Source organism: Apium graveolens, chromosome 10 (genome assembly GCF_009905375.1).
Source record: "Apium graveolens cultivar Ventura chromosome 10, ASM990537v1, whole genome shotgun sequence".
Lineage (NCBI taxonomy): Eukaryota > Viridiplantae > Streptophyta > Magnoliopsida > Apiales > Apiaceae > Apium > Apium graveolens.
The window spans coordinates 17,098,953-17,171,041 of NC_133656.1; the positions used below are offsets into that span (position 1 = coordinate 17,098,953).

General features: G+C 34.9%; 1 protein-coding gene and 2 long non-coding RNA genes across 7 annotated transcripts; 1 reads left to right on the forward strand and 2 right to left on the reverse strand.

The window, feature by feature from the left end:
- Nucleotides 1-11,055: 11,055 nt before the first annotated feature.
- On the reverse strand, nucleotides 11,056-15,495 carry LOC141689360 (uncharacterized). Of its 4 annotated transcripts, XR_012562354.1 has the most exons (5): nucleotides 14,951-15,495; nucleotides 13,173-13,196; nucleotides 12,603-12,644; nucleotides 11,796-12,463; nucleotides 11,056-11,323 (listed from the first exon to the last, which is right to left on the reverse strand). It is a non-coding gene; the product is annotated as an uncharacterized LOC141689360 (long non-coding RNA). The 4 variants fall into 4 exon arrangements; XR_012562353.1 differs by lacking the exon at nucleotides 13,173-13,196 and having other exon boundaries at nucleotides 14,951-15,494; XR_012562352.1 differs by lacking the exons at nucleotides 12,603-12,644; nucleotides 13,173-13,196 and having other exon boundaries at nucleotides 11,796-11,986; nucleotides 12,121-12,463; nucleotides 14,951-15,490.
- Nucleotides 15,496-33,122: 17,627 nt separating this feature from the next.
- On the forward strand, nucleotides 33,123-35,012 carry LOC141689011 (uncharacterized). Its single transcript, XR_012562228.1, has 3 exons — nucleotides 33,123-33,305; nucleotides 33,461-33,481; nucleotides 34,485-35,012. It is a non-coding gene; the product is annotated as an uncharacterized LOC141689011 (long non-coding RNA).
- A 7,290-nt stretch (nucleotides 35,013-42,302) lies between these two features.
- On the reverse strand, nucleotides 42,303-55,887 carry LOC141689891 (transmembrane and coiled-coil domain-containing protein STS1-like). 2 transcript variants are annotated; one of them, XM_074494397.1, is made up of 16 exons: nucleotides 55,617-55,887; nucleotides 55,286-55,367; nucleotides 54,636-54,876; nucleotides 54,385-54,497; nucleotides 53,296-53,464; nucleotides 53,034-53,186; nucleotides 52,516-52,613; nucleotides 52,158-52,249; nucleotides 50,049-50,119; nucleotides 49,841-49,976; nucleotides 49,316-49,378; nucleotides 44,300-44,382; nucleotides 44,145-44,221; nucleotides 43,954-44,024; nucleotides 43,007-43,064; nucleotides 42,303-42,934 (listed from the first exon to the last, which is right to left on the reverse strand). In XM_074494397.1, the coding sequence occupies exons 1-16, from the start codon at nucleotides 55,814-55,816 to the stop codon at nucleotides 42,791-42,793; spliced, it is 1,851 nt and encodes a 616-aa protein (XP_074350498.1). In that variant the 5' UTR covers nucleotides 55,817-55,887; the 3' UTR covers nucleotides 42,303-42,790. The 2 variants fall into 2 exon arrangements, with proteins under 2 accessions (XP_074350498.1, XP_074350497.1); XM_074494396.1 differs by having other exon boundaries at nucleotides 54,385-54,876.
- Nucleotides 55,888-72,089: the final 16,202 nt, after the last annotated feature.

Here is a 72,089-nt window from a genome sequence, read left to right on the forward strand (position 1 = left end):
TTCTTTCAATGAAAGTCTTGAATATACTTCTCAAGCCTTGACAAAATCAAGTGACATAGTTTAAGAAATTATTATCACCACTCAGACACAACATTTAGATGGTGAGAGACTACATGTTGAGGTAGACCTTGATGACACCATCACAAACACAGGAGTTTTATCAGTTTTTACTGAAGACCATGTGCATGTTACTCTAACACCTTCATGTGCACCACAGTCTTCACTGACTGCTAGGTTTGACGGTATTCCACTTGAGGGCGAACTACTCAAATCCTCTCTAATTCAATTGGAGGTTTATTAAGTATGAACAACTCCCCTCACAACCCTGGATGACATTGCTTTGTCAATTGAAGCTAGGAGTCCAATTGCCAATGATCCACTCATTGAGGAGGAAAGCATAACACTTTCAAGTGCCAGTTCTTTGCAAGAAAAATGAGGGTTTGAGTCCATGGTACATGATAGTAACCTGGTCAAATCCCCCCTCCCAAATTCAAATGAAGGTTCCGAATAGTGGTGAACAACACACTATCAAAACCACAGCTACTGATGTGAGTCCAACTGTGACCTCTGCCACAGGTACTGTTACCACCTCCATCTTAAATACTACAACAGACCAACCCTCAACCTCAAACACTACACCTCAACCCTCTCATCTCATATCCCAATGGTTGCGATGCTCAAACTCAATCAAACACAATGAATGACCTTCTTGTAGACCAACTAAATGGCCTTGCAAACATTGCCCAATAGTTACTCACAAATGACATTTCCAATCAGGATTATCAAGCAATCTTGTTGTAATATAAAGAAGATATAGAAGAACAGCAAAACAAGATTGTTGATGAAGTTGAGCGGGATGGGAACGTAGATGCTCGGTTATCTAAAGATTTCAGTTTGGATATGGATGAGGCCTTGGCTAAATTCAGAGAAGAGTATGTCACCATCCTAGGCCTTGGCCACAGGAGGTATATGATGATAGCACAGAGGTCTATAAAGCACAATTAAAAGCTTTCCACTTCATTGGAAAAGCCTTAAAAAAGACACTGGATAGCCATCAAGACAAGGTCAAGAAATTTGTGACAGATAGGATTGATCAACTGGTGCCATCTCAAATTGAGATCAAGAACAAATATAATAAATTTGCTGAGAAGATGGCCAACTTTAGTTTGATTGGTGTGGAGACCAGCATCATAAATTTAAAGTAATCATTTTTAGCTCTGCATGAAGTTGTTCAACAGAAAATCTCAAGCAACAATGACACAAAGGTCAAGTTGGAGCAACCTCACAAAACCATATATGAACCTTCAGCTTTATTGATGGAAGGAATCAAAGAATCAGTTTAAGCTACATTTGGTGTTTCTCTCTCTACTAGTTCTCAACCTATACCCCCTATATCCACCTCAAAAAATCTACAGATATAGAATCTTCAAGCTCAGGTCACAGAACTTCAAACATCCAATGTCTCTCTATCAGCTCAAGTGTCTCAATTGACCTTATTGGTTCAAAGTTAACAACAAGACATAAAGTCCCTAGTAGACTCCCACCAATATCTCCAAATGCAAAATTCTGTATCCTTGAGAGCTATTATGGGAGCTTTAAAAATACCTCTTCCAGACTTACCAAAAAATAGTAAGTACCCAAATCTTTTTACCCACAATCATTATGCACATTACCAAGACAAAGGGGGAGATGGATTCTAAGCTAAAATCATCCAGCCAAGCTACACCTCAAAAGAAAGATGATGTTGGGATGGAAATGTTGGGTTCCGAGGCATAAAACGCAGCGGATAAACGTAAATAAAACAAAAAAAAATTCGAAACCCAAAACAGGATCCATGTATAATTGTGGGAAGATTATGGAGATAACGAATCATACCTTTCAAGAGCTTAACTTTCACGAACTCAACGGAGATCCTAGCTATCACGCTTTGTGTCTACCTCTCGGAGAAACACCTCTATGGTATCCACACGAGCATCTCCAAGAACGTCTCACGAACTTGGCTACGGAATGGATGTACTAGCCTCCTTCTTGACGATCCGAATTGCCTCTGCCTCTCTTTGCTGCTAGGGTTTTCTCCAAAACGTACAAGCCTCTTTAACCTATCATTATCTATTTATAATGGCTGATTAAAAAGGCCCATAATAGCAAAGCCCAACCCTGGTAGGTATTGGATTAAATAATAAAAACGAATTTTTATTATTTAATTAATAACTAAGTCATACTTAATTATTATGGGCAAAAACATTCCTTTTAATTCGAATTTATATTATCTCAATTAAGTCTTACTTAATTATAATAAAATTCGAATAATCATCAATTAATTTAAATCCATAATTTAAATTAACTATTCCATTAAGTGCTCTATTTGTGCGACCCTATAGGCTATTATTTAAATGGAAATAATTTTATTCTCTAATAAAATTATAAATAATGAGAGGTATCTAATAATACATCATTGTTACCCAATTAAACAATAATTAAATCGTGATTTGATAAAACCTTTCATGATTAATGTTTTTCGTGTAATATAATCCCTTTAACCATACATATTATAGATTAAACTCGAGGCATGTATTTAGTCATTATCTTCAACATTTAATCTGGGTTTACTTGATCCATGAGTAGACTATCAAAACAAATCATTATTTGAGCATGGCCATGCTTTTATAATCTCACTCAATCAAGAGGCCAATAATATCTCTCCGAATTATAGGAGGGTTAAATCCTTTATCTATCATTCATATTTCTCATACGACTCATAATATACCCGATGTCCACTTTTATCATCACCCGATCAAAAGTAACTTTTAATGTAGTCAAAGTATATTAATCCTCGTATAGAAATATAATGATTTCAAGTCAAAGGATCGTTACACCATTATCACTATGAGTCTTTCTTATGACTTTATTAAACATGAAGAATCTCACTGTGGGTCTGTCCAGTACCATGTACTCTCACATGTACCTATGTATTGACTTTAGTATCCCCATACTTATAACCAATGAGATGTGGTTATCTTGTCAAACAACATACTAGTCTATTTATGTATTATTATTGTCCTATATAATAATACTCGACTAGGGACCTTTAAGAATATGATATATTATATAATCTCAAGTTCAAGTCATGTACTTAAACTATACAATGTGTATCATGATTCTAAGGACATTTATTATGCTAACAAAATATCGCAGTAATTAAGGTCATAATAAATACATTTATTGAATGATCAACTGACATAAAGATTTAAAAGAATAATGTATTGCCTCTAGGGCACCTACACTAACAGGAAAGAATGTTGAAAACAACTGAGGGACCTTGCCTGGACAAAGAATTTGATAAATGCCTCAAGGCTCTCATAATCGCTCTAACCAACAACTTCTTTAATTATAAAAAAAAATTGGACAGAAATATCAATTGTTAAAGGTAATAATGGTGATAAATGGAAATTATGAAGAGAAGAGGATTGTTGCTAATATCAATGAATCGGTTGTGGACAGGTGTATGCAGGTTTCTCTCTCTTATCTCCAATCAAAAAGAGCGTCTGAGATGGACATTTTAATCAACAAAGTCAACAGGGTGATTCCAGAAGACACTCTCTTGCTAAATGAAATCAAAAAGGCTCAACCAAATAAGGGAGTGGCATACATCTGTTCAACAACCAAAAGGTGCAAACACTTCATGATTCCAAAGCACTGTGTCATGGGGAACCTGAGACTGATCATGACTTTAAAGACTGGCTTGAAAAGCAAGAAGATTAAGACTATTTAAGATGAAGAGATAATTAAGATTTTAAGTAGATATCTGAGAAATGTTGATGTTATGTTACCAAGAGGACAAATGAATACAAAGGATGACTTGGATGATGATGAGCAGAAGAAAGATGAGCAAAAATCTTCTAGCTCAAATCCAAGTTAGTCTAGCAAAGCAACTGGTAGCAAGGGTGCTGATAAGAAAAGGGAGAAACAAGAAAAGAAAAGTGAGGATGATGGGAAGAAGAGGAAAAGAGATGAAGAAGGGGTAACAAAACATCAAGATGTCCAAGGAATCCGAAAATCAGAAACTCATCAAACTCAAACTCCTAAACCTAGCCAAACAAACACTCAATCAATCCAACCTCAAAAACCCAAGTACCTATATAAGCCAACTACAAATTCTCTACTCAAAATACCAATCAAAGCTAGTCAAACCTCACTCAAGAAATAATCAAGACCACCTTCATTCAAGCCTCCATCTAAAACTCACTTCAAAACTACAAGAAGAAAACCAAAGAAAATTCAAGAAAATACTGGTGTCATCTGGAACTGTTTCAATGAGGATGACTTTCTACCAGTTTCAAGGAGCACAACAGATGATGATTATCACCTACAACAAGCTGAGGAGATAGCCAAATTTTGGGTTATCACTCTAGGAGAAGTCAGGATCTACTATCAGGATGATTCCTTCATTTTGTTGAATAGAGAAGTAATAGAGACATTTTCAACTGTGGAATTGAAGAGGATGATTAGCTTGATGAATGCTAAATATTCAAGTACAAGAATGAGGAAGGTTGTGCTAGCTGAAAGGTTGAGAGAAAGAAACATCAGGCATGCTAGGAAAAAGCCTGAGAGGGAAGAAAGGGAAAGAAAATATGCAAGGGAAATTGAGATGTTTGAACAGAGACCTAATGAATTAAAGGAAAGGGGTTTGAGCAGAGTTTTTAAGGATGGACATTTTCTAAACGTTAAAGCTGGCAGATTCTCAAAGTATAGAATTCATCTTCTCAACAATTACTCATTGGAGGATTGGCTCAAGCTAGTGGAAGCTCTAAGTGGGGCAAAAATTATTGAAGAACTTGAAGTGCTAGTAAAGATCAAGGACTCCATTAGAAAAGAGCCTGGCTATGAGAATTTCACCTAATGTCTGTAATTTGTAAACTGATGAAAATTCTCAATGTATAAAAAATGTATTTGTCAATCTGTCAATTTTAATGTCTTGTTATCAGGCATGAATTTATGATGAAAAATCTTCTCACAAATTGGGGGAGATTATTGTGCAAGACATGCCTGCATTATAACAAGACTAAGTCAAACTGACAGCCATAAGATTAAGTTGTTTCATAATCAATATTTGTATTCTGTAATTGTATTCCTTGAGTTTGTAAAAATGTTTAGTAGATTATACTAGGGGATTTTTATGTGAAAAGTTTCAAGCTAAGCAATACACTCTGGAATAAGATCAATTCATGATCATTCCTTAGAGAAAAGATGTAGAACCTTGGAGTTGAATAATGTTGTTCTACAAAAAATGTTCTAAGTCAAGATATCGATAAGTCACAAATCAAGGTATATCGAGAAGTCAATCGAGAAGTCCAAAATGACTTGTAGAGAAGACCAAAATGACTTATAGAGAAGTCGCAGAGATATCGACAAGTCAAATGAAGATGTAGAGAACTGGAGATTTTAACAAGTCATTTCTGCATGTAGAGATCTTAGAGATATCGACAAATCAAATGAAGATGTAGAGAACTGGAGATATCGACAAGTCAATTTCTCATATAGAGATCTCAGAGATATCAATAAGTCAAATTGCGTATACAAGGATCTCATATATATCGACAAGCCATTTCTACATGTAGAGATCTCACAGATATCGACAAGTTATTTCATATATAGAAAAATGGAGACCTCGACAAGTCAAATATACCTATAGAGAACTCAAGATAAAGATAAGCCATTATACTTATCGATATGTCACTTCTCTATAGAACAAAAGGAAATATCGACATACTATCTCAAATTCAGAATACAGTGAAATTCATGATTCAAGATTATCAGTCAATAAACAATTCATTCACTAAATTAGAAAGTCTACAAAATCAGTCTGAAAAATACAAGATCAATGGTCAAGATTCACTGGACAATAGATGGTCACAGACCTGTAAGATTCTGCACAGATTTGCTAATACCAGAAAAGGAAATAGACAAGGTTGCTTTAGAAATTGGTTTACTACATTATAGTGCAAATTTTGTAAACCCGTGTTGCTAGTCTATAAAGCATGCACGGGTCCTTAGTTTAGTAGTAACAAACATATCTAGAATTACTTTAATTCTTCCAAATAAAAGTTGGGTTCTTATTATTCAAGAACAGAGATTTGTGGAAATACAAACTTAATTAATACAATTAAGTGAGTTTTTGATATTGTGTGTTTTATGTGATTCTATGAAACATAATATCTTTACATATATTATCTGTTTTGTTCAACCATAATGGAAATAGCTTAAAAACAAAGAAAAATCCAAGAAACACATTCTCCCCCCTTGTGTTACATTTTATTGAATTCAATATCTAATAGTCATTTTACTTATTAATGTGTGACCTCTACACAAAAAAAGAGATCTCGTCAAACAACCCCAGAATTCAGTATGCAGACAACTTGAAGATCCAATATTATCAGTCAACAAAATTTTTTATCATTGAACTGCAAAGCCTACAAATGCAGCTTGAAGAATGCAAGATCAAGGGCCAAGATGAACTAGATAAAGGGGCTTCACAAACCTATTAGATTATGCACATATATGTTGCACTAGAAATAGAACATACAAAGGAGCTTTAAAAAATGTGTTAGTCTATTTTAGTGAAAGTTCTGTAAACCGTGCATGATATATGAAACATGTTATGGGTCATTTTTTTAGATGTAATAAATAGATCTAGAAAATCTTGTAATTATCTAAAGAGAATAAGCTGAAATATTATTTTCAAGAACACAGATTTGTAGCAAGACAAATTTGATTTAATACAAATCAAGTGAGTTTTTGATAAATTACTTGTGTGTTTATATTTAGTCTTTTATCACAACATATTAATTTAGTTGTTTGGTTCCATAAGCCACAAACACTCACAGTTCATCAAGAAAACACATTCACCCCATCTGTTGCACTTCATACCTAACAAGTGGTATCAGATCAATATTTGAAATTTAACAAATTAGATCATGGAAGTATGAGTGACCAGAAACTTAGCAGTATCAAGATCCTTGTCTTTGACCATAAATATTTCACTCATATTGACTCCAATTTACATGATTGAAGAATATATTTTATGTACTTTTTCATAAAGATTTCCAATTCATAATTTATTTTCCAAACTGAAATTAATTCTATTATATTTTACTTAACATGGAGTATCCAAAGTGAAAAACCAAATATATAGGGTTACCACGGGTAGAAGCCAATAAATTGATTGTATCAACAGGAAAAGACAATTTTACGATGGTACCATGAAAGATATCCCATTTCCTGATAGTGGTGTTGGTGACAAGACACTACTTCAAAGAGAAGATAGTTATCGTGAATGTAAATGACTCTGGTGTTAATAGGTGCATGCAGGTCTCTCTCATTTCTCAAATCAAGAAGGGCCTCAAAACTGGACATTTTCATCAAAAAAGTAAAGGTGATTAGTCCAGAGGACACTCTTTTGCTTCATGAACTAAAAAATGGTCAAATATGAGCTTTCCCTAAAGGCTACCTACAACCAAGCAAATAAGTGGCCTACATTTGCCCCAATACCAGAAGATGGAATCACTTCCAACTACCAAAGCACTGTATCATGGGCAATAAGAAATTGATGATGACCATAGAGACTAAGTTGAAGACTAAAAATAACAAAACTTGTGAAGATGTGGAGATGATTAATAATTTTGGCGAATATTTAAAGAATACAGACACCAAGCTACTAAGAACTCAAATCAATGAAAGAGATGATGATTAGCAAAAGAAAGATGAGCACAAATCTTTTGGATCAAATCCAAGTCAGTCAAGAAAAGGTAGTGGGAGTCATAAGGATGATAAAGATGGCAATAATGATCAGAAGAAGGGAAAAGATGAAAGTAAGAAGAAGAGGAAGGGTGGAAAAGACTTCAAGAAAATACCAGTAACACAAATATACAAAACTTTGCAAACCTCAACCCAAACACCTAGCCAAACACAAACTCATAACATCCAAACCTCAAAGCCTAAGTACCTATACAAACCTACAACCAACTCTCTACTCAAAATTCTTATCTCAGCATACCAAACCTCCTTAAAAAAACTCTTCAAACCTCCTTCATTCAAACCTCCAACTAAAACTCATTTCAAGTCTACTGGGAGAAAACCAAAGAAAATTAAAGTTGAGGCTGGTGCACATTGGAACTGTTTTAATCAGAGTGATTTTCTATCTATCTTAAAAAATATAACAGATGATGACTATCACAAATAGCTAGCTGAAAAAATAATCATAGTCCGTGTTAAATCTTTGGGAGAAGTGAGAATTTAATTTAAGGATGGCACTTTCAACTTGCTAAATAAAGAAGTTATTGAGGCATATTCCACTGTAGATCTTGAAATGGTAATCAATTTGATGAATGCAAGGGATTTCTTTATCAGGATGAAGAAGGTTGAGTTAGTTGAAAGCTTGAGAGAGAGGAATGAAAGGCATGTTAGAGAAATAGATGAGAGGGAAGCAAATGAAATGAAATATGCCAAGGAAATTGAGAAGTTTGAGCTAAGGTCTGATGAGGTAAAGGCTAAGGGTTATGCAAAGTTTCTCCAAATGGTGTGTTTCTGTATATCAAGACTCATAAATTATCAAGGTACATAATAACAGCATCTTAATAGTTACTCTCTAAGTGAATGGCTCAAGCTGGTAGAAGCTCTAAGAGAAACTAAAATTATTGAAGAACTTGAGTGTCTTGTCAAACTCAAAGATTTGATTAGAGAACAACCAGGGTATGAGAAATTCAGATGATCATGTAAACTCAACTCTGTGTGTAACTGCAGAAATATATAAAATTTGTATTTTGCAAATCTCTTAGTCTTATAATTAATTTTAATTTAAGTTAGTCTTGTTATCAGGCGTGACTTTATGACAAGTAATCTTTTCACAAATTGGGGGAGATTGTTGTGCAAGACATATTTATAACAAGACTAAGTCATCATGACAAGCCTAAGGATAAGTTGTATGATAATCTTACTGTTTTTTGTAACTGTATTTCTTAAGTCTGTAAAACTATTAAATAGATTAAACTGGAAGATTTTTCTATAAAGAACCATCAATCTAAGGAATAAACTCTGAAAGAAGATCAATCATGATCATGCCTCAAAGAGAAGTGTAGAAGTTTGGAGTTGAATAATATTATTTTAGGAAAAATGCTCTAAGTCAGATATCGATAAATCACAAATAAAGGAATATAGAAAATTATGTCGAGAAGTCTAAAATGGTCGGTAGAGAAGTCCCAAGAGATATCGACAAGTCAATCTACATGTAGAGAACTGGAGATATCGACAAGTCAAAAAGTCCATGTAGAGAACTGGAGATATCGACAAGTCAAAATCATATGTAGAGAACTGGAGATATCGACAAGTCAAAAGAGATTCACAATTTAGTATGCTTTCAGGAATCATTCGAATAAGAGATTCACAATTTAGGTCATATTATAACTTCGGAATATCGTCTAGAAATGCCTCCACATTAAATGCTTTAATGATTTGATCATAATCGCGTCCTTATGAAATTTATAATCACTGCTTCCGATTTCATCTATGCCGCGTAGAATAACCATCGATCACGCAACGCCTCAACTTCGTCGATAGAAATACGATTTTTCTCCAATCATCTGGAAGAGTCTTCCATTTCCTTCAATCATCCTCTGTCCGATCGAATCACGAATCTCGTTAAATTTTAATAATTTCATGAATTGGGTAAATAATATTTTAACATGTTGATTCAATCATTAATATTATTAAACAAAGTTTACATTCATCTTTCACGGAAAAACTTTAAACTTTCTTCCTGCTAGTGGGTCTACTTGGTCCTCCGAACTAACAACACTGAGTCTAGATCCATTACCCTTTTAGGTCATTTTCTGTTTATAATAACAAGAACTTAAGTAGTAATTCGACAACCAAAATTTGAAACTCATTTTATGCAAAGATCTTTTGAAAGTTTATTAACAAAATCTTTTTTGAAAACTCATTTAAAATATTGAAAATCAAATATTTGGTCGTCATTACTATATAAGTTACTTGTTATTCTTATAACCCACTAATGAGATATCTAATTAAAAGAATGCTCATATAAGGGTTTCTCCACTCTGGTATGTCTTCTATTTCTCCTTGGATTCTATTCACATTTATTAGTCGACGGAATTTCCTCTACTGTTGTATACCATTTCATTCGTAACTCTAACCCGATGCTGACGCTTACCCCTATCTTTGATATTCTCCTCGTCGTCTTTGATGTTATACTTACGATCACTAATGCAATTCGATGTTTTGTCTGCAGATAGGGTCGCACCTTCGTGCTAGTCATCCCCATACCTGATAAAGTAGATATCATTCCTTGCGCAGCGCCCACTAAGAGATAAAACCTTCTCGCAACGGTGGTGCCTTTGAAACTTGCAACTCCAGCACTTCGTCAGCTTCAATCAACTTGTTGCCTTCAGCGTGGAGCTTGTCCTATTACCTAATTCTAAGTTAAATCATACTAATACTCACCTAGCTTCCTTTACACAAAGTTTTCACAAGAATCAATCGCATTCCACTACACCATAAAATACCTATTGTAACATTAAAAAAACGTTGCAGTAGGGGGTAAATATGTCGCTCTTGCCCCATTTATAAGCTAAGGTAACATCTTATTAAAGATAGGTTTTTCAATGTTGCCTTAGGGGTCTAAGGTAACATTTCTAGTACCTAAGGCAACATCACATTTTATGTTACTATAGCTTGCTAATGCAACTAAAGGAGAGATCAGTGGTAACTTAATTTTTATATTACCTTAGAGTTTTAAAATGTTTTTAAAAAGTGGGTCCCACGGTGGGACCCACTAACTAACGTGGCAAGTGTGGGGCACACAGTGCTGAGTTGTCTTGATGACGTGGCAAGTGGGCCCAGAGAACCTAATGTAACACTTTGAAAAGTTGTTGTAACATTATAACTAGCCTAGTGAAACGTTTTAAACATACTATGGTAACAATTTAGGAGGCTATTATAACACTTTAACACAAAAAAATTGAAATACTTATTTTGTAAACTGAAGAATCCCAATTATACAATTTCATAACTGAAAAATAATGCATCCAGCCCAAATATTAAACATCCAAATATACAACCAAATTAAACGTCCAAACTAACTATAAACTAGTTCACATTCTTTACTTAACAACAGCCAAAGATTATAAATTTTAAAAAGTACTACTAGAAGCTAATGCTTGAATTTGCTTCACTTTCTCCTCGACTCCACCATCTGGGCTTTTCCCTTTTTATACACGTGAAACTTTCTCTTGTAAGTCTTCTTTATTCCCTGAAATATTAACTATGTGAGTTAAAAAATTGTTTATATGGTCATTAAGAAAAAAGGGATAGAATCATTTTTAAAATTATCTTTTCATAAAGACATTTAATAACTAACAATAATTAAGAAAGAGCATCATTTATCAAACAACAAAAAAGAACATAACAAACATTTAGGTAACGTGGCTTATTTATTTCGCAGACAGCTTAACACAGAACAAGTGGATATAAAATAATTATAACATTAATGTTTTAGCCTCTTTTACCACTGTAAACAGTTGAATCAAACATATTGTGTATATATATCCAAATTCGATACCTATGACAATTTTGCACATATTAATTTCATAAAAAAACATATGTATTAGCATAAAATGTATGCATGTGTTATTATAAGCTGAAACGGTTTGAAGCATAATCAGAATGTAGAAACAAAGAAAGCAGGTGTTAATAGGGTGATTTACCGACGCTGAAAAACTTACCAGTCACACTCCATTGCATATCATCTCCTTAATACTACTTCAGGGGCAATGTAATCTGGTGTTCCTTAAGAGAGGATCATTGTACCTTTCCAATGGCAGCAGCGGTGTTGCCAGCAGCGTCAAGGGCATCAGTCCTTTCACGAATCCTGTGACTCATGCCTTCCATCTCAGTTATGCCTCCGGCATTGTTACTGATAGGACCATATGCATCAATAGCCAGTCCAGTGGAAATTGTACTCAGCATACTAAGTGTAGCTACGGCAATACCATACATGGCAGCAAAGCTAAAACTAATAAAAATACTTAACAGAAACTAAAACCATACCGACAATTTGTCTAAACTTCTCTTAGGAAACCCAGAACACAAATTACAATGGACCAAGCCTTGCCCATGTTGGAATGAACCCCTTACATAGTGCTTTAAATCCTTCAATTTTCACCGTCTTCACAAGACAATCATAAGAATTTCTATACTTAATATTTCCTTCTTCACCTGCAGCCTGATTCATCATTCTTATCTTCACAACATGTGAAACCTTTTTGAGTTTACGTTTGTGAGTCCACAACCATCATTAAACACAACACGTTCTGAGTCCACAACCTTTCTGAAACCTTTTTTCATTTTCTTCTCAAGTTTACGTCTGTGATATGCATCAAGGTCATAATATCTGGAGACAACCAAAACCAAATGATAAGACCCTTATGTGACCCGCATATTGTTATCGTGCCAAATTCTTTAGAGGATAAGGAGATCAAGTGTTACAAAATTGAAGAAAAAAGAACAAACAGAAATCATAACTAGCTTACCTTTTAGAAGTAAAAGTTGATGTATTATGGTCCTCCATGAATCTAAAATATATTAAGTCAGGATATTTTAAGACCAAAGTGCGGAAATAGATTATGAAAAGATGAAATTCTTAAAAACTTAGTTTCGTTCATATAATGTGTATCAAATAAGACCTGAAGCCATGGCACAGTAATTTAAAAAAGAGACCAGTTTATACACATATTGTTTGAATATTTGCTTCACTTCCCAGTTGGGCAGGCTTTCCTAGTTCAGCTATTAGTTAAAAACCGCAAAGAACTTTCTTGCCATAAAATAGTGCAATAGTATAAACTGATACTGAAAAATTATTCACTAATATACATACAGATAACTGAAATAATAAGATTAAATATTAAGAGATGAGTCATGAGAGTAGAGAAACTTAAAATGCACCAACTTGATGCTTATGTTGAGAGAATCATGTTCAACTAAGTCTATATCCACTAGGAAAAAGTTACATTTATAAAATTAAGAACACTTGATGTAAAAAATTTATATCCTCACAACACTTTACTAGAATAAAGCACCAAAGAAAACAGTCGTTACCGTACTTTGTAATTGTAAGATTCATGCAGCTGTAAAAATAAAAATAAAATGGTCGTCATGAGAATATTTCCAGTCAAGTGTATGCATTATATAATCTATGAAGTTGCCTTCTTAATTAATTTTTAGTAGATTATTGCCCAGTAGTAGCAAGCTGTATTAGATTGAGTACTTCTTTTGCTAATATCTTAGCGGGTTCAAGTGGTGTAGTTCCAACCGAAGCCTGTCAACCATTTTGATTTAGAACATGGACTGATTCCTAATAAGGGGAAATGGCATATTAAAGCTTCATAATATTAATGAGAGAAATCAACTGATTTGTTTAATGAGAAATGATTTGTCTTTCATGGGTTGACAAGCAAATACGGGATTTGGTTGTTACAGAACTGCAAGTCAATTTCTTTTAAACAAAGGTTCCTATAACATAGAGTATCTATTTCATCTATGACATCACACATTTAGAATGTTAATGTACCATAATGACAAGCCATATTAATATTTGGAAACTTGTGTTCTGATTGGAAGAGTTTAAAGGAAAAATAGGTACTCTTGCACTTTGGTATCTCATAAGTCTGGAAAAGCAAAATGATAGAATTTTTGAGATAGATTTTATCTGTTGCTTTATTTCTTTGCTCCTAGTATGTCTGTTTCTAGCCTTTATTTACATATTGATGATATATTCTCTATTTTACTATGCATGTTATTCTTTATCTGCTTCTTCTAGAGTATATGGACTACTCTATACATGATCTTCTTCGCCTCATCTAAAGTTCCATCTCCATCAAACAGGAAGAACTAGGAATTCAAAATGATCTTTCACTAATTTAGTAATTGACAGTTTGACACAACTGTTATAAGTAATAAATATACATCACATAACAGATCCTATAAAAAGAGAGTGACTGTTGATCTAATATTTGGCAATATATAATTTGTAGCCTGTAGGAGTGTTAAATTTTAATTATATAAAATTATTGAAGTTATATTTTACAATTAGAATTTTAAGGCTGCAGTCGCAATATATATGTGATCCTTAATATGAGCATACTGTAATCACAATATACAAAGATTAATATCAAAAATTGAATTATTCTAACCACTAACTTATGCCTAGTTTAAGGAGCTTAGCAGGCAGAATTAGTTTAAAATCAATTTTTTTATCTAAGTAGTACTCTCAACCAAACAACTTTGTATTAAATATTTTTATACAAAATTACAGTTTCTTCTTCACAATTATTACATCGGAATTAGTCTGAATAAACTCTAAACTTTTGCGGGTAACTTAATTAACATGTTTAGCTTTATAACAGTAAAGAAAAAGTTTGCTCCTTTGTAAAATGCAAAAACAACTAGGAAACACTTCCCAAGCTAGATTTTAACTGATAATTCAACTTGTTTATCTGGAACCCATGCATATACAGTGCAGAAATAATACCAAATCTACCGAGGTTCCCTTCCAGTCCAACCACTAGAATCAATCGCCCTATTTAGTTAAATTAATAAATCAAACAAGATTTCTTCACAAAATACATTACAATTTTTAAATGATGCTGGCAAGGTGAATATTGTTGTAAAAAATGACACATTCAAGCCACGCCGAAGCCCATTGCAGTAACATAAATTCATAGCACTAGAACTATTACAATGACTTTTATACAAGAAAAACTTTCAAAAAGAAACAAGGAGACACGGTATATATAATATGGATAACAACCTAAAGATATATTTAATTCAAAATCTGAGGGTAGGCAAGCTTAAAATTGTTAAAGAGGATGCAATTACATACCACTGGGTGCTGGCTAGGGACACGAGTCATCAAAAAGAACTTTATAGAATCGCATTCTTTCTTCTGGGTCCAAAATGACACATAAATCACCTCCCTGATCATTTTGTTCAGTCAAGTAAATCTTCATGGAGAGAGGGAGAGAGAGATGGAGTAGCTGCACGTAGCTTTACTTGACACCGATGGGGCTAATTTATCTATACCAAGTACTCAACCGATCTAAAAGAAGAGCACCTGAAATCAGAGAGAGGGGGGTTAAGGGAATATAGGTAAGTAATTGAACCCTAATTGAATTTTAATAAAAAATCAAATTCCTAATTGAAAGAACCCAAGCCTCGACCACAATTCAAATGAGCCTTAATTAGAAATAAAAACCCCAAATTAAGTGCCATAGATAGCCAGTGGTGCCAGAGATAGCGAAAGTGGTGGTTAGAGAGATTAGCCAGAGAGAAAGTGAGTGAGTGAAGATGGTACTAAGAGAGAGACATGTGAGTCTATCTTAAAATTTCAAACTAATTTGAAAATTTGAGCGGCTGTTTACCCGAAAATTTACCCGCTTAGCCCAAACATTGCCCCTATTTGATTAGTCAAATACTCCAATTATATATATATATATATATATATATATATTATTATTTTAATAATAAAATTGAAATAACTATTTAACAAAAAAAATAATTGTTTATATGTTTGTATCACTTTTATAATTCGTATAATTAATTTTTTTTTATATTTATTTGAAATTTATATAATACTGCTCATATCAGAATAAGGGAAATTTATACTATTTGTATATTTTATTACTTTTAAAATTTTAACATTAAAATTTTAAATTTATTAGTTTAAAATTTACTCTTTTAATTTTTTAAACTTTATTATGTATAAAATTCGTATATTATCATGCATCTCATTTATTAATTTTTTATTATATATATCACATTTAATTCTTGCAAAATAAATTTATATTAATATTCAATTTTAACAATTATGATATTTATATTTTAATACTCTAATGTAACACTTTGACATGTATGTTGCAACCTGCAACACTTTTTACCTAATGCAACACCACATTTTTGCCTAAGGTAACATAAGAAACATGATGTTAAATTAGCTCATAAGTACCATATCTAAGATAACATATTAGGTAACATTCTTTAGTAGAGGGGTTGCGATAGGCTATATATGGTGTAGTGTTCTCTTTAAAACTACATGAAAAGACCAATCATATAAAGTCAGTTTGGTCATAACAATCTTTCTCAAGAACCGAGATCGCAATCATTTGGAGTACAACTGGGAATGAAAATATACTTCTTTATTCTTAAAAGTAGGGTAATTTTTAAAAATTTGGGCAGCACTTCATCTATAACATCGACTACCAGTCGGACTCAAGCCGACACCATCAATCAACCAAATCATCCACAATCATATCCATCCACTTCCATCAACCCAAATTCATCAATTTAACCTAATTTAGAATACATCATGCAGATAATCATATGTACTACTGACATAATATAAATCTTTTAATTAAACTAAAGTCATAAACAATAATTATTAATATAACCATTCTTTTCTCATTTCTTTCAGAATATTACAAAATGTTACTAATGAGCTTAAAATTATCTTGTTGTTTCTCAAAAATTTTATTTTCGCGATTCTTTTAACTTATTTCTGGCCATTACTAATTGTGTATAGTTACTTTTTAGAGTTATGTCGCATCCTTCAGATAATTACACCAATCCTCTATCTCTGACGATACACACTCAATTCCATTAACTAATCTGTTTATCTATTAATAACCATGCATGGTTTCCAATATTATCATCACAATCTGGTGGAAACTCAATTGCCAGATCATTATTTCTTAAAAGGTTTCACAGTCGAGTCACCATTGCTTCATCTCCACTTATGTACCTGTATCGAACTTTCGTCACTGATCCGGTTATGGGTATTAGATTCACCATAACTTATTTACTCAAGTTAGAGAACCTCACAATTTCTTGAAAAATACGTTCGAAATTTGGTTGCAAGTAAGATTTCTTTTATCTTGAATCTTCACGACAAATATCTTCCTGCGACGAAGGGATGCTTCACGTATTAAGCCTGTCTGAGTCATTGTTCAGAATTCCCTTGATCTTCGATTGTCGTCCCGACACTCGTTTGCTTTGTCTGATGCACACAGCTTTACTTCCTTATTTTATAACTAATTTCTTTATTACAGTTCACTAATTATTTATTTCACGTCGAAATCATCTAATTTGAAGCGCATCGCGCTAACGCAATCTATCATACTGATGAGATCATCGTAACACGAACAACTGTCTGATTTGATATCTTTGCCATGACTGCGTTGTCGGTGTATCCATTCTTCCTTGCTCGCAGATGTCCACCATTTATTGGCTTACAATCATATCTATATTCGACATGTAATTCTACCTGTTACACGGGACTATTTCATTTCTTTTAAAATCGTTAAAGAATAGACTCTACGCAAGAGGAGAGTTTGTGTATATGATTTTGATTGAAAAACTGGGTAAAGAACAATCTTACACCGAGCAGTAAAAAAATCATATATACATATAGTTGTAGTGTTGTAGAAATAAATTAAGACATGGAAATCCCTTGCTAAACTTGAACGATGGCTAGTGCTAAGTAACGAAGTGTCTAAGATCTATTCTCTTACTCAACTTGGGGCTATTAAGTCGCATGACTTGTCATATTGAAACTTGTGCGTCTTTATTTTTGGTTCAATAGAGAGCATTTTGTTAAGCTGAGCACACACGCATACTCTATACTTGTGTCAACTATATGGTGATATTGTGTGTGAGCTTGATATGTCTAAAGATCAAAGGTCAAGATAAACTAGATAAAGGAGGGTCACAGACCTCATAGATTCTGCACAGATATGCTGCACTAAAAAATTAAAAAAAAAAGACAAAGGAGCTTTAAAAAATGTGTTAATCTATTTTAGTGTAAGTTCCTGTAAACCGTGCATGTTGATGTATAAAATATGTCACGGGTTCTTCATTTAGATGTAATAAATAGATCTATAAAATCTTGTAATTCTCTCAAGAGAAGAAGCTGAGTTCTTATTTTCAAGAACACGGATTTGTAGCAAGACAAATTTGATTTAATACTAAATCAAGTAAGTTTTTGATAAATTGCTTGTGTTTACATTTATTTTTTTATCACGACATATTCATTTAGTTGTTTGGTTCCACAAGCCACAAACATTCACAGTTCATCAAGAAAACAATAAAACACATTCACCCCCGGTGTGTTGCACTTCATACCTAACAAAGTTATTCTGTAGTAGAATCGCAGTAAAATCACACTTATCAAAAATTATTTTAAAATAAAATAAAATTAAAAAAATCAAATTTTAATTTTTAAACATTTTATTATATTAAAATTTAATTATTATTCTACATTAGCAACGAATTTGATGTTATATAATAGAATCAAGGGTTCTCGATTAGTTCTCTATCTATCTCTCTCTCTCTCGCGCTCTCTCTCTCTCTCTCTCTCTCTCTCTCTCTCTCTATATATATATATATATATATATATACGTGTGTGTGGTTTTTTTAGTGTGTGCCCTTAAGGACATGCTAAGCACTAAAAACTATAAATTGACTCATTTTGATTTGTGGAGATTTTATGTATACAGGAGGTCCACCATTATTAAAGAGGAGGAGTTAATAATATTGTGTTAAACTTAAAAATTTAGTGTTTAGTGTGAGCCGATGGGCACACCACAGAAAAACCGATATATATATATATATATATATGGCCCTGATCAAATAAAAACAAGATTAAAATAAAAACTAGAAATTCAGACCCATTTTACTAAAATTTGACCCAGTAAGTTGCACGTTCCCCTTTGCTCCCTGACGTGCTCCTTTTTAATAAAGGATATATACATAATACATACATATATAAAAAAAACCACCACAACTTCATTTGTTAATTACTGATACGTAATACTATACCTAAAATAACTAATATAAGACCATACATCGACGATTTACACATAAAGTTTATCAACACTTCTAAGATTTAACTGAACTTGTTATTTCATGTATCACAAATTACTAAAATTTCATATTGATGTTGAAATCAATAAATTGTCTTAAACAAATCGCTAATATATGCGATAAAAGTTACCCATTTATATCATAAAAATCACTAAAAATTGATACTGAGTTATTATATATAAAATACACGGTCATTATACCACCACCACCTATCTCACCATCACCATCATCAGTTCACCACCGTGACTGTGCGATGCCAATATAATTATTAATATAATAATTACTATGTGTAAACATATGTGGGAAAGAGAGAGAGGTCAAAAAAAGTTCAAAGAGGATGAACAGAGAAAATTGGGAAAATAGAGGGGAACTTATGGGGCGGTGGTGGCAAAAGGAGGTGATTGGGGTGGTAAGGGATGGTGGCAGTAGTAAAAGGTGGATAGGTTCAAGGGTTCACCTATATCACCATCATCATCACTACCAATCAGTTCACCACCGTCACCGTGCGACACTGATAATCTTAAACATAAATAACTAAATATAATTATTAATATAATAATTACTATGTATAAACATATGTGGGGAAGAGAGAGAGGTCGTAAAAAAAAGTTCAAAGAAGATGAAGGGAGGAAAATTGGAAAATGGAGGGGAACTGATGGGGGTGGTGGTGGCAAAAGGAGGTGATTGCGGTGGTAAGGGATGATAGTGGTAATGGGGGCGATGGCGGTAGTAAAAGGTGAATAGGTTTAAGGGTTGTTTTTAGGATTTAGGAGAAGAGTCGGGGACTTTGGGTACAGAGGTGGGAGGATAGTACTAAATAGGGAGTTTTTTTTAGTTTTTAATGTAAGGGGTATTTCTCTTTAACCAAAAACTTATATATATATATATATGATAGGGATAAATAAATCCTGATTGTATAATTAAATATTGCATTAATTGTACAAGGTATGGGCTGTTAGGCACAATAAGAAGATGTATGACATTCAGACAAGAAAGGTTAACATGTCGATCAGGCCTGATGGACCAGATCAGGCCTGATGGACCAGATCAGGCCTGATGGAACAAAGAAGGCCCAAAAACCCAGATTATTTATTAATTTCATAATTAATAAATAAGGGAAAAAATAGCTATTAAGATAAGTCCTAGTGAGGATATAAATCCTTGTAGATTGGCCTCCAAGGAACCTCATGGGATAAGGAATCAGCTTCCTACTCCCTAGGACTCCTAAGTCTATCCTAATTCAGAGACTTGACCACCAAGTCTCCTATACCAAGTCCAATTTAAGGACTCCCACATCTATATAAGAGGCCTCACCCCATAAATCAGAACTACGTTTTTTGACTTGATTCTTGGCAATCAGCAAGGTACGTAGGCATCTTGTTAAGGCAGATTGAGTCATGAAACACAAGAGCAGTCAAAATCGAGCCTTGAAGCTCACGTTCCTAAGTATTAAATACAGCAATTATATATATTAGTTTTAATCCATAACATTTGGCGCCGTCTGTGGGAAAGCACAACAACAACCATGGCGAGAACACGGAGAACAACTAGAGCTCTGGAGGAAGGAACACCATCGGGAAGAACCCAGATGATTTCGTCCACCGTGGAGATACCTCCCCACTCAACTTATGCATCTACTCAAGCTGAAACCCAGATAGGGGCAACTCAACCTCAGCCACAAGGGACGACTCCCCCGACTATTCAAGGTACGAATCCTCAAGTTCAACAAGTACATATACCTGTGAATTCTCGACCCGTCGGGTATGAATATTCAACTGTTGTTACTACTAAACCCCCTTATGGGATGCCCCTTCACCCCGAGGTTGGAGGAAGTGGATTTGCTGGGCGAAGTGAAGCACGAGGGCAATCGCCCCCCTATATACGAGGTTTGGCTCCTATCCCCGAGGATCGGGAATTTTCTGGTCCTTACACTGAGAGAGACTCTGAATCTTCGGATGATGAAGTGGCCCTAAGAAGGAGGCGTCCTGGCAAAGAGCCAATGGCCGATGGAAGGCAACGCTCTCAAAGCACCCAAGGGGCGAATCCCCAAGAAGTGCAGGAAAGGATTAGGGCTCATGAGGCTGAGATCCAAAGGCTGAGGCGTGACTTGGAGGCTCACCAGGCCCCAGATACCTCCTAGGGGGAGAAATCCTCCTCCTGTCATAGACCTGGATGGTCCGGTACGAAGAAGGGCTGTCATCCCAAGAACTGATCCAAGCAATCTCCTTCCCCTTGGAGATCCTTATGATCCAACTCTACCTTTCACAGAAGAGATAATGAATGCCCATATCTCAAGGAAATTCAAGATGCCCACAATCAAAGCCTGTGATGGCACGGGAGACCCCGCTAATCATGTTAGGACATTCTCTAATGCACTGCTGCTGCAACCCGTGAATGATGCTATAAAGTGTCGTGCCTTCCCTCAAACCCTGTCGGGTATGGCTCAAAGATGGTACAGTCGCTTGCCCCCAAACTCTATTGGATCGTTCACAGAGTTATGTCAGGCTTTTATTAAGCAGTTCATCAGTGGGAGAGTCCATGAGAAAAGTTCAGCATCTCTTATGAGTATTGTGCAGGGAGCTAAGGAATCTTTGAGAGACTACCTGAATCGTTTTACAAAGGAGGCTTTAAAAGTCCCAGACCTTGATGATAAGGTAGCCATGATCGCACTGCAACAAGGAACTAGGGATGAGTTTTTCAAGATGTCCTTGGCCAAACGTCCCCCTGAAAGCATGTTGCAGCTCCAAGAGAGGGCAGGGAAGTATATCAAGGTTGAAGAAAGCATGAGGAAGACCGTAGTAAGTAATGAGCCCACTGGAGGCAAGAAGGGAAAAACTGATTTGGAGTATATCGCTAAGGACAAGTATCCTAGAACCGAACAAAACCCTGATTCAACCCCCAAGAAGGGAGGACCTGGGCAAAAGTTCACCAAATACGCTAAGCTGAATGCTCCTAGAAGCCAGATCTTGATGGAAATCGAGAAAGATCGAGATATTCGTTGGCCTAAGCCCTTGAAGGCTGATCCTGCCAAGCTAGATAAGAGCAAGTATTGCAGATTCCACAAAGATGTTGGCCATGACACCGATGAATGTAGGCAATTGAAAGACGAAATTGAGTTTTTGATTCGAAAAGGAAGATTGAACAAGTATACTGGAGAATGAGGGGCCAGGAATAATAATGGAAGGAAGAACTTTGAAGATCGTAGGAGGGACCAAGATGATCAGGGGCGGAATCCCCAACCTAGAGGGCCGGTTATAAATGCAATTTTTGGAGGGCCGCGACCTCGAGGGCCTGTGATAAACACGATCTTTGGAGGTCCAACTGCTGCTGAATTGTCCAAAAATTCCAGAAAGGCATATACTAGAGAGGTTATGCATATTGTTGGAGAAGCCCCGAAGAGGGCCAGGACAGAAGTAATATTGGCTTTTGATGATTCTGACCTAGAGGGTATAAAGTTTCCTCATGACGACCCGCTGGTCATAACACCAATAATAGGAAATAGCCCGGTTAAGAGGGTCATTGTTGATAATGGTGCTTCTGTGGATATATTGATCTACGACGCCTTTCTAAGGATGGGGTATAACGACTCCCAGTTGACACCAACCGACATGCCGATATATGGATTTGCCGGAGTAGAATGTCCAATGGAAAGGATAATCAAATTGCCAACCACCATAGGTACGGAACCAAGGCAAGCAACGCAGATGTTGGATTTCGTGGTGGTAAAGGCTAGTTCAACTTATAATGCTATCATGGGGAGAACAGGGATACATGCCTTTAAGGCAGTCCCCTCTTCCTACCATTCAGTTATGAAGTTTCCCACCCGAAACGGGATTGGAGAAGAGAGAGGAGATCAAAAAATGGCTAGAAGCTGTTATTGGCCTCTTTGAGGGCAGATGGAGTCGGGGGGCAGGTTCTTCCTATTGAGGATATGGATGTCCGAGAAAATGACGAGAAGAGAGGAAATCCAGCAGAAGACTTGGTTTCGGTTCCTTTAGACCCCGAGAATCCTGAGAGGATGAATTTCATTGGAGCCCCTTAGAGGGAAGTTGGTGAAATTTTTGCAAGAAAATAGTGATGTATTTGCATGGTCAGCAACTGATATGCCAGGCATAGACCCGGAGCTGATTACTCACAAGCTAAACGTGGATCCAAGCCGGAAGACAATGAAACAAAAGAAAAGAAATTTTGCCCCGGAAAGACAAGAGGCTATAAAATAGGAAGTAGAAAAGCTCTTAGAGGCTGGTTTCATTGAGGAGATTCAATTTCCGGAGTGGTTAGCAAACCCTGTAATGGTGAAAAAGTCTAATGGAAAGTGGAGGATGTGTATAGACTTCACTGATCTGAATGATGCATGCCCTAAAGACTGTTTTCCATTGCCAAGGATTGATACTTTGATTGATGCCACTGCTGGGCATGAGATGCTGAGTTTCATGGATGGATTTAGCGGATATAATCAGATTAAGATGCACAAGGATGACATTCCAAAGGTATCATTTATCACTGACTTTGGTGTTTATTGTTATCTTGTTATGGCATTTGGTCTTAAGAATGCAGGAGCCACCTATCAAAGGTTGGTAAATAAAATTTTTAAGGACCTTATTGGAAAGACTATGGAAGTCTATGTTGATGACATGTTAGTCAAGAGTCTAGTAAAGACTGATCATATAACCCATTTGAGGGAAGTTTTTGAGGTCCTGAGGTACCACAAGATGATGTTGAATCCTACGAAGTGTGCTTTCGGAGTAGGATCTGGAAAATTCTTGGGATTGATGGTCTCAAAGAGAGGAATTGAGGTTAACCCCGATAAAATAAAGGCAATCCTGGACATGGAACCACCAAAAACTGTCAAGGATGTTCAGAACCTCACAGGAAGGGTCGCTGCACTAGGACGATTCATCTCTAAGTCAGGAGACAAGTGCTTGTCATTCTTTAAGTCACTAAAGAACATCAAAGACTTTGTATGGAATGAGGAAAACCAGAAGGCATTCGAAGAGTCAAAGAAGTATATGGCTCAGGCCCCGTTGTTGGCCAAACCATCTTTGAATGAAGTTTTATTCTTGTACTTGGCTGTTTCAGAGAGCGCCTTGAGCGCGGTGTTGGTTAAGGAGGAGCTAAAAGTCCAGAAACCCGTATATTATGTCAGTAAAATTCTGCATGGTACTGAAGTGAATTATTCAACTATTGAGAAATTTGCTCTAGCCTTGGTAATGGCTTCGAGAAAACTGCGTCCTTACTTTCAGGCTCATCAGATTGAGGTGCTAACGAATCAGCCACTGAGAAATATCATTCACAGTCCCAAAGCAAGTGGGAGATTGATTAAATGGGCAATAGAGTTGGGAGAGTTCGATCTCAAGTATAAGCCACGTACGGCCATAAAAGCCCAGGCACTAGCTGACTTCGTGGTGGAATGTACCATACCCAACCAAGAAGTCGGGGGGCAGGAAGATACCATACCTCAAGACAAGGGAGTCGATAATGGGGACAAAGAGAAGGATGATAAGGAGAAAGAATATTGGGTTCTCTATTTTGATGGAGCATCAAAAACAAATTCCAGTGGAGCAGGGTTGGTTTTGCAAAGCCCTGATAGGTTTTTAATTGAGTATGCTATGAAGCTAGACTCCCTAACCACAAATAATGAGGCAGAATATGAAGCCCTGATAGCTGGCCTTGGTCTAGCTGGGACACTTAGAGTCAAAAACTTAAAGGTCCGTGGAGACTCGAAGCTGATCATATCCCAGGTAAAGGGAGAATTTGAGGCTAGAGATGATACGATGGCTAAGTATGTCCGCCTAGTAAGGGCTATGATGACCCAATTTAATGAATGCCATATTGAACACATTCCAAGGGAAGAAAATGCTAAGGCAGATGCGCTATCAAAGTTTGCTTCATCTGAGATAGAAGAAAGTTCAGGAAGTGTGTACTCCTGTGTTTTGAAGACACGAAGCATAGATGTTAAGCTTGTGGCTCCCATAGGCCTGGGGACGTCATGGATTGATCCCATCAAGGCTCACATTCAAACCAGTTGGTTGCCAAGCGATGCAACTGAAGCACGAAAGTTAACTGTTCGAGCACTAAGGTACTCTTTGATAGATGGGATTCTTTACAAAAGATCTTTCGTGGTTCCTTACTTGAGGTGTCTCAGGCCCGATGAGGCACGCTTGGCTCTTGAAGAAGTGCATGAAGGTATTTGTGGACAACACTTGGGGGGCAGGGCCTTGGCTCATAAGATAACTCGTCTAGGCTTTTATTGGCCAGAAATGATGGCTGATGCCAAAGAATATATGAAGAAGTGTGACCGCTGTCAGAAGCATGCACCTGTTGTTAGACAACCTCCCGAGATGCTGACATCTATCAACTCGCCCATTCCCTTTGCTATGTGGGGGATGGATATTCTGGGGCCTTTCCCTATGGCCACGGCACAAAGGAAGTTTCTGATTGTAGCCATTGATTATTTCGCCAAGTGGATTGAAGCCAAACCCTTGGCCAAAATCACAACTAAGCAGGTTGCACAATTCCTGTGGGAAAACATTATGTGCCGATATGGAATTCCCCGTATCCTCGTCACTGACAATGGAACACAATTCAACAACGAGGAATTCAAGAAGTATTGTGAAGAAAATGAAATTGAGTTACGGTTCACCTCTGTGGCTCACCCACAAGCCAATGGGCAAGCGGAAGTAGCAAATCGAATAATCCTGGATGGACTAAAGAAGAGGATCGAGAAGTCAAGAAATAATTGGGTGGATGAGATACTTCCCATATTATGGGCCTATAGGACTACCTGTAGAGTCACGACAGGAGCGACTCCCTTCATGTTGGCATATGGGGCAGAAGCAGTAGTTCCAGAGGAGATATCACATTCCTCTCCAAGGATTCAGGCTTTCAATGCAGAAGAAAATGAAGAAGGGCAGAGGTTAGCCCTGGATCTAATTGATGAAGTACGAGATAAGGCACATGCAAAGATAGTAGAATATCAGAAAAAGGCTTCATTCTACTACAACCTAAGGGTTAAAGAAAGGTTTTTCAAACAAGGTGATCTAGTCTTGAGGAAGATAGAAGCATCTGGTGTAGGACAAAAAGGAAAGCTTACCCCAAATTGGGAAGGACCGTACAGAGTCAAGAATGTTCAGGGTAGAGGAACCTACAAGCTAGAGACTAGATGGTTACTTGGCATGCACAAAACCTGAAGGTTTACTATGTGTAGGGCGGTTGGATACGATTCTCACTTGTCAAGATGGCGAGTAGGTTGAAAAGCACCTTGAAGCTTTGCTTGCTTAGGATTTATATGTTCTAGTTTTATTTTAAAGTTTATTAAGACTTGTGTAAGGGACGAATCCCAGACAATGTATGGAAATTCATTAGTTCTTCAAAGTATGTTTATGGCCTAACAAGTAAAAACCAAATGCATGGATGCAAGCATAAAAGGTGATAAATAAAATAGATCTGATAAATATTACAAGAAGTTCGATAAATAAAGTCTCGAAAATAAGACAAGCCACGCAGGGCTGAAAAAGCTCTAAGGAGCTGAGGTACCCTCGGCATCCATATCATCGTCCTCTCCGCTCTCACTGGATGTCTCTGTCGTCTCGGAGGAGGAGGAAGAGTTATCATCCTCAGCAGGTCTGGAAGAAGACTCGGGAGGAGGAAGGAGTGGATCCTGAGGAACATGATCCGAGACAACTACTCGGGTACGAAACCTCTGTAGCAAAGCCTCGTCATCAGGGCAGACATAGTCCACCGGGTTAATATCAGGACAAGCCTCGTACACAGTCCCAAGGGCCGTGTCCCAACCAGTCCTAAAAAACCCGGGAAAGACTGAATCATCCCTAATCCTCATAGATTGGGCAAACTCCTCCGAGTCTAGATAGTTGTCTATAGCTTTATCCTTCTCCGCCCGAAGTACCACCAGCTCGGCGTTAGACTCTCTGAGTTCTTCCTCCTTGCGCTTGAGCTTCTTCTCCAGGGTAGCATACTTCTTCTGTTGCCTCCTGAGGGCATTATCGGCCTTATCAGAAGCCCGTTTCCATGACTCGGCTTGCCTTACAACGCCTTGAAAATAGGCGTTAGACTGAAACAAAGCAATCAACAAAGTATAAGGCAAGAAAATGCTACAAGAATGAAAGAAAAGTTCAAAAAAGAAGAGGCATACCGAAGCCAGAGACTGAGCTCCCATGAGCTTAATCCTCTCAAGGTCAGGGGTGGCCACCACGTAAGTAAAGTCCTTGGGAGTCATGTTATGGTAGGACCAATCCCAGGCATGCTTCGTGGAACCAACCACGGTATCCCCTCGGCGGAATCCCCAGAGAGGCTGAAAGGCGCCTGTAGCAGCAGCAGCAGGGGTAGCAGCAGTGATAGGAGCATTATGGCCCTCAGCTCCTTCAGTTGAAGCCTCTCCCATAGGCTCCTTGTGTTTTCTAAAGAAGATAGGCTCTATCGCCTTTCCCCGGGTGTCTAGGCCTGCGAGCCGAGCTTTCTTCATCCTAGCAGTCTCTTCAACAGGAGGAACATTATCCTCGTTAATCTCCTTAGCAGCTGCGAAACAGGGCAAAAGACAAAATAAGTGATGTTAATAATGCATGAAATGAAATAAAGATGAGGAGGGAAGAAAAATACCCTGTTGAGAAACAGAGGATAGTCCCACGTGAATGAGGGAAAACTCCTCTAAGAGAGTCCAGCTGGTAGTAGTGCCATCGTCCTGAGTAAGCCCATTATAAATAATAGTTTCTTCGGGAGTTAAGTGAATGGATTTGAGGCTACCATCACTGACCTTCCTGAAGGAAGATCGGAAGAGTGTGCCCCAGTCACCATTCTCCCAACGTAACCCAACGAAACTGTTCCTCCAGTTTTTGTTGTTATCAGGAATGGAGGCGCTGTTAAAGATATGTTTACTTTTGGGCCTTTGCTTGACATAGACCCAACCACAAATACTGGAAGAGCTATTATAGCACTGAAAGACCTTCCTAAAAATAGTTACAGAAAGAGGAAAGCCCTCCCTAAGGCAGCAGACCATAAAACATAAAATGTTCCTCCAAGCGTTTGGAGGAAGCTGACACGGGTTGATTTGTAAATCAGCTAAAAGATGAGGAATAAAAGGGTGGAAAGGAAACCTAAGCCCAGCATTAAGGGCATCAATGTAAATAAAGAGAGTGTCGGGTCTCCAGTGGCAAGTACGGTCACCACCAGAGACTGGAACTAATCTAAAAGGAGGAAGGACGTTATAACGTGCATTTAGTTTATCGAAATCTATATTGTGCCAAGTATTACAATGATTAAAAGAATCGAGAAGTGTAGTAGAGGGATATTCATCCCCCTAGTATTAATCATATCGATTAAAGACATATATGAAGAACGGATCTCGATATCCTTACCTCGTTTTGAAGCCGAGGCTATCTTGGCCGCCCTCTCGGAACTCTTATCAGCCATTAGTAAAGCTGGAAAAGCTTGGAAACTTTGAAAGGAAGAAGGCTGGAAGCTAAGGGAGGAAAGTTGAGAGAGGAGAAATATTGGAGAATTTTAGAAATAAATGAAATGAAGAGTGAAGAGTGTGAGTGAGAACACACTCCCCCCCCCCCACCTTTATATAGGAGGAAAAAGAGGAAATTGGGCCTAGAAAAGCCCATTCAGGCCCAAAAATAAGAAGGTTCTGGAAGCATCAGGAAATTCCTGGAAAATTCAAGAGAAAAAACTTGAGTTTTTTTAAGATTCTGGAAGAATCCAGAACAATCCTAGAGTAATTTGGAATTTGGGCTTAGAAAACAAAAGCCCAGTTAAGGGCCCAAATGATTTTAGGGGTGGAAAAGAAGCCCAACTAAAAAAATGGGCCTGAACCCAAAATGTTGGCCCAAATTGAAAGCCCAGTTAAAATGAGCCCAAGTTTTAGCCCAGCATTAGGGGCCTAAAAAATATATATGCACATATTCTTGACCCTGTCGACCAGAAAGCACAAAGAAATCCTGGTCGAATGGTCTGAGGTCGAATTTCCCTCGACCAGGGCTGAAAAAGGAAGCTAATTCGGTCAAAAAAAGAATTCTGACCAAAATTCTTGGTCGAAAATGATAGTTCTTCGACCAAAATGCCAGAATAGTATTTGTTCCTTGACCCTGTCGACCAGGAGACAAGATATATTCCTGGTCGAATCAATTCTGCTCGAAATAGCTTCGACCAAGGCAAGAAAGATGGTTAATTCGGTCAGAAACACAAGAATCCTGACCGAAAGGGACGAAAATTCTAGTCGAAAAATTCCTAGCCGACACAAAAAAAAAATTAAGGGAAAAATCCTGGCCGAAATTCGACCAGGATTCCTGATCGAATGCATCCTCCTCGAAAAGCCTTCGACCAAGGCACGGCAGAGGCTAATTCGACCAGGATCCTGGTCGAACAGGATTCCTGGTCGAAATCTGTACTAAAAAAAAAGAAAAAGAAAAAAGGAAAAAAAAAGGAAAAATTCCTGGAAAATTACAGAAAAATAAGGAAATTCCTTAAAATATTTTCTGAAAAATGCTAATATTTTCAGAAATAAGGAATAAATCCAGGAAATTAAGGATAAATCCCAGAAATTAAGGGGAAAATCCAGAAAAATAAGGATAAATCCCAGAAATTAAGGGAAAAATCCAGAAAAATAAGGATAAATCCCAGAAATTAAGGGAAAAATCCAGAAAAATAAGGATAAATCCCAGAAATTAAGGGAAAATCCAGAAAAATAAGGATAAATCCCTGAAATTAAGGGGAAAATCCGGAAAATTAAGGATAAATCCCAGAAATTAAGGGAAAAATCCAGAAAAATAAGGATAAATCCTAGAAATTAAGAGAAAAATCCAGAAAAATAAGGATAAATCCCATAAATTAAGGGGAAAATCCAGAAAAAGAAGGATAAATCCTAGAAATTAAGGGGAAAATCCAGAAAGTTAGAGAAAAATCCCGGAATTAAGGGAAAAATTCCTAGAAATTAAGATAATTCATGAATAAAAGGAACAAACGTTGTAAACGTGTAGGTCGCTCCACACTTTACGCAAAAATGAAACCCTGTAAGGGAATGAATAGACTTAACTTCTGCGAAACCTAATCAATGTTTCCCAAAAGTTGGGGGGCAAATGATAGGGATAAATAAATCCTGATTGTATAATTAAATATTGCATTAATTGTACAAGGTATGGGTTACTAGGCCCAATAAGAAGATGTATGACATTCAGACCAGAAAGGTTAATATGTCGATCAGGCCTGATGGACCAGATCAGGCCTGATGGAACAAAGAAGGCCCAAAAAACCTGATTATTTATTAATTTCGTAATTAATAAATAAGGGAAAAAAACAGCTATTAAGATAAGTCCTAGTGAGGATATAAATCATTGTAGATTGGCCTCCAAGGAACCTCATGGGATAAGGAATCAGCTTCCTACTCTCTAGTGTTGGATTTTAATCGCAGCGGAGGCATGGTAAAACACTTTTACACACATAAAATCCAAATAAAAGCATATAAATCGTGGTAAAAACGTAGGGATCGATTATTAACCTTTAATATGCGATCCAAGAGCAACGATCGGAGATCCTTAGCAGCTGCTCCTCAAACGTGAAGCACTCCACCGGTATCCACCAAGAAAACGACGTTAAGGAGGAGGAGGAGGTGGAGAGAATTTGTTTTTCTAAAACTTTTGGGTTTTTGGGTACGAATGAAAATAGGGTTTATAATAGTATATTTGTAGGCAAAATTTTCAGCTGAAATTTTCCCATAAATATTATTATTATTATCCCATTTATTATTCTCATTAATAATTAAAACACCTTTTAATTATTAATCCTTTTTCTAAACACTTTAGAAATAATTCTCTCTCTTGATTTAATTTCCAAAAATTAAATCCTTAATTAATAATATTAAGAACTTTTCTTAATTAATTTATAATCAATTAAATCTCATTTAATCAATTATTAAATTTGCCAATTAATTATTTATTTCATAAATAAATAATTATTAGTCATTATTAATTAATTCCTCCACCATTAAATCATTCTCTTTTTATGGTGTGACCCTGTAGGTTCAATATTAAGCCGGTAGTAGAAATAAATAATAATAAAACTATTTTATCATTATTTATATAAATTCTCAAATTTATTAAATATGATTAATTAATTAATCACATTTATTCTACATCGTGAGGGATACTTCTCAGCATATCACGACTATCCGGATAATATGAATTCACTGCTTAGAATACCAAGAACCTATTCAGTGAATAGTTACCGTACAATAAACTCCTTCTACCCTACAATATCCCGATTAAATACAAGGCATGGATCTCGTGTCAAGCCTATCTAATTTAATCACTTGCTTACCATTTACTATGCTTAGTTCTATGCAAATTAGAAACTCCTTTCTAATTTCATTCACTCTGGCCAGAGATTCCTGAACTAGCATAAGTGGATCAGCCTTGAACATTCGCTTCCTTCACTGGAAGGGGTAGATCCTATATTGATCATACACTATCTTCGTGTACAAATTCCTATACCCGGTAGAGCCCTAATAATTGTCCCTGGAGACTAAGAACTAAACCAAAGCATAGTTCAGTGTACATAAGATGACTATGATGACCTCAAGTCTAAGGATACTTGTACAACTATCACTATGTGAACAACTACTGACACGTGAGTGAACTCCATCAGTTGTTCAGCTGTGCGAGTAATGTTCAGTGAACTTATTCTATAATAAGCACCTACATACTAGCTATAGTGTCACCACACAAATGTCTATGAGAACAGACATCCTTCCTAATGAAGCAAGCATAGTATGTACCGATCTTTGCGGATTATTAATTACCAGTTAGTAATCCTATGGTCAGGAACTATTTAAGTTTAGAGTTATCATCTTTTAGGACTCACTATTATGATCTCATCATAATCCATAAAAAGCTTTACTCTAAACTATGGTATATCTTATTTAAACACTTAAATAGATAGAGCCCGTAATAAAAACAAAACAAGTCTTTTATTAATATCAATGAAATCAAAACAGATTACATAAAAAGTTATTCCTAAATCCTAATGCATGATTGGACTTAGGACATATTCCTTTCACCTAGGACTCCTAAATCTATCCTAATTCAGAGACTTGACCACCAAGTCTCCTATACCAAGTCCAATTCAAGGACTCCCACATCTATATAAGGGGCCTCACCCCACAGACCAAGAACTACATTTTTTGACTTGATCCTTGGCAATCAGCAAGGTACGTAGGCATCTTGTTAAGGCAGATTGAGTCACGAAACACAAGAGCAGTCAAAATCGAGCCTTGAAGCTCACGTTCCTTAGTATTAAATACAACAATTATATATATTAGTTTTAATCCATAACAATATATATATATATATGGGAAATTATCCCCAACCAACTTGGTTGGGATACACCATCCGCAATGTTTCATTGCAAGCTTCCGCAATGTTTCATTGCGGCAGGTGAGTACTACCGCAATGAAACATTGCGGCAGCTGTATCCCATCCAACGATGGCTGGGGAACAGCTCCCAATATATATATATATATATATATATATATATATATAAGGGTGACAATCCATGAAGGGCTCCTTTAGATAAAGGTCCGTAGAGAACTATTATTTAAAAATTGTAAATACACATTTTTTTTCATTTTTCATCATATATAGTTACAAATTTTAATTACCAAATTAAAAATAAAGTTGCACATATTTTTATTTAAAAAATCATTGAAATTTGATTAAATAATTTAAAGTGACTATGTAGTGAATCACAGTAAAACCACATTTATCCCAAATTATTTCACAGTAGAATCAAATTTAAAATTATTTTTTTTTTTGAAATTTCAATTGTTAAACATTTTATTATTCTACATTAGCAACGAATTTGATGAAATATCAAGGATTTTCTACGGTTCTTTATATAAGACGGTTCTCTCTTCAAAAAAGCCTATATATCTATCTATCTATCTATATAATAAATCCTCATTCCAAATCAAACTTTTTTACACTCCATACCCTTAAATTTCATCTATATTTACATCAAATGCCATTACTTTTACACACAAAAAAACTACATACTTCACTCACAACTGCCCTTTTCTAATATATTTTACAATTTCTACATCCCTTTCATTTAAATTTCTACTACTTTTTGAACCATTACTTTTCATCTCAAATCACGTGTGCACTATACCTACACCTGTGCACTGAAAAAGCAGAATAGCAGGTCATTGTAAAACACTCAATCACAATTCGAAATTCAAATTCAGAATTTAAATTTAACTACAAACCTTCTTTAAGCTTGACTTATCCACTCTCTATCTTTCACATTTCAAGGTTGTATCTCTACAATTCTACAAACTTCTGTTTTCCATTGACATTACACATCTGATTTGTTAGAGTATTATTGTTAGTTTGCGTTGTATTAGCTTTTACATTCCAATTTTATGTCTAGATCTCTTACTGTCAAGCTTTTTTTCTTTTTATTACAGGTTTAACTTCTTATAAAACAGGTAACCTAATTACTTTCGAAATATTAATTGTGTTTTTGAACGCATTGTTTGTAGGTTATTTATGTTTTTTCCCCTAAATCTCTCACTGTCCTTAAAGTTTTATTTTTATCTTTGTTGATGCATGTTTATCTTATTATAGAACAGGTAATCTAATTAATTTTGAAATTTTAATTGTGTTTTGGATGCTTTGTTTGTAAATTATTTCAGTTGTTTACTTTTTTTTTTTACATTTTCGTACAAGTCTCTGCAATTTCTTTTTAGTATTGGTTAGTGTGGAAACTGTGACTTGGTTTCATTTATATGCATGCCATTTTTAGAGATGCTTTGCTCACTTTGACCTTAGTACAGTTTTAAAAATTGCTCTACTCAACTATATTTCATAAAACTTGTGTTTGGCAACTTTAAACTTGGGATATATTTTAGCAAAAACATAGTATATGATAGACTTAAGAGTGGGTGTATTAAAGTTGATGTCATTTATAGTATTTTTATTTTTGAATTACGATGTGTTAGCTTCTGGGATGCAGATTTATATCATCAGATGTGGTTTGGCTTTATTCAAATTCAGCATCTTTACTTTTGCAGGTTTGACTTGGTTTTGCCCACTAAAGAACATGTAACATGATTTCGGTATAGATTTCTAGGCAGATTTCCATTTTGTACCTGCTTTTCTGCCCAATTTGATGTAAACACTGCTCTGTTCTGTGTTAATTTGAGGAAGATCGTGTTTGGCAACACAATTTTGCTAAATGAATTTGCATCGCATATCTTTTTATTGTTGGTTATATGTTGGTTTGTGAGAAATTATACCATTTGTACCAGTTTAGATATTATGCTAAAGTGTTAAACATTTTACTCCTAGATTTTTTTTTTGCAATGTTTACTCCATCGCCCTGCCCATATCTGAATATGGATGTTGAAAGTGTATATAGTTAGCTGTTCAAAGTGTTAACTTTTCTACCAAATTTTCAATGTTACTAAAGGTTAATATGTCCTTTTTTAGGTCTTTTTACATTCATCACCTGAAGACCATGTCAATTTCTGATTCAAAAATCAAAGTCCAGATGACTCCAGTAGAGTTGAATGGGTGGAAAGAAACTACACTGTCAACATCGAAGAGGAAATGCGAAGGAAACAGGATAAGGCATAGCAAGAGGCTTACGACGAGGATGATATCCATGAAAACCTAGATAGTGTTACGGAGTTTGAGTTTCCGTCATCACCAGACTCCAGCTATTTCCAAGATTTTCTTGGAGACTAAGATTAGACAAAGGAGGGTGGGCATCTTAGTATGTTATTGTTCTTGGTATAACTAATGTACTCCGATTCAAGCACGTAACAATTGTCCTCTATAAGCCACTTAACTGGTGAAGACTCCAACCTTCCATATTAAATGTTGTAAATGTTAGCATCTACAATAGACAAGTGAAGTCCCAAATTGTGAATTGAACTCTTCTCGGTTTTTAAAATTTCTGCTTCCATTGTATACTTGACCCCAATCTACTAATCGCAATAATCATTATTTATAAAATGATCATATGGTAAATTATGATTGTATGTTTTGTTTGTGTATGTTGCAGGAGGAGTAACATCTTTGGATGATTTTTTGTCAAAGTTTTTTCAATTAGTTTACGGAATGCCTAAATTTTTTTGCAATGATATTAATCAGTATTACAAATTTGATAGCAAGATGCTCACATTTTATGCAGGCTAGAACAATCACCGCTTGTAATGTATATCTATTAAAAATGAATTGGTATGTGTGAAGGGGGTAATTTGCTTACATACTCTCTATGGATAAAGGTACTCAGTATACTTGGAGAGTAGTTTTAGAATAAGACCCTACTTTTTCTGGTTGTGCTTCTCGGAAAGTTAAGAGGCATATGAAGCAGGAAGATGAGTGGTACGAGGTGACAAGTAATGTGTTCGTTGATTTGTTTTCACCCCATCTCATTTGTTTTGACAGATGAATCACCTTTAGGTTTACAATAGGACGCTTTCTCAAATATTGAGGATGAAATTGTTTTCAATTTTGATGGATTAACATGATTTATGATAATTGAGGAATCAATGTATGCGATTATAGAGTGTATGTTACTAAATCAGTTTTCGTATTCAGGTTATTGTATAGTTGTATACAATGATTCTTCGTCTCTATTAATTGTTGCTGAATTGTTTGTGCTGGAGAGGTGAGGTGGCATTCATCTGTGAAACCTCAGAGTTGAAAGGAGGTTGTATTTCAATTGTTCTGGAAGGTGGTTGTATCTGAGGCAAAGTTGAAATGCAATAAATAAACATTAGTCTTTGGATGCCCAGTCTGAGAACCTTCTCCTTGACCAAAGTTTAGCATTGCTTCATAAGCTTGCAGGTGAAGCCCTCGACCTATATCTAAATCCAGCAGCTCTTTGAATTCACCAAATGAAGCTGAGATCCCGGTCAGGCCTTCAAAGTTCATAGGTTTTGAAACATTTTTAGTTGTATTTGAAATGATGGGTAACATTATTCGAGTAATAAATTTGTTTATATTTATTACTGCCACCATTTGTATCAATTTTATATTAGAACTCACAATTAAACTTAGAATAAGTTACTTTCATTTAAATTATAAAATATTTAAAAAATACGAAACCCTGTATAATATATAAATATTAAATATATTGTAATATGAACTCTAGAGAGGTAGCACACTGGAATTAGGCTAAAAGAAAATAATTCAGTTGGTAGAATACTATCTGGACATTGCGCTAAGATTTTAGAAAAAGAAACCTATAATCGATCCTTCAATTTCGAAATGTTTAAAATTTGAAATTGTAACGTCATTTCAAATTTCAAAACTTATTCTATTTGGCGGTTAGTTTTACTTATTTATGTCTATTTTATTTTGTTTATGCAGGTGAAGATTATGAGCATGTAAAATGAACTTTTTTATCTTCAATATTGGTAATTTCCTGTATTTTTAATTAAAATATACGTGTAGAGTAAGTTGGCTTTTGACAATACGTGGTAACCGTTGGTCCCAAAACTTATATTAAGTTGAATTTTTCTTATTTCTGAAATGTATTATAATGTTTAAAAAATACATTAAGTACTTATTATAGTAATATTATTTTAACAATGGATCATGTACACCTCCCACGCATAAGATGTAATGTAATACAAGAGAATTAAAAAAAGAAAGTAACATCACAAAATTATTACTACAATCACATTGATGGAATCAAGCATATGAACATATACCTGGGTGGGCATGATGCTTACCGGAAATTGGGTTTAACTCCAACTCACATACTTTGACCACAATAATAAAATAAAATAAAATAAAATATAAACAAGAAGTATGCACTTTGCTCTGCTACTCTACCGGAAATTACTCCTTCGACTTTTAACCTTACATCACAAATATAAGGGTGGCGGCTCCTTTGTTTTGAGATGTTAATTAATATTTTAAGCATCTTATTTATAAAATAGCTTTTAGCCTGGGCACCACACTGGCCTAGAAAGTTTTTAAAAATAATTTAAAGATAAATACACTTTACACCCTCAAACAAAGTTGAAAAAACAATTTTATACCAGAACTTTCGTAAATACAACTTGCACCCCTCAACTTCAACTTACTAATTCAGTATGCACCCTTTTGCAGATTATAATTAAAATAATAAGGGGTAAAAAGGAAATTTTATTTTAAAATGTAAATAAATTTTAGTTGGAATTTCAAAAATAAGTTAAAATATTTATAAAAATGATTTCTTGTATATTAAATATTAATATTAATCAGAATATTTTCATTAAATGCACTTTAAAATCATAACGACGTCAAATACTTTAAAATGAAATAATTACATTAAATTAAATATATATAAAAAAAATATTTTGAATTTAATTTTGGTAGAATTATATAATTTTTGGCATTAATAATATTACTAAAATTCAAAACTCAACTATATAATATTATTCAAAAAAATTAAAGATATTATTTTATAGCTATAATAATAAATTCAATTTTTAATATAATCTGAAAAATAAAAAAAATAGTTTAGTTAATATTTTACTGAAATTCTCATTCTCATTCAGTAATCAATTTGAAAGCAAACATATCCTAAAACTATGTAAAATCTATGATTTTTAATTTCATAAATCAAAAATTTATAATGTTTATAGTTTTGATGGGCCGTACATTATAACGTTGATTACATATATTTAGAAAAGATAAAAAATGTGTAAATAATTCTAGGTTATTTTTATTTAGGAACTAATGCTTCCATGTAGAACTCAGATTTTCAATTTGAATATATAAATCAATAACATTTTTTTATATTAGTGAATAAACTAGATTTTTTTTTTGAGAAAATCGATTTTTTATCACTCAACTATTTATTTCTTTACCACCCAACTTATTTTTTTTTATTTTTTTGTCACTAACGTTATCTTTATATTGAATTCTACCCAATTCCGTTAAGTTTGACTTTCTTCCGTTAAAACAACCGAAAAACGAAGAAAGTGTTGCCGAAATCTCCAAAAACCGACACCGTTCCGATAACCTATCATTTTTCCGGCCAAGTCAATTTATGGTTAAATTGGCTATGTTTTTTATGATTTTTTAGTCCAAATCACTATATACAAACTCAACAATTCATATTTAGTAACAACAATCACAACCAAAGTACTTCTTGATGATTCCGGCGAGTTCTAATAAAAAATTCCGGCGAGTTTAAAATCCGATAATAGCAAAATTGATTCAAAACTCAATAAAATTTAATGCATATGAACCAATACACTCCAATAAAACTATTACACCAACTTATACTAGCAAATAATTACTTAATCAGTCAAAAAAAGAACACAAATGCCGTTTACTTTTCCAGCAAACACAAAAGTATAACCCAAAAATCACAAAATAAATACATGCGAAATCAAAATCGAACGATCTTTACATTCATAACTTCAAAATTAGTGAACGATTAACCAAAATAAAACTCTAAAATTAACGTTTTTTAGACAAAATTAACGAAATGATATAAAATGAAAAAGAAACGTAACGTTAGTGACAGGAAAAAAAATATAAGTTGGGTGGTAGGTTTCTAAAGAGATAAATAGTTGAGTGATAAAAAAAATTGATTTCCCCTTTTTTTTAATTTTATATTACTAACTAATCACATAATATAATATAAAATTGGAAGTGCTACTGATTTTTCATTATAAAACAATTAATATTCTTTAAAATAATTCAATTTAAATCTATTTTTATTAAAAATCAGACGTCAGATTAAAGTTAAGGTGTCGCTAAAAAAATACCGAGCACCCTTCTTAATAAAAAAAATAAACTGATAAAATTATTACAGATTGTTAAGTTAAAAGTCTAAGGTATCATTTAAGTTGATGCTGAGAAAATTTCATATAAAAAAAAATTAAATGTGAGTTATGATAAATTCTAATATAAATTGAGACATTAATTAAGAATAGATATATATATCAATATATTCAAGGATGTTTGAAGTAGGCGATTCATTATCGTTGACATTGTATATTCATACTATACTATTATAAGTAAAACACCCTTTATTTGATAGTCAGTTATTCGGTACAGTTGTTTGGTACGATAAATAACAACCATCAGATCTAAAGTCAGAATGATGAGAACCGTTGGATACAATAATAAAATATTATTATATTAATATTTAAACTGCTCTCATGGATTCAGAGTTCGAACCCCGCAGAACACCCTCTATTTGGTAGTCAGTTGCTCGGTACAATTGTTTGGTACGACAAATAACAACCGTCAGATCTAAAGTCAGAAAGATGAGAATCGTTGGATGCAATAATAAAATATTATTATATTTATATTTAAACTGTTCTCATGGATTTAGGGTTCGAACTCCGTCAACAACTTATTATATTTAAACTTTTATGTTCTTTATTTTAACAATTTCTATCCGTTCAGGGCTCAGGTCCTGTGAACAACATATTATATTATATTATTTATTTTCAGTTAAGTCTCAAATTATTATAAAATATATATTGTTATAACTTATTATATTCTTCAATTTATTTTTTAACTATTGAAAATTATATTATAAAATATATTATTAAAAACTATCGAATATTAAAATCAATCTGTACATCGCACGGGTTATAGGGTAGTATCATATATGCGCAGAACGCAATATACTAATTTATTTTCGAAACTTGCTCGAGCGTTTATAAATTTTGGTTTGTAGGAGTAGACATGTTTTAAAAAAATTGTCTACTTCTAAAAATAACGTTCGAGCTAAAAATATATTATTATTCTTATATAGTTTAAAAATATTGTCTACTTCTAAAAATAACGTTTGAACTAGAATAAATTATTACTCTTCTACAGTTCAAATGTTGACAATTTTACATTTTAATAAGTAATTAATAATAAGTATATAGTTCAGATATCTAATATCTCCTAAATTATTCTTATGTCATCGTGCTACACTTATGCCTTGAATTACACACTGATTATACTATTTTTTTTATCATAGTTAACCCACAGCCGCTATCATTTTGAGTGTGCACTGGGTAAACCCTACGGACTTATGTAATAACATGTAAATCACGTGAACTAAGTTAAATCGTATTTAAGCGTCAAACTCTGACTCAGGAGACATAATTATAAATTCTCTTCTCGTGGGATTCGAACCTGTGACCAAAAATATAGTTATCTCCTCTTTAAACAACTGAGCATCCCTATTTTGGAATTAGTGTATTGAGATTTTGATGTTCAACTCATCTATTGTTACATAATTTCAAGTCTAAATTATGGCCCAATTAAAAGATTTTTATGACAATACTAATTTTATAACAATATAAATTTTATGTGTTACAAAACTAATTATAATGTGAATTATAAGTGTTACAGTACTAATTTAATACATAATACTAATTTAATACATAATAAATTATAGAAAGTATTAAAAAAGATGACCTCTAATTGAAAATAATTCAAAATTATAGATACATGAATTATCTAATGTAATCATTTGATCTCACCAAATCGTGTATATTGAAATTTAATATAGTATCATATAATTATCTGCGCGAAATAAATGTTTAATGAAAAGTTCAATTTAAAGTCAAGATATTGTCAAAGACGATTCTGAAAAATATTCATAATAAAAAATTGAGCTTTTGTTTATAACATGACATTCTTATTGATTTTAAAAAATAAATTTTCAGGTTTTGTGGATGCAATGTTCGTCTCCAAGACATAAATATTTAAAATCGGTCATTATCGCTATTGTGAAATGTTATAGTGTCACCCGCTAATATACCTGCTGATTCCACAAATTTAACTTTACTTTAACACACGATATCCAAATCTAACCATTATCATGTAAGAATTTAGCGACAATCCAACTTCCGTGTATCCATAATCTATACAAACGAAATAAAATAATTACCAAACAAAAAAAGTACGTATGAGACCCAAAAAATGTACTAATGTTCACTGCTATTGAATCATCTTCGATCAAATATTTTGATTCCATTACATTTGCAACAACATAATAATCAAGTCACGAAGCCTTTTTATCGCGCACAACCCTAATCGCACAATGCAGCCCCGTTTTCTATTTGGTGCGAAGAAGGGTATGTTATTTCAATGGCATACGAATTATAAATTTGCATGCAAAAACTTTCAAAACCACCATATTGCAAGATAACCGAATGGTATGATTTTTATCCCGTAATAATCCATCAAGTCATCTTGTCTCTGAATACTTTTACCACCGTTATCAAATTTTTCAAGTAAGGTACGTAGAAAACAGTAACACAATTTTAAAAAGTTCACTACAAAACTTTAGTAACACGTAAATAATAAAATTAAGCTACTCTATTCACATTTGATAACAGTTTTGTGTTTTGCCAAACCTTTCGATACATTATGAAATTATGGATTTTTACTAATTTTAAAAAGATATTAAATTACTAATTCCTAAATATATAATGTACACATAATATCTTTGGAGATCAGATTTATTTTAAAAATTTACAAATTTAATAATATCGGACTACACAATTTTATATTTTTCAAATATCAAATGACAATTCAATATTTTTAGAATCTGCAAATTTACATTTTGAACGCCATAACGGAGCGAATACAATTAATTAAACGTTTATGACCATTTTTGCAATATTTGGTATAAACATGTATGCATATAGTACAAATTGGAATGATGATCTCTTGATATTCAATCTTGATAATAAAAACAGTTTCAAATATATTTATAAGTTCTAATTATCAGTTTAACCAATTAACCTTTTTTCGGAAATAAAAAAAAAACTGTTACTAACAATACAAATCGAACTAACTAAACAAAAGACAAAATTTAAATGCCTAAACGCAGCAAGTTCAATGACTAGTATATATATATATATACACTCTGTTTCTTTGAAATCCTGAAATTCATATACATTCTACAATTAAAATATTACTTAAAATATTATTGAAAAGAGTTTTTGCGAATCATGTTATAATAATATTACTATTTTGACAAAAAACTTGCATATCTAATATATTTTACAAGTAGAATATATATGTTCTACAATTTGAACATGTCTGCAAACTAAGAATGTTTTACAGAACAATATATTTTGCGATGTTCTATTTTTTAAATGTACGAGATTTGTAAGATTTTATTTAAATAATGATGTTTATTGAACATTATTCATAAAATAACATGTTCTACAATATTTTAAGTTTTTAACCAATATTTTACTTGCAAAATATATAAGGACTCGGGACTCTAAAAAAAATTGTACTCCAAAGAAATTAACTCATAAAATAGACCAAAAATACACCCAATGTCAATTCCTTTTTTTGTAAGGTATCCTGATGTCAATTCTAAAATCCTCAAACAGACCATACCAGAAACACAAATACAACACATTGAGTTAAACCTACAAATATATATTGATTATCCTCTATTTCAATATTCTAAATTTCTAATTATCCTTTGAACTAAATTCTAAATTGCTAATATTAACATACCATTTAATGTCTAAAAAAGGATATGCACACGTTACAGCCATTCCACCCCTGAAAAATTCAGTTAAATCCACCCCTGAAAATTTAGTTAAAGTAATTGCAAGAGCTGGCTCTTACTTTGAAGTTTTCTCTGGCAAAGTTTTGGTGTAGTGGTTGAGCTCTTGTACCCCTTGCGGGAGGTCGTGTGCGTGTGTAATCAATTAGCAAAAAAAAAAGTAGCAACTATGTGCATAAACGGTCAACCCACCATGTGGTCTTTTGAAGCAAAAACCTCCTACATTGATTTTTTTTTTTTTTTATGATGAAGATGAATCCTTCCCCGGCTTCATACTTGTGGCATTAAAAACAGGATAGTAGGAATCAAGCTCAAGCTGTTCCAGAATGTGTTGGGTAGCCCAGAGATAAGAGGAGTGACCCTCAGTCATTTCTGTTACGTCAACCTGTGGAGGAACAATCAATTACATTCATGTATTGATGAAGAACATAATATCTTAGGATGTCTGATTACTTACATTCTCAATTCCTGGGACATCAACTGGTTGAATTCCAGCTAGTCCTCGAGAAAGAAGGCTGCCAAAAAATGATAGTATTAGTTCACAATATGCATATATCAGTGCTCTGCACGTAAAGAGAGAAAAAATGGAAGGATTTCTTTTATATGCACAAGAAAAGTGCATGAAAAACGCGAAGTGGGGAAAGTCGTATTGCTGGTAAACTACAGAAAAGAAAAGACGGGGGTATTCTAGTGTATCAAGTCCCAGTTTCACCATATATAGTAAGGCTTAACCATACAGTATTCTAACAAATTGTATAGGTCGAAAATGTTCCCAGTGTATCTTTTTCATTACAAAGGAAACTACTATCAAAAGTTTTAAGCATGAACATCACTGAAAGGAAAGCTCATGCACTAACATAATGCAAGATTATTAGTTATCAAGAAAAAGTAAATCAAAACCACAATATGCAAATATAACTTTAAACAGAGATTGGCCATCTTTTTTGGTAATTTGATAGCGAACAAAACACTTGCGATTATCAAATCTGCAACAGATTGTCCAGAAATATGTTATACGAGAAATTATATATGGTGGGACTCAACACTATTGAGTGTAACATTGAACAAGTCAGCAGTGGATGAGACTCACTCACGACTGCCAAAGAATCAATAACTAACTATTGAAGGCTGGATATTTCACATATACATTGTACATCATATTCAGCATAATGTTCTTCAAATCCTATCTATAAGCATATCATCACCCAGAATAGATTCGAAATGAGCATACACCACTTTCAGAATTCAAACTATAATGTTTCTCATCAAATTTTTGTGTTATTATATGTAGAGTCCCTAAGTTAACGAGGTAATATGTTTATTAATATAACTAATAAAGTAAAGTCACAAGGTTTTTACGACAATAGAAAACGTCAAATGTAAACTTGAACTGAAAGTAAATACCTTGCACGGAAGGCAACTCCAAGCGTCCAATCATCTGTAGAATAAGCGTTCACAAATCTACCAGACACTATCTGCATAACAGCCAAAACTAACTACTGAGTGTAATGTGAAAAAATTGACCGATGCAAATAACATTTACTAAAATGCTTTAAAATATTCTTTTTAAAAAATACACAGTAGCAGTGAAATACCTTCCTCACCGCTTCCCAGTTTTCATCTTTAATAGCAATAGGCGACCCCAGGAGAACAACTCTCTCTACTAGCCCGGCTGAAAGTACAGTTTATTTTCCATTAGAAAGTTGCACAGAATTAAATTGCACATTCGTTTATTATGCAGAGAAATTACCATTCTTTTCAGATTTCGACAGAATCTGGAGGCACTTGAAAATTACTCTTGCTCCAAGTGAAAACCCAATTAATGTCACAGGCCTAAAACAAGTACGCACATCCAAGGTGTATTATAAACAGCCAATTAAATTAAATAAGGAAAACAATAACAAAAAAATTATTTTCTTCGCTTCTATCTCTCTTCGGCAATTGATAACATATTTTTATTGTATAATATTAGTGTAATATTTTAATTAGTTAGTACGTTACTTCCCCTTTTACGCTTAGTTTTGCGGTGTTTCTGATTGTGCAAGTATTAAATAAGATTTTTTTCGGGATTTGCCGTTAAATGGAATGAATTAAGCCACTAAGGCTCCGTTTGGGAGTGCTGTTAAAAACTGTTGTGCTCTGAGAAAAAATGTTGGTCTGTCAGAAAAATTAAATGACTGTTTGGTAATTTTTTTTAATTAATGCATATTTTGAGATATAATATATAAAAATAATGTTTTTGAGAAGGTTTGATGGTGAAACTGACAGCTACTTTCCGTAAAAGTTGAAAACAGCTTTTCCAAAAGCATGGGGGACATACTTTTGCTAACAGCAACTTTTAGTCCAAAAACGTTTTTCCAGACAGCAGCTTTTAGAATTTACCAAACACCTTTCTGACAGCTTTTCAGCAAAAAGCTGTTGTAGCTGTCTGCAACAGCAATACCAAACGGGGCCTAAGCCATGATATTGCGTTATGTCATCATGGGTCAGAAGATCGTGGTGAATCAAGCGAGAAATCTTTTAAATAGGGAAATCTGAGCAAGCACGTGATCACGAAGATCGTTGCAAATCAATTAGGAGATCTTTGTAATTAATGCTAATGTGTAGGTTTTTAGTATAAATAGACCCCCTTAGCCTCATTGTATAGTCTACATTATCTCACACATCTCATCTCTTGTATTTCTCTTCTCTCTTGTATCCAAGATTTTATTAATAAAATCTTCAATTTCGTCTCGATTTTTGGTATTAGTTATATATTTTCTTATATCATGATGGTCTCGAAGATGTTCAACTAAGCCCTTTTCAAGGGGCGGATGTAGTTGGCTAAAGAGACCCGATATCATTGTATATGCGCTTTAATTGCTACATGTTTGTTTATTGATTATCTCCAATATCATGTATATGTGAGTATTTTCATATGTTCCACACAAGTAAAGCTGGGAGTTCGTATAGTGAGGACCCATATGATTTTGAGAGTTGATTTAATTGGTAAAATGAATGTGAAATAATTTTATGGTTTTGAATGAAACTTGATTTGAAGACATTGGATGTCTTTACTCTAAATACAATACTTGTGAGTTTATTTGCTCTTAAAAATCCATGTTTATTCCTTGATATTCGTGTTTAGCTGATGAAATTCGTTCCTTAGATCTTGTGATATTTTTAAGTGTTAGTTAATTGTTCTTCTTAGTTATATAAATTAAAAACTTGATTCGCATTCTCTTTGGTTCGACCCGTACTTGCCCCCGTACTCGCGTACGCCCGTGCACTTGCGGTTTTATTAGTTTCGGATTTTTCCCCTGCAAGTTTTTCGCGCCGTTGCCGGGGAACGTGATTTTCAAGGTTTTAGTTTACGTATTTAAATAATAAATCTGTTCTTAGTTTTTCTTAAAAGCAGACCAAAAAAGAATTATTTCTTGCGTTACTTGGGCGATCTATTTGTCCACGTTAGTTGTAATTAATATGTACTAAATTGTGCGACTAAGCTCCTCTATTGTCCTGTAGCCGTGTTAATGATTAAAAAAAACTAACTTAGGTTGTTAATATACCTCGCTATTCTTTAGGTGAAGATATATGTCCACTAGTATCTAAATTACAGCCCCGTCCCAGTAATTGTTAGTTTTTGTTATTGTGTTTATTCGTTTTCTTTTTTTTTTTTCTTTTTTTTATTTGTTTTTAATTCTCTTACGTGAAATCGTAAAAGAAGAGAAAATAAAATAAAAATATTTTTGTAATTTAACTTCTTTTATTAGGAATTTTATCTAATTGCGGCTTGCGTTACTTCTTCACGAAAATAATTGCAAAGCTATATCACGTATTCTTTTTATTCCCCTAGTTTTTACATAAATAAAAAAAATATAAAAATATAACTTAGATTATATTTTAGATATAAACTTATGTGTCGCATCATGCATTTTATGTATACAGAGCACATCTTGTTTAGGATTTTTATTTTCATTTTTGTATTTTTCATATAAAATGTGGCGATTGCTGGAGAACCCAAAGGTACGTACCACATTAGTGTAACCATTCACATTAGTGTAAACATTTTTTGTGTTTAGTTATTAACTCTTGGGTGTTGTATTTTCATCTAATTAATTTTAAGGGCAAAACCACCATATCAAGATAAGGTGAGGTATTTCATCACCCTTTCCTTGGCCCACAAACCATAATTCGTCATCTTGCATTCCCTTCCACTCCCTTAAAATTTAATTAGACGTTGGCCCTAGGTTCGAGATGAATTGGGAAGGTACCTAAATTTAATGAAAATGCTTTCATTGTAAAGCCTCGTAGACTTTCACTTTTTCCTCCCACTTATCAATTTAGTTTCCTAATGGCCAATGACACTAACTCACCCTTTATTGTTCAGGACCAATAAACACACTGTAGTTTTTAGTTTCAACAACACAAGGACGCACCTACTCGGTTTAGAATATCTAATAAGGGAGAATGTCTGTTTGAGGTTTACAACCTTGAATTTGAAAATCAAGGTCAAGCTTTTGATGACGACTAAACTAATCTAGAACACTTTTTGGTTAAGTGTAAGCATAAATTTTGGGAGAGACTTCATGGCCTAGTTAGACAAGGTGTTGGATGGTAGTCAAAACTTGACATGGGGAGACATGTATATTTTGTATAATTTGTTTTGTACAGATTTTTCCATATTTTTAAACAGGAATGATTGTGAACTCCAAGTTAGTTGTGAGTAGATTTGATCTTGTTATTTTGTTCATTTAAAAAAAACAAACATAAAAAAAATGAAAAAATATAATGAAACGCAAAAATACAAAAAAATTAGGAAGTTAGCTAGGTTGTCTCTCTTGACCTTAGTTATTAGTTGGTGTTGACTGTTTTTCAAAAATCTTATATGTATAGTGCCTATAAACGATTTGAATTTTATTAAGCATAGTAATCTTCACAAACTTGTGTCACACTTAAGTTTTGCCTTGAATTCCGTCACACACTATTCACAAGGTCTTTGTTGGGAAGATTGTTTTCGATACCTGAGGGAGGACTCACATGTTAAAACAATGTCGAATCATGCATTTGCGGAAAAAAAGAAGAAAAAAAATGGTTGTAAGTGGTAAATTGACTAGTCTTTTTTTTGTGGCCTTTGTTACTCGAGTAATTAAGTCTTTAGGGGTGTCTCAACACCTAATGCCCTATGACCATCTGGTTTGGGAGTCATTGACCCAAAGCGCGTTACATGGGTAACATAGAAAGCCTAAGAAAACGGACATTGCACGGTCAATTAAAAAAACAAAAACAAACAAAAAAAAGAGAAAAAATAGCACAAGGTAAATTTGGCAAGACACTTGTTTTGATAGAAATCGAGTCAGTTCAATATTGGTTGAAAAAGAAAAAATGTATCATCCACTTCTAAACAGCATTGACCGATTTCAAACACATCTTGAAAGTCTTGGCAACGTTTAAGTGGGGCAAGTGGGCTTGTATTATGATAAGCGTCTTTGGCACATATTTTTCTAAAATTAGTTGAGTTAACACCAGTTAATGTTAGGAGATAGAGTAACAATCCAATGTAGTAAAGATTTTATGGGTATATCTTCTGTATACCCTTAGGAGAACATTCCTCTTGTGCAGATCGTCTACGAGTTTAACGGGTTGGTACACCTAAAAGTACCCGTGATTCCTACGACGGTGACTTAGGTTTTTCTTTAATCTCGAAGACGAGCTTCGTTATGATATGGGGGAATTTGATAACATATTTTTATTATATAATATTAGTGTAATATTTTAATTAGTTAGTACGTTATTTTCCCCTTTTACGCTTGGTTGTGCGGTGTTTCTGATTGTGCAAGTATTAAAGAAGATTTTTCGGGATTTGCCGATAAATGGAATGAATTAAGCCACTAAGCCATAATATTGCGTTATGTCATCATGAGTCAGCAGGATCATGGTGAATCAAGCGAGAAGTCTTTTAAATAGGGAAATCTGAGCAAACACGTGATCATGAAGATCGTTGTAAATCAATTAGGAGATATCTGTAAGTAATGTTGATGTGTAGATTTTTAGTATATATAGACCCCCTTAACCTCATTATATAGACACATCTTACATCTCACACATCTCATCTCTTGTATTTCTCTTCTCACTTGTATCCAAGATTTTATTAATAAAAACTTCAAGTTCGTCTCGATTTTTGGTATGAGTTATTTATTTTCATATATTATGATAGTCTCGATGATGTTCAACTAAGCCCTTACTAAGGGATGGATGTAGTTGGCTAAAGAGACCCGATATCATGGTATATGCGCTTTAATTACTACATGTTTGTTTATTGATTATCTCAAATATCATGTATCTATGAGTATTTTCATACGTTCCACACAAGTAGAGCTGGGAGTTCGTATAGTTAGGATCCATATGATTTTGAGAGTTGATTTAATTGGTAAAATGAATGTGAAATATTTTTAAGGTTTTGAAAGAAACTTGATTTGGAGTCAATTGATGTCTTTACTCTAAATACTTGTGAGTTTATTTGCTCAAAAGTACATGTTTATGCCATGATATTCATGTTTAGCCAATGAAATTCGTTCTTTAGATCTTTAAAAGTGATATTTTTAAGTGTTAGTTAATTGTTCTTCTTAGTTTAATAAATTAAAAACTTGATTCACATTCTTTGTGGTTCGACCCGTACTTGCCCCCGTACTCGCGTACGCCCGTGCAGTTGCGATTTTATTAGTTTCGGATTTTTTCCCGAACAGCAATCAACAATAATATTCGTAATATTAAAAGGAATGTTAACCTGTGTCCTTGCAATCCCTTCAGCAAAACTTCTTCAGCGAGCAGTATTCCAGCCTTGTCAGATCTGCCAATGTTTTTATAGAATAACTTTTAAAAGGATACCAGATGAAAGGGACAAATAAAGAATAGATTTTCTCGTCACGGAAAATATTAGATATAACTTCTCTTGCCCCTTAAATATGGAAGGTTGCAATATTATTTTGGGATTGCTGACCTAAGGTCCATCAAATATATACTTGGCTTAACTTCAAAATAATCTTATTTAAAGTGGAGGTAAAGAGTAGGTCAAAAAACACATCCAGTACTTTGATTAGATACAAAACTGAGCCTACATACTTGCAAATATTGTCACAATTTTATTTAACCGTATCTTTGATTTTGCAATGAGTAACTTCATTTTTTCTCTGACTGGTAAAGAAAAGAAACAAGAAACTTCTTAATACTCCTGCCCGCACTCACACCACAAGGAATCCAGCAATCACACTAGTTATTCTCTCTAATGTCTAATTCTAGTCTAATAAAAAACCTGTCTACCGCAATTGACCATTTGCTGTCGATGAAATCAGTAAGAGTAAGTAGTGCTGCTGGCCACACCAATGCTGTTAAAAGACTGCTTAACACAGTCATCATTGCACCTTGTTGCATCAGCGTCATTGCCAGTCCTGCAGTAGGTATTGGAACTGTCAACATAAAGACTACTATTCCATTAGATAGTTAAGAGGGGGATGATGTACTTGACTTCAGCCAATCCTGAATTGCAGTGCTAACAGCAATCAGATGCTTAGACTCCCATTGCAGTGCATACCTAAAGAGATGTTTTGATAAGAATTCTGTAAATAAAGATTACTCTCGTTATCTTACACAACTTTATTCCTTGCATGTCTTTGCAGTATCACAGGGTCACTTTTTATGTTGGAGAGATAGATTCAGTAAAAATTCACAATAGGATGTATTGAGATGATTATCTACCCAGTATCATCATGGATAATCAGACTACTTTCAGTAGAAGGCCGGTGTAATTATTGGGGTTATACAATATCATGAATGTTCAAAAAAAGTCTAAAGGTTCAAATTGATTAACCCACTAACTTACCAAACCACCGAAAATAAATTATTATAGGCAAACTACAGGCTTCAACAGTCAAGGAACATAATATTACAAGTCATCACTAATTCACTATTTATCTTTCCAGTTCTTTTATCGTTGTTTAAGATATTCATTTTACTATTATCACTACCCAATCTCATTAAGTTCTAGGTAATTTTTGAGCAGGAACGACGGTAGTATTTTATCATTTCAAAATGTGGTCAGTTCTGGACATTTGTCAGTTTGAAAGACAACAAATTGACATTCATCAGTTCCTTTTCGTTTTCCCAAATTTTATTTATCTAAAGTGTTGCTGAGAGATAATAATATCAAATCAACATTCATAAGTTCCATAAAGTCGTAATACATTTTAAACATAATACTCATCTACACAAATTGACTTGTCTTTACGTTGTGTACATGGTAATCTTTGCTGATAAAAGTGGTACTGGTACTGCGAGTAAATTACTTATAATCTTGAATTTTTTTAATTATTTAAAATCTGATAGTAGTTTTGCTAAGCATTATTCGCTCATTCTTGCAAATTATTATTACTTGAAAGGTCGTGCATGGTAAAGCACCAAGCTCAAAATGGAAAGGTTGCTATATTGGACTGAAGGGAGGTGTGGTAAGAATAGAGCTGTCAAAAAAATTCAAAAAATCCGATATTCGTCCGAAAAATCCGCATTTGTATCCAAAATAAAGCGGATATTATCCGTATCTGAAACAAACCGGATATTATCCGTATTCGAATCCGACGATTGCGGATACGGATATAGGCATTATTCGTATCTGATAATATCCGAATCCGAATAAATATATTATATTTAAATATTTATATAATTTAAAATTTATTATATTAATTTTATAGTGTGTGTTATATAATTGTAAAAACAGTATTGACATATATAAAAAAATCATTAGAGTTCAACAATTTAAAGATAACAAATATATTGAAAAGATAAATAAAAATTAATTTTTGAATAAATTAAAATAGAATTAAATCGCTTTAACTCTTACTTTAATTTTTAAAAATAAAATTTTAATTTTTACTGTATTTTTTTCGATTTTTTTTGAATTTGATATGAAAATAAAAAAATCTGATTGAAAATCGGATTCGGATCCGGATATTATCCATATCCGGATATTATCCGTATCCGGATAGTATCCGTCGGATCCGGATTCGGATATTATTCTTTAAATATTTCTGAATTCGGATACGGATATGAATTTTCAGATTCGGATCCGGATACAAATATAGGCAGATCCGTATCCGAATTATCCGTTTGACAGCCCTAGGTATGTGGGTAGTGAGAACTTATATTGATGAAACTGCTTGGTGGGGTGCTGGGTTGTTGGGATGTAAGGTAAGAATTATTAATATTTTAATATGTGTAATACTTTATCGTTTAATGGCGCATACAAGTAAATCATGACGGCCTGAGTCCGTGGTGGGAGCCCAGTATTAAGGGCAGTACAGAATTGGTACCAAGTAGCATGTTATACAAATTCATCCAATAAACTACATTCTTGAGCTGTGTGCAGCACATTATTTTATAAATTCATTGTTTAAGTTGACAAGTTCCCCAAAAATAGAAATTGAAAAATATGAGACCTAGGAGAACATAATCTTTTACAGATTTCTTTTATCACAACTTCTGAAAGCATTTTTCAACAAATTTTCATAATAGCCCAGGGGAAAACTTGAATGCAAGGAAAATATTAATTTCTGGAAAGGCGGCAAAATGGATCATACCTTTCTGAGTTATCAGTTTGTCCTTCCCAAGGTCTCACAAAATCTTCTTCCTCAAAAACAAATCCCGAGATCAACATTTCAACAGCTAGCCTCTGGGAGAAGAAGGATTGGTGATGTAAATCCTTTTGTTTCTAAAAATGCTATAGGTGCCAAAAGTAAATATTGCTTTATAAAAATAAGACATCAGAAACGTAACAATACAAGAAAGTTAAAACACTTGCAACATCAACACCCCAACCCCCGGACACAATTCACTGCTCTTTCTCACACCATACCCAAAAAGAATGTGCATGCGATAAATTTAAAGGACTCTTAATAAATAGGGAGTCTGGACATTAAGCAAAAGAACTATACTTACGCCTTGGTTATGGTTTTCTCCTATAGCTTTGAACTCAAACTCATTGATGCTTCCAGTTCTCCTAGCCATCTTTGTCCCAGTTAGTCCGGCTCCAGCAGCTAAGTTGATCAAATTAAGCATGAACACAGATTTTATTAGAAGTACATACAGTACACAAAATGTAATGTTTTCCTTCCCCTTATTTTTACCTCCACATATTAATAAATAATTCCATGTATTGCTGAAACATATAGAAATCGAGAACTAGCATCAAATATCAACAGACCCACTGTTATCTCCAGTTTAGAGTGAGTGAAAAGTTTGATACAGTACACATTGCACCAACCAGAATATTATTAGTGTCTATCAACCACTCAGGGTGCATCACAATTACTAAAAATCTAAGGTAGAACCCAGAGGCATAACATCAGGCGGCAGGTTAACTCTCCTACTAGGGTCCAAACAGCTATCAGTAGAAAACTTATGGAGCATAATATCAAGAAACACAGTTCTCCGACTTGACAGAGTACAAATTTCACCTCCAAATGATGCAGCAACTGCAACAGAGCCTGCAACACTTCCTGCAGCAGTTGCAGCAGCAGCAAAGCCACTTGCTCCAATCACGGGGATAATGGTACCTAGAGTAGGGGCTAGAGCACCGAATCCTGCAGCAATTGCTGGAGCAGCTAAACCTGTTATATAACATGTAAGCTGATTATTAAAATTCTCCGATCCCTTAAAAAGCTTTGTTACAAAAATATAATAAATACGAATATCCTCAGAATAGAGATAACATTATACCGCCAGTAATCGCCATTAAGGTTCCTCCAGTTACAGCTGCTGCACCAATGATACCTCCACGCTTCCATTTAGCCCATTTACTTTTAGGAGTCTCTCCTTCCTCTTGCTTAGCCTCTGCCTCTTTCAATATGGCCATTGCCGAGGTAGCAACTATTGTCTCAATAGCTTCCTGTAAAAAGAAAAACCATCACATAAAAAATTAGTCTAAATAAAAGAAGACATAATATTTCATTATGTATAAGAGATAAAATTGAAATGTTAACGCAATTCCAAAGATGTACTAAAAGACAAGACAGGCCTTATCTTCTAAGTTGCACAAACACCTGTATTCGCTTGTTAGATTCCTTAGGAATGATAATAGGGATTCTTAAGGGTTCAGGGATATTCTTCTGTAGTTTAATTTTGTTTATTTGATAATTACTACAATGCTGCAAGTAGTACATGCTATACCACCTTAATGTTGTATGTGCCCAAGTCTAAGATTGGTAGACATTATAGTGTCCTGAAACTTCTCTGCATACATAAATTTAAAGGCTTAAAAACATAACTAAATAATCACCCTGAGTTTTTTAGTAAGAAAAAGTGAAGATGAAGAGAGCATGGGAAGCAGAAAAGTTAATATTTGGCCTATTAGGTAATTCTAGTTGCTCAAAGCCGAAACCTATATTCTTAGTTTCATCTGCCCAAGTACATTTTTATTTAAGGGAAAAAATGATTACAATGGAATTACTTCAGAAACAGATTATAGTTGATTTACGATGAACTGCACGCATGGGTACCTCCCAACAATACAAATTAATGACAGGCATTCAATTAAAAACTGTCTCAATCAAATAAGGACTTGTAGCTGAAAGCCCGGCAACTTGATTTGGAAGACTTGCTTTGCTTTTAACTTCACAAAACATTCAGCTCTTTCTTTTATGACAAGTTCACAAAAAGTGCCACTAGTAAACTATATCTACAATAATGATTGAACACAACACTTATGCATCAGACAATTTCTACTAGACCATGCCATTTCGAGAGGGATGTAATAAAGTTGGTGAAACACAAGAAGAAGCTTAGTATATTAAGTAGATGAAAACTGACCATCTTATTCCACTCAATACTAAACCAGGTTGACAGCAACCGCAGAGCCACACGATGTCGAGCATCATAGCCGTTTCTTCGCCGTTTTAAATTTTCGCCAACTTCAGGTGTTACTGCCAGACAAGCTGAAAGAAGTTCATATAGAACTACAACTTTTCTCTGGTAAGCAAGCATTGTCAAATTTTTAAAGGGTTTTGCATAAGATTTACTGCCAGACCCATACGATGCATCTTCAGAAATAAATGGCTTGCCTTCGGCATCCTGCTGATTCAGAGGTTCGTCATCTTTCACTTTGAGCTGTGGCTGGACAGCATCAGAAAATTTATCCCGGCATGCTTGTTCATATTCACGATGATGTTCTTTTTTAGATGATAAATTCGTTGATGATTCGATACTTGATGACATATGGTCAACAGCTTTTGACAATGCATGCTCCTGATCTTTCATTTCGGAAGAAGTGTCACCACGTTCTTCGGCAAGCAACATCAAGAACTATTGTAATACGTGCAATAGATTATTAGCCAAAACAACACTAAATGCAGAACCATGATTCGTGTAATGCATGTAAAGAAACAATCACAAATTGTGAGCAAATCCAAGAATAACAAGATTTGCAAAAGGGAATCAAACAACGATGAGGGATTACAAATTTTCTGAAGCTTGTATGGAAAATGAGTAGGATGGAAAATGGAGAATTTTTCATCATAATGTGAGTTTGAGTCGTAGTTTAGAATTCTAGGAATGAAATAGAGAAATGAATGAAAGCTATTAACATGTTACAGATACAATGGTACAAATTTCATTCCATCCCCTCCTATTTTTCAATTAACCCAATCAAGCACTCAATTGTAGAAGCACAGAGAAACTTATTTATGTAGAAGCAAAGATGCAGAGAACATACAGATTCAGCGTGATGATTAACAGAAGAAGTTATGGAAGTTTCCTCAAGTCCAAGCCAAGCTTGTTCATCAATTTCTAAGAATCTGATCACAAAAATATAAATTACTAATTGAAAAATGCACCAAACACTCAGTTTCATCTACACCCACAAATCAGTTCTGATTCTTAAATGTTTATAAGGTAGTACTAAACAAGCATAAGGGGTTGACCTGAAAAATAAGTGGAATATTAAACAAAAACTCAGGAGAAAGTCATTATGTAACATTTTCCAACTCAAAAAATGAAGAAAACACAGTTGGAATAATTGGATGAGATTAAAAATTAATGGAAACCTGAAAATAGGGCGAAGGAGATGAGAGGAGTGATGAACCCAAAGCTGAGGATCATCAGAAACAGAGTCACCAGTACTATTAGTAATTCTGTGTTGTTGTTGAGGTAGTTGAGTCTGATGCGTCTGAGCTTGGTGAAGACTCAAACTCAACAAACCTCCGGCCGCGTATCGCTGAGTCGGTGTTAATATTGACGCTGCCATCCCCCTTCTGTATTTTCTGCCGTCTCGACTCCAGCCTGTGTCCTTGCTTGTGTTTCTTTCCCCCACTCTTTTTGGACGGTCGGTCTAAATATGACTTTAGAGTTAAAAGTGGTACAAAATATCGTTTTTGAAAAAAATGGTCATAAATGTCACTTTAAAACGGTACATCATGTTACCTTTACGCAACGGTACATCGTGTTCCGTTTTGACACTTTAATTTTTTTATATATATGCAAAACGGTAGATAAAGTAGCGTTTTGGTACTTTTATTTTATTTTATATATACAAAACGGAAGATAAAGTGACGTTTTGGTAGAAAAGCAACAAAAATAAATATATTTTTAACCACAAAACGTTACTCCGTGTGACGTTTTTGTACTATTTACAAAACGGTACACGAACACCCGTTATCAAGTGACATTTTGGGCCTTTATTCTGTAAAGCGACATTTTGGGCATTTTTTGCTTGAATAGTGATAATTTGATCTATTTATCAATATTTTTTGTGTCCCGTTCCTCGAGAATTATGTGGTAGGGACCCTTAACCAACACATCACTTTCTGGACGGCCAGGATTAAAAAAAATATTTATGTGGTCCGTGGTTTTTTTCCGCGGAATGGGTTGGCTACCGCGTTTATTATGCTCGAAACGGGTAAAGACAATTACCTCCCGCTAATAATATACGCGAAAAGACGGGTTCTCAGTTTTACCCGAAAAATGAACTCGATTTTCAGTATTAGCACAAAATCTTCCAACTGAGTTTGAAACAGAGGCGATTTTCAAGCGATTTTCAGGCGATTACAACCCAATTCCATCATTTTTCGTTGATTTTTCGTTCTAGGTTCGTAATTTCTTTGCAATTAGGGATGATTTCGGGTTTTTAGGGTTAGGGTTCATGAACTATTTTGATTGTGGATTTCGGGTTTTTGTATGTATAATGAACTGTATATTCCGTTTGCGTGTATAATAATATAATTAGTTCAGGCGATTTAATCTGTTTGTGTTTATAATCAGTTTCGTTGTGTAATTTCGTGCATATTCTGATTTGTGCGATGTAATTGATTTGTGTGTATTCTGATTGTTTACAGTTGATCATTTACATATACGTTTACATATATATTATTGTGCGTATTCTGATTTGTTCCAGTTTATGTGTAATGGTTGATCGTGATTGTTTCCAGTTGATCGTGATTTGTTCCAGTTTTTGTGCGTATTTTGATTTGTTAATTGAGGGCAGTAAAACAGAACAAATACATGTTATACACACAGTAGCTAGGTTAATGGTGATGATTGTTTTCAGTTGATCGTGATTAGTTAATCGTAATGGTTGCGTTTTGTCGAATGTTGATGGTTGTGGTTGTGTAGAAATACGTAATGTGAGAATGTCTTGGTTCCGTAATGTTGTTGATTGATTGATATGTGTTGGTTGAGATTTGAATTAACAAGGCCTAAATTTTGAATTTTGGTACATGTGAATGTGATTATACAGTCAATTTTAAATGTGGAAGTATCTAACGTTAAATTGTATGTTTATTATTTCAAGATGGATAACATATTGCCGGGTCCAGTTAGTCATGACATTATCTTTGATAACGAGTATCATGTCAGTTCGGATGTTTGGGAGGGACATGAGCGGGGTCCTTTGGAGTGTTATTGTGGGAACAGGAACATGCGTAGGTGGGTTTTGTCTGATGCACAGAATGACTTGTTACATAGCATTGATTTTGGTGTGTTTGCAAATCCGGGTGTGGTTTTGCAGAATGATGTGAGGCTTGTCACGACACTTATGGAGAGGTGGCGTCCCGAGACCAACACCTTCTTCATAAGACAGGGGGAAATGACAGTGACTTTGGAGGATGTTGGCTATATCTTGGGTTTACCGGTTGCTGGACATGCGTGAGTTGGCGACGGTCTGGATAGTGGTTTGGCATATTTTTCGAGACAGTGGTTTGAGCCATTGGATGAAGAGGAGGTGAAGGTGGCATGGGCCAGAGCCAGCATAAAGTACACATGATTGTATCAGAGATATGGGAGGGCAGATCTGGTTCCTGATCCGAGGATGATTTCTATCCACACACATGCATACTGGCTCATGATCGTTGGTTCTGTTCTATTTCCTACCAGTAGTAGGAATGTGGTGCACCCGAAGTACATTGGACACCTCCGCTATCTTACGGGTGTGCAGAGATGGTCTTGGGGTTCTGCGGTTCTTTCATATCTATATAGGGGGCTCGAGCATGCAACATAGAAAGGGGTCAAGAGGATTGTCTGTTGTACGTGGTTGTTGCAGTTGTGGACATACGAGCGGTTCTTCATTGGGAGACCTCTTCCTGATCCTATCAGGGATTCATATCCAGTTGCTGAGTTCTGGGCTAGGCCGGTTAATGAGGTTCTTGATGAGGAGGAGGAGGAGGAGGAGGCGGAGGCGGAGGAGGAGCCTAAGGGGAAGAAGGGGAAGAAGGGAAAGGAGGTGAAGGGGAAGGAGGTGAAAGGGAAGCAGGGGAAGGAGGTTAGGGGAAAGAAGGTGACGGAGGTGAAGGAGGTTAGGGGTAAGGGTAGGGGAAATGGAGGGAAGGGTAAGGTGCAGGCTGATATTGTTCCTGATGATCCTATGGATGAAGATGTTCCTGGGACTGGGATTGTTGTTAAGAGGAAACGGGATATAGGTAGGCGTGATAGTAGATAGACGCATCATCATAGTTTGCCACATTATAGAGGCGAGTTTGATGGAGTTGCAGCTAATATTGTGGCATGGACGCCATATGCCCACTTTCACGAGGTGGAGGAGGATTCATATGGGGATCATGACATATCGGCTGAGGATTGGGAGGCTCATTTCTTTGGTCTTGCCAAGATTCCAGTGGTATGCTATAATGTTGTTGAGTATCAGCATTCTGATAGGGTGATGAGACAGTTCGGGTTCAGATAGGGTATCCCACGGTCACCTATTAACATAACAGAGTATATGAACCCTATGATTCCGTTTAATCCCTATGATTGGTGGGGTATATGGTTTGCTGAGATTGGTGAGTGGACCCGTTTTAGTCAGTACTCCGAGGTTGTAGTTTCTCATCAGCCAGACGCAGTGGATGACACAGGCTACATGCAGTGGTACTTAGGCATTGCACGGATGCGTGTTGGGAAGCCACAGCCATTGCCAGAGCCACAGTACAGCACCCGGGAGTTGTTTAACAACTCCTAGGCATTTGACCTTGTAAGTTTGTTATAATTGTTTCCCCGATATTTTTTAGAATTGTTTCTTCCTTTGCATTATAGTAGCATCTGATTATATGCTAAAAATGTATTTTACAGATATAGAAGGGGTTGACATATCTGCAAGCTATGGATAGCAGCATTCCCCCTGAGTATGAGCAGGAGTTTGGGAGGATTGCCCCTATGTTTCTCGAGCCGTACTGTCGATTCATGCAGGATGTTAGAGGTCCGTCATATAAGGCTCCAGTGTTTCAGCATGTTCATCTATCTCCTGAGGCGATGAGGCCTACAGTTGGAGAGACTCGAGAGGCCGATGTAATTGACATGACACAGCCGTCTCAGTAGGTATCACAAGCCCCAACACAGGCATCTGTATTTGCATCAGGGCCGTCTTCGAGGGCTGAGAAGATGGATATTCGCCGCCCTGTGGAAGAGAAATGAGAGATAAATAAGAGACTAAAGTGGGAGAGGATGGACGCTATTAGGAGGGATTGAGGATGGGGAGGTTTGCCCGGGAGTGCTCCTATTAAACACGATCTTATGTGGACCTTGGACACAAATGTTATGCAGAGTTTGGAACCCAAAGGATGGCTAGATGATAGGATCATATATGCCTACATGGTATAATATATCACCTTCTTTCATTTATGTTCTTCTTTTTATTTCCTTTATGGTATAACCTATTTCTTGCAGTGGTTGTTGCGTGATCGTGAGGAAGCCATAGCTGCTGGAGGGGTGTATCCGAGGATGCCTTCATACTACTTTATGGATCCACTTTTTATGGAGTTGGAGAAGAAGGTGGACTACTCACATCCCTATCCTGCGAGGACCATGCATTTCTTTCTTAATTGGGCGAGTTGTGGGGTAGGTCCACCAATTAACCAGGTGGACTACATATTTCTTCCCGCGAACGTGAACCAAAACCATTGGATTCTCATGGTATTTTCTGTGAAGGAATGGGGCGTGATGGTACTTGATCCTATGAACTACAACGCTAAATATCCCGAAGAGGAAGAGTGCGTGGTAATAGTTCCTCAATGACACCTTATATTGTAATTTTTAAATCTTTCCTTATTACTTTCGTGAACTGATGTTATTTTTGTTGTGTGTTAGGTTGGAGTTGTTACAGGTATGCTTTGTTATGTTAGGAAGAATAGAATTGTCCAAGATGAAGAGCCTTTAGTTCATGTTTGGGATGCAATGCCTAAACAAGATAACTACTCAGATTGCGGTGTGTACGTGTGCAAATATATGGACTACACCTTGTAGAGATATGACCTCGCTAAAGTGCATTGGGATGCCTCGGACGTGGAGGTCTTTCGTTATAGGATTGTGAAGGAGCTTCAAAGAGGGATGGCTAAACCCATACCAAAACATCGCATGAGGCAAAGGATGGAGAGGGTAGCCGGAAAGAGTAGTAGTTAGGTTATTCATCTAGTTGTATAGTTTAGTTGAACTTGTGACTTAATCTTATGCTTGTGTAGTGTAGTTGAACTTGTTTCGTTACATTTGAACATCATCGCGTGCCCTTTATTTGGTTTAATGACAATTGACACTTGTTTCATTTATATCGGTCGTTTATCGACCGTGTCCCTTTCTCGTCCCCTTTTTAGTTTTTTTGTTTCTGTTTTTTATTGATTTGTATATATAATGGCCCCCATGCACTTATGTGCAAATTTTAAAAGGTTTGGAGAAATTTCAAAATTTGAGGTTTTGTAAATTTTTGGCGATTTGGGCCATATTTGGAGGGGTGCCTAATTTTGGCGAATTTTTTTTATATAATTTACATGTTGCTGTTGTTTGACTGTGCATATACTGTTGATTTTTTGGTTGGTATCGTGTAAAACAGGTGGGATGATGCCTTTACAAAAGGCACATTTCCAAAAAAACTTTATGGTCCTTCCGCGATTATTTTCCGCGGAAAGGACAGAAAGATTCTGAAATTTTTATCCCCTTTTTTATTTGAAATATGTAAAATAATGATGTATTTCAACTATATGAACTGTATTATGCAATAAAATTTTGATTAGAACATTGTTTCTTATGACTTCCAAAATTTAAGAATTACTTGACTATAAGAACTAGCATATGGTCATTTTGCCAACTTTGCATGTAAATTCTCATGCATGACAAGCATAAATATTACGAAATAAATGTGCATTCTATTTCATATCACATAAAAAGAGTTGTGTTTCGACATAATAAGTTTTCAAGTAATGGATCAATGACAAATTAGAAATTACATAATTGTCGCAATTCAAATCCAAATAAGTGTGTAACTTGTCTAGTTTGACAAAATTACATTGAAATACAACAAAATACTTAAACAAAGGGAATTCTCGTACGAGCTACCCTAACTAACTAAATATCTCTAAAAAGTTAGAGAAGCCGCCCGATAGTCGGTGCGTTGAGACCCCGGGGGGGGCGTCGGCCCTGACAATGCATGTAACCCAATAGAGCACAAAAACACAACCTTCGCAGAGCACACCTTCAGTGACTTCGACATGGGTCTCGTGATCATTCCATATTGTGACGGGAATGGTGCTTGACCCGTTGTAGAGATTAAATTTGCACTATGGTGCACGCCTCCAAGCCCATGCGGTGGTATCGTCACCATGTAAGTAGGACACCCAACCCTTGACATGATCAATGCGTACTTGGTCCCGGGTGGCACCCTCACGAGGCTTCAACTTATGTATGTCCGCGATCCTATCACATTTCATAATTTTACCGCCATCCCATTCGGATAGTCTCCAAGGGCCATCGCGGGACTCCTTACCCAAGTTCAAAATGGGGAGAAATTAAGGCGGCACATTGCTCCAAACTCTTACAAACATGCAAGGAAGGGTTAACCAGTGGCATGCTTCGGCCCAAACCCTTGAACGGTATGCCTCTTCTTCTGGAGGGTGCAACTCCGGGTCTTCTTCCTTTACTAGCGGTGGTCCTTCGTTAAACCGTGCTAGTTCCTCGCTCCATTCACGAGCGATTACATCCAACTCGCTAAATGTTGGTGACATACAATCCTCGAATTCGGAGTCCAAGTCCGAGAATGTGTTGCTAACGTGAGACACCGACTCGTTATCCGAAGTATTGGCCATTTCACCTACATATAACAAGAACAAATGCATGTTAGCAAAATGAGGTGGAACTACTAAAATCAATATAAGTGTAAAGCACGACAAAATAATATATAAGAGATTTTTATTTAGAATTTGAATTACAATTGGTCACTTTGACTTTTTCTCAATTCGTCCAATTTTACTAAACATTTTCTAGCATCATGTCTCTCAATGTTGCAATGTCCGCATTTCCTTTTTTTTTGCAAGTTCCTCAATGAAACTTTTAATTCGGTGCTCTATTTTGCGCCCTTTGGTTTTCGAAACAACGGGGTCAAGAATAATTTCACGCAACTTCTCTCCACTTTCTTGAGTAATTTTGGTATCAAATTCACTTCCAATACCTTCCACCCCATGAACGGGCATTTTCTCAATAAATTCGGTCTCTCGATTAATAACTCTCACGGCATACTCATAACGTTCCTTCGACGCCATGCAACTATGACTAAACCTCATAGTGAGTAAAGTCATGTGATTAAATCTTTCCGTTGGAGTCAAATCATGGGATAAGGCATCATCTCCGGGCATGTGATATGGCAACACACCATCAACTCTATTGGCATCCCTAGTCCACCTCCATTTCACAAAATGTTCCTGTAATTCGGCCACACACCTCTTTGTCAACACGACAATAATATGACGACACGACATTCCCAAATGCTCAAACATTCTACATATGCAAGAACCCCAAAATGACAAATTGTTGAAGGTAACAAGATAAGTGGTTCTCTTTGACTAAACCATTAATGGTCGATAACATTTGTAGTACGTGTCCTCCACATCTTCTAAGAAACGGTCTCTATACTTTTCCACAAAGTACTTTGCGGCCTCAACCAATTGGTCTTGAAATTTTTTGAACATCTCTTTCGTATAAATGGAAGCGGCATGTTGCTCCAAGGCGGTCTTCATTCGCATGCAACGAATTTTATGACGCGTATTATAATCCTCTTCTTTCTCACGCATAAATTGTTTTTCTAACGCTTTTTGTGCACCCTCAACAAATTCTTTCAACCCCGTGCAATACCCTACATAAGCATCAAAAAAGGCATTCGTTCCTTCGCTTTTTGAAGTTTTTTTTTACCCACGAAAAAATGTTATGTATATAAGCATCGATCCACTTATGCTTCAAATTATACAAGCCTTGCAACCATGTATTATCCTCCAACTTGTACTTCAAGATCAATGCTTTCCACATATCCTCAAAAATTTCTTCGGTCAACGAGTGATATATGTAATTGTTGATATCACCTTTAAATTCCTCATTTGCATAGTAGGTGAGAGCTTCTCTGAAAATTGGTTACTAATGTGCCACAAACACAACAAATGTGTCGTGTTCGGTAGTTGAGATTGAATTGCCCACCATCGCTTGATCTTCCTTCTTCATCAACCCATAAAAGACACTTCAATCTTCCTTCTTCATCAATTAGAGTCCGAATAAAAAAAATTCCTCCACTTTCCTCTTCTAACTTATGTAACAAATCCAATCCCGCTTGCGCATCATTTACACCCAAATTATCTTTTCTAAAATCTCGCACGACATTTCTCAAGTGTTGGGCATGAAACCCTACTTGCTCCTCTCCTCCGTGCATTTTTCCAAATATATTCATTTGTTGTCTAGGCGCAATACCCGAAACATGGAAACTCTTAATTAAATTCTTTTGGGCGGCGGTTACATGTCGCTCCCTTTTAACCAAATTCATCTTAGAAGGTGACACAACATCGTGATTGTGATTTAACTCCAACGATGTTATCTCCTAATGCCTTGTATTTCGCCTATTAATCACATAGATCCTAAATTTACATCCAATTCTAAGAAGTTTATCTCTACGCCTTTTCTTCTTCTCACTACCGACACTTCCTATCAAAACTTCTTCATCCTCTACGGGTTCTTTATCGCGGTTTTCTTCCGCTAAATTACAAACATAAGTACGGGCATATATTATTTTGTCCACACGCCTTTGTGTATTTTGGATTTTAATTGCAAATCCATTTTTCAAAGCGTAGACCCTAATTACATTTTCGGCGGCTACCAAATTAGGGAAATTTTGACTCAAGAAAGGAATTACAATATCTTCTTCCCCAACAACACTTTTATCCCTACTCTCACTACTATCATGCATAAACTCACTAATTTCATGCAAATCTTCATTTTTAAATCTATGTTCACTAACATAAACATCTTCATCATAATCATCAACAAGGTTAACATAATTTACATTATCATTACGTAAGCAACTACCACTAATATCAACAACCCCACTACATACAACATTATCACTTTTTTCAAAGATTTTCTACCTTCAAACCTAGAAAACATCTTATCCATAACTACAACAAGAAAAAAGTAATAAATTGAGCTTACCAAATGTAATTAGTGAGTAAGGATGCACAAAACCAAGAATTCCCCCAAATTTCCTCTCCAATTTGACAAATGTTGCACAAAAAGGAAAGTGTGATCGTTTTAGGTTATAAACTCAAGTACAGTCCTTCCGTTATTATTATCCGCAAAAGGGAAACAGGGTCCGCGTAAAATATGCGCGGAAGGGCAGCTTTTTGTGGAAAAAAAGTGCGAAACGATGATTTTTTTTAATCCTAGTTCATCCAACGATCAGGAAGTGATGTGTTGGTTAAGGGTCCCCTGACACATGATTGTCAGGTAACATGACCCATCTTTTTTAGAGCAAGTCCAATGCAATGTCATAAGTGGTGCCATTTTTATAATTTGAAACCAAATGTCCAAAATTTTAACTCCAAGGGAGTTCTATATTTGGATGCAAATATGCGTATATGCATCTTTGGTTCTAATTTTGAAATCAATGATGTATTTATGCATCTAGACACATCATCAAAAGATGAATGTTGTTGTGCTTTAAATGAAACTTAGGGAAAAATGACAAAATTTAGGTAAATTAGGAAATATTTGGTTTCAAAATGCATCTAACATTGGAGTTGAAGTTTTATTTCAGCATCAAAATATTTGCATTGGACTTGCTCTGATACCATTTCTTTTATTTTGATACCATTCTTATTATTTCTCTTTATCATGTACTCCCTCCCTCAGTCTCAGCCAATTGTGTAGCATGGTGTCCGACACGCATTTAAGATGAATATAAGGTACATGTCTATAACTTTGTTTAAAAAAAATCTTTTTCTGAATAAAAATGAAATGTTTAAATTTTTTATTCAGAAAAATATTTTTTTAAAAAAGTTATAGAACTATACTTTGTATTCATCTTAAAATGTGTGTCGGATATTCTATTAGAAACGATAACAATTGGGAGGGACGGAGGAAGTACATATTAATTTTAGAAATAAGTGATATATAATTTTAAAAAAAATATTTAATGATATTTTATACAATGTGCCACCCCGCAGTACATAATTACTTGCAATTACATCTACAATCCAAATTCCTTCATGCCTTATCTCACATATCCATACAAGAAGTTTTGTCCGCTTCGCAAGATTACTATTGATGGAAAATAATTTTTTGAAATATCTTTTTTTATCTAATGCGGTAATAAAATAACGGACCATAAAATAATAGAAAATGGTACATTATTGTATAAAAATTATTATATAATTAGGCATCTAATGGCAGAAATATTGCGGTTATATTGTTTATGACTATTGCCGGCCAACTAAGATGAGTAGTTAAAACGCAGGCAGCACATATATTATTGATTAACTCATAAGTGTAATTAAAACGTAGGGAGCACATGATTTGTTTACCACACTAAATAATGTAGGAATTAGATCATCGAGAGTATGCGTTAATATATATGCACATGCATACACGGTAACAGATAGCATTTATCCAGCAATTACTCACTAGTGGCAATTAGAGTAATGTAAAGAAATCTATTATTATTATTATTATTATATATTTAATGCTTCAACAAGCACGTCCGTGAGACAATTTATTCCACATGGACAACCACATCAGATCTGTTATAACTCTGTTAGAGCAAAGCCAATAGTGTGCTAAATATAAGTGTAGCTATTGTTATAATTTAGCATCAAAAACTACATAATTGTGCTAAAATATCACCATGTCTCAAATGGTTTGTTCTAAATCTTGTTTCAAATTTAAATAACTTCCAAAATATACTACACTTTTGATTACAAATTTAACTACCTTCCAAGTACCCAACACTTTTAATTTCATACTTCATCCATTTCTCCTCTCTTTTCACTTTTTGATGAGTTGACAATTATAGCACAATGCTATGTTTTGTGCTAAATTTAGCACACCATTGGATTGAGAGTTTTTATCTTTTGTCCTATATTATAGCTATATCACACGATATAACACACCATTGGACATGCTATTAGGGATCTGCTATGTATAATTGATGAAAGGTCTGCTATATGTAATTGCTGCAACCCTTCATTGTCTCTAACTAATTACCATATCGATATATATTTATCGGGTTTCTTCCTCGGATTTACTGAACAAACAATCATATGTATCCGCTGCTCTGCTACTTCTTTTTCTGACGCCCAGGTGTCCAAATCCACCCTAACTTTTAAAATTAAAGATATTATCTTTTTCTACTTGTAGGTTTGAATTTTTATAATCTATTTTTCCTGTGTGTATATGATTTTGTGTGTATATGATTTTGTGAGCATATTGCTATTGTTCATGTCAATTAAAGTGCTACATCGGCGTGCTCTTGGATTTTAGCATTTTCAAGTTTGATTTTTCCGAAAAATGACACAAGTGCACATACATACATAATACTATAATAACAAAAGTGATGTGTTGATGCTCAAACAATATGAACCGGAAGTGGAATACCATAGAGGTCCGTCTCATCCTGTTGGGTGCCAGTCCGCAAGAGAAACAATCTCTGACAATTGATCACATAAAACTGGTCCATCTTATTAAGCTACTGATTCTACAATAGTGTGATCGATAACTTTACACTTTTATGAATTATAAAGTGCTTTACTTGATTAGTAATATACGGTCTTTTCATCTTTTGAGCTTAGAATATCTAAAATGACCTGGATAAACTTACGCAAAAGCATTTAGCATTTAGAGTGATGGAAAAAAGCGTGGTGTGTTACATGTACGGTTGCATCTGCACCAAAACAGGGTAAAGGGAGTAAATAACCCGACCTCCGTGACAGATGCAAGAATCCTCGATGGGCCTGAGCGATATATAATCCTTATTTAATGGTATTAGTTTCTTATAAATTCAATGGTCAAGCAATCAAATGCTACATCATTGAGTGTTTGAATTATATACCCATATTTGTTTATCAGTTAATCAACTATGTTTTTCTTTTGGTTAAATGTAATTTTTTTCCTTAATCAAATGATAGGTATATAAAGTGCGTGTTTATTTAAAGTTCTATCGACCGATTCAATATTGTATTTTTTTACTGAAAGTCAGCAAAAAAATGATACTTTAGACTTATCATGAACACAGCTGTGGATCTTATAGTCGCCTACATGAGTGGGGTAAATTGGCATCGTTCTTTCTCTCTTATATCTTCAACATTTTCACTATGCTTTGTTTGGCATTTTAAGTCCATTCTATCTTACATTTATTTTATATGCAAATCAATTGGAGTCTAGAAGTGTACAATCTTCAGATTTGTATATTTAATTTTACTTATCACACAAGAGAAAGCTTTAACTATTTCTAGCAGGAGAAAATGAAACCTTTCTTTTATGTCACATTCTTTATTATTTTTAGAAGCACAAAGAAGATCTGAAATTAAACTATACTATATTAAGATGGGAAAGTCAGACTATCACACTTGATTATTCTCTTATTTCCTTTGTTATAGGTTAATCATCTAGTAGGTTTGCGGTTTGAGTATCCTTGATTCGTTGAAGTCTATTAAAATTCTCAATCAGGACCAGCAACATATGTTTCTTTGTACTTATCCTGCTTGTGAGCAGAAAAAATAGATCATCCATATGACTGAATTTTCTAGGTATATGTTACTGTTAGGGCGAAAACACGCGTTAATATTCACGCAAGTATACACGTTCGCAAGTAGTATAAGATATAAATCAGATTCATTCCCACAGACTGGTTTAGGTTAATTTCAATTTATGCACCTATGCAACAATGTATGGTTATCGCTCAATGCTAACACAAATAACAAATTGGATTTTGATTAAACTAAGAGATTATACTAAATAACATTAACTAAGAGAATTAAGATTAAATTACTATATATGACAAACATGGGATCCTAACTTCATTACTACTTCATTCAATAGCTTTATTGTTCTTAACCTTAGCATGTGATTGTGATGACACTAATCAGATAACACGAAACTGATAAACGCCAACTTTCGTTGCACGAGTACCATTCTCCCAGACATCCACAAAAGAGATAGAAGCTGAATATGCACCAATTATATTGAGACCCTACATGTCTATAGAATTTGACAACATAATGGTTTAAGCATAAGTTATCTATCTTGATTACATAGGGCAAGTAAAACGGTTAGAGTTACCTACGAATCATGCATACACATACATGAACCTATGCTAGCATGACAAGTTCTAAACCTCTATATTCACTTTCGCTTCAATAGAGATTAACACGATATCTTGTATGTTAGCTATGCACATAAAACGAATAAGCACAACCAATACTAGGATATCAATCAATCACCACACACCAAGATATCAAAACAAATTAACTATTGAAATCCATAAGTAAATCCGCTAAAACCCCATGATAATGATTAGCCCATAATCGAACTCATCATCACCATGGGTTCCAATGAAAGCATGGTATAAACAAGGTCTTAATAAACTGAATAATAATTAAAGTACAAATAAATGAGATCTAGGTTCAACAAGAACGAAAACGAGCTTCCAAAGTTACAACTAATTCAAAGAATCACAAGTTTAAAACAAGATCTTCTTTTTCGGAGTTGTTTAGTGCTTCTAGGTCTTCTCCTTGGTATCCCAATCTTCCCGGATGATGAAAACTGTGGTGCCCCAAAACCCGGGGTTAGGAGTCTCGGAAGCCACGTTATCTAAACTCACACAACTCACACTACAATATGTAAATACTCACGCTTCACGACCCTACACTTATCACACACACACTTACAGGTTATTGTCTTGGAAATGAACCATCATCACTAGAGTCATTTTATTACAACCCAAATATAATTAGTCTTACCGGGGAGTGACCTTTAGGTAAGGTTAGGCCGCCGACCAAATATACGTTTCTTGTTTCTTATCTTACATAAATCATACTTATAAATAAGCCGAACTATAAACAACTGAAAACTCATCCAGCTTATTCTGACTACCTATGGTACAACACCAAACAATCTACGGAACAGCTGGCCATTTCCTACCCGTTTCCTGGCAGTGGTTCTCATGGCAGGCATCTTGATTCACTGTTGTGTTGTGTCAATTTAAGAAAACAAGTGTGAGCTATAATCCCCAACATAATAATGTACAGTATGGAAATGACTGTATGATAACGTCATATATGATATTTATGCTTTATTCGAAAATGGTTTTCCTTGGTAATACACACCTTTTGATGAAAACAATTCATTAAGGGGTTTTAATAACCTGCGAATACCTTAATAGTAATCCCAGCACCTAGGCTTGGGTTACGGTATTGCATCTCAATTCCAATTGGAAAAATTAGGACATTCACTGGAGCCACCGCATACGATGATCAGTCGTACTACGGAAATAGTAACCTTTTCTAATAGTAGAAGGATGAAACCGTCATCTCTCGGGTATCACCCTTGCCGCATACGGGCTATGTGTCCTCATTTCGGGTATACACACACTTCGCAGGTCCATAGGTACATATTGTACCGTCTCCTACGGTACCAGTAGCCTATCCAATACATGAAGTACTTGGATTTTATCCCTCCCTTGTCCTTTAGGAAATCCTATCATGTCTCGAGAACTCGAACCACATCAAAGTTCCTCCAAGCGTTTTGCTTGTTGATAGGCATAGCTTTACTATATACATATGTATATATGTACTTCCGAAAGTTTCGGAGGAAGTACTAAGGATGTGAGTTGACCGTTGTCAACAGATAATCAATAAGGGGAAAAAGTTTCTCCTTGAAACTATATTCAAAATATTAATAAGTCGGGAAAATATTCACCGACGATATGAAATTATTCGAGTGATACTCCGAAATCAGAAAGTATGTTTTATATCAGGATCTATGATTTTTAAATCAATAATAAACCCTGTAATAAATAATAAATAATTAAATAATAGTCTATAAATAATTAAATGATAATTGATATTAATCATACCTCGAATGAGTTTACTCTGTAAAAGATTTATTTATAGTAATATTCCTCAACTAGTTTGTGTCTACATAATTAATAATCTATAATGATTAATCGGGTTTGAAATAAATAAACATTGGAGTATACTACTCCCATAATAAAGGAATACGTACATAATATTTATTATTCGAACAATAAAATATAGTTGAGGGAATATGATCGTTGGAAAATCGTTTTAATAAAAGTTCGAGGTGTTTTAATATTTCGTAAATGGACGATGAGTCCCTTTAAAACGTACTACTATGGACTTATAACCGTCCTATAATATCTCCGAAATGATTCCCGGGTTTTATCTTAAATCCTGACCAATTCTCGGTCTTATATAATACGTTATGCTTAAAGCGAAATAAACATTTTACGATATATACTTATTGTACAACATCGCTACATTATACGAAAATTCAACAACTACGTATCATGGAAAATATGGTATTTAGGCGATGATAGTAAAACAATCCTTTCACAACACAACAGTAAAAATGGAGTTGGGTTTTTAAACTTGCCCGGGTATCTCGAGGTGGAGGATGCTCTAGGTTCCGCTCGGAAATCTATAACCATAAACACATTTCATTTTGTTAGGTTTCGTTCTAATTTACGGCAACTCACACTTATGCGCTACTTATTATGCACCCTCTCAACTCATACTACCCTTAACATTCCTTTAGTTCATATTCACATTATGGTCACTTCATTTTCCTAAGTATCTTGTGTTCATTCTCATTATCGTCATCGGCTCCGCTTGAGGATTCTTACGGTTTCTACTCGTGCGGTCTCGGCTCCGACATTTTTATAAAATTGAAAAATCATTTTTTTTACTTGAAATTTTTATGACAGTTAGGAAACTCAATATGTTACTCTCTGTAAAAATTCCATGATTTATGAACACTTTTAAGTCTACCCTTTATATTTTTAAAGTTCGTAATTCGTAGCAGTTTTTGTCGCGTAAATCACTTTAACTAAAACGACCATAACTTTTGATCCGTAAATCGGAATCAAGCGATTCAAGCGCCTAAACGATCCTTATAACATTGTATATCATAAAAAAGGTTATTTTTCAAGAATCTACAGATTACAACTTCGGGACTTTCTGCAGAAACTTAAAGTTACGATTTGTTGGTTTTAACGAAGTTACGTTTACGATCGGGGTTTCGTTTACGCCCTAACTATCAACACAACCACCAAAAATCATCATATCATCATCAAAACACAAACTCCTCTCAAGAACATCATGTTCTTGAGGCAAAAACTACCAACTTTAATCTACTAAACTTAAACACCAAGATTTCACCAATACTACTTAGTAAACTAGGTTTACTACCACATACTAAATGGATCTTAAAAGTGAACCTTAAATAAAGTTGGGCCAAAGATTTTTACCTTTCTTGAAATATTTAGATGTGTTCTTGAGGATGGTGGAGGCTTGGAAGTGCTTGGTATGATTTTTAGAACCTATAACCACCATTGAAATCAAGAAACCAAAGAGAGGTTACTATTCACACTATTCACTAGTGAGTTTCTTGAATTTATTCCACCCATAAAACCTTGATAAAAAGAGATGAAAGAATTTTCTTACCTTAATTTAGTTGCTAGGAGGATTGGGAATTAATTGGGTGATTTTACAAGAGCTTGA

Coding starts and splice junctions, on each gene's coding strand:
- LOC141689891 (XM_074494396.1), bottom strand. CDS start 55,816: ATGGCAGCGTCAATATTAACACCGACTCAGCGATACGCGGCCGGAGGT. Junction 55,368..55,616: donor CTCCTTCGCCCTATTTTCAG/GTTTCCATTAAT, acceptor TTTTGTGATCAG/ATTCTTAGAAATTGATGAAC. Junction 50,120..52,157: donor CAAACTGATAACTCAGAAAG/GTATGATCCATT, acceptor ACATCTCTTTAG/GTATGCACTGCAATGGGAGT.